The sequence below is a fragment of the Cyanistes caeruleus genome, chromosome 5 (assembly GCF_971803275.1).
Source record: "Cyanistes caeruleus chromosome 5, bCyaCae1.hap1.1, whole genome shotgun sequence".
Classification (NCBI taxonomy): Eukaryota; Metazoa; Chordata; class Aves; order Passeriformes; family Paridae; genus Cyanistes; species Cyanistes caeruleus.
In genome coordinates this window covers 29,146,558-29,218,646 of record NC_141705.1, presented here as the reverse complement: position 1 = coordinate 29,218,646, position 72,089 = coordinate 29,146,558, and the positions used below count along the sequence as shown (strand labels likewise).

The window sequence follows — 72,089 nt, the reverse complement described above, 5'->3', positions numbered from 1 at the left end:
GTGGAGTTCATAGTCTCTTGAACTCTGTCTGGGGAATTAGAGGTGGGCATATTCTGATAAAATATTTTATCAGACCCTTAACATCTATTTTCCCCTAATTCCCTTGCTACAAGTGGGAATATAGTATTGACCTAAAGAAGATAGTGTAGAAAAAAATCTACCGTGAAAGAGAACGATGATATATTTACTGTTTTATTTTTTCCCGAGATACCATGACCTGAGGATATAGAATAGAGACAGAGATCTAACTCTTTCACTGCAGATTTTAATTCTATATAATGTCATCCACATAAATGGTGGAAGTAACAAATGTACCAGTATCACTATATGCGATAATACACCTATGTGTAGAAAACCCCTCTCTTGTTTAGAAGGGTGTGTGATTTATCTTTGTATCGTGTAGAAACAAACATGCAGAGAGTTAAACACAGGGAAATCAATGGCCTGTCCTGATTCAGCATGATGGGTCCTGGTTTGGAATGATGAGAGGCAATGTGTTAAGACAAGTAGGGTGTAAATATGTTTGTCATATGGGTTTCTGTTTTCACATTAAGCGTCAAAGACAATGCTCAGAATTAGTGTACAGAACTTCTTTTTCAATTAATATTTGCCGGTTAATTGTACAAATCCAAAATTTATTTTCACTCAAAAGTATACCTCAGGTTATGCAGGACTATAAGGAATACTACGGTGATCTGTAAATACTTCTGACTGAAGACAGATCACTAATGAGGGTTATGTCCATGTTCTCACTACAAATTCTCATTTTTGTGGGGAAAGTGAAGTCACAGTGGGCAACAGGTTGAGATCAGTCTTTAAAATGATAAGCCTTGTTAGTGAACTTTGTTGTACATTGTTTGTAAAATGGGCTCTGTAGCTCTGTGGTAGGTGGCCAGAATTTTTAGGCAGTGAGTTTCTATGGGGGTCAGTTAGGTGCTAGGATGTGGATCATAACAGTGAATATGCTTAACTGGGTGCTGTCTAACACACTAAATAATAGAATGGAAACATTAATGCAAGATGCATTGCATAACTTTTTGAGCCTCCAGCTTGGAGATGAAGGGAGTTAACTCATATTTTTCAGGAAAGGCCCTTCTGCAGCATCTGTGTACCAAGTCCCTTTACAGAGAAGGTGATGTGTGTGTATTCTTTCAGTTATATATTATTGTGGATTTTGTGTTCTTTCTTATCTTAGCCTTCATACATTCTTTAGTCTGATGATGTTCAAAGCCAGCTTTCCAGAACCATCAGGGTTTAGTTTGCTTAAGAAGGGGAGAACTTCTTGTCTTTTAGCTGTTTTCCACCAGAGCTGTTCAGTTTTGCATGGGAATGCTTGGGTCACTAAGCACAGATCTACAGATCTCTTGTATTGTAACCATAGCCACTTGACACTACCACTTGAAGTATTTCAGCCTCTGTGTCAAATCTGATTAGGCTTTTGATGCAGAAAATTCTTCTGAGGTCTAGTACATCACTTTTCTTATGCTTGCAAAATATTAAACATCTAGCCAAACTATATTTTGGCAAACTGGTCAAAGCACAGGAAGTGAAAAGTGGATCTATAGCTGTACAGTGTTTAAGGCTTGGAAATATATAGGAGTGCAATAATATACTCTGAGTAGCCCAGGTCTTAGGGCTATAGGGTATATACCTAATTTTGCGATCACAGAGGCATTTGATGTGAAGCTGATATGAAGCTGCTCAGTGCTACATATCCTGAGATGCTGCTGGACATGCTGTAACAAATGTGTAGGTGAGACATGCTGCTCTCAAGTGGTCCTGAGTAACCTGCTCCAACTGACCTTAAGGAAGGTCAGTTAGGTCACCTAACTGGGAAAGTGGGCTAAATGTTCTCAAGATGTCCCTTCCAACTGAAATTGTTTTGTGGCTCTTCTCCTAAAAAGATACAGGGAAGCAATTTGTCAACATCTGTTTTGAAGTGAGATGAATCTTCCTCCAGAGAGACATGCCTAAGAATTCCTGAAAATACTGTATAAGCTATGTAGCTCTGAGGCAAATACCACATGAGAGAAGTACCCTGGTTAAACATTTGAGGGACTGTGGTCTTTCAAATCTTAACACTCAGATTTTGTTTTGTGAAGGAAGGGGCCTTGTACTTCAAGCATATGTTGTTCTAAAATCGGATAAATTGGAGCCGCTATTATTTTTGCTAAGCAAAAAACTGTTTTGGTTGTTCTACTGTATTCTTAACTCAGTGGTTTTTTATTTTAAAATATTTTATTGGCTGCTACTTTGTAAGACCTAGTGCAGCCCTTAGGTTACTAAGGGATAGAAGAGAAAATGGTTTATTGAATTGCAAAATATTACTACTATACAAACACAACCAGGTGGTTTGAATATATAAATGTATGATGTTAGGAGGCAAACTTTCACTATATGTGTAATGATAACAAAAGATCTGTTACAGATTTGTGGGTTAATGAAGTATGTGAATAATTCCATTACTAGGCTGCAACCCAGCAGACCATTCGGTCCTCACTAAAGGTTTAGGTGCCATTACAGTGGTAATGACACAGAAGAGTAGACAAAAGAGAGGTTGACTCATGCCTTCAGTCTTTTTTTGAATCATACCTTGAATAATGCCCTACTTTTCTGTTGAAAATGACCAAATGTCTCTCTGGTGGAAAAATTAAAGTCTATGCCTCCTTTAGTTTCAGTATCCTTTCCACATTTGATGATCTTAAGTTATAATGAGGACATAGAGACCTGCATTAACTAGTGATAAAAGGTACCTGTTATCTTTGTGGAATGATAACTGAAATGAGAAACATGGTCTTCTGATAGACTGTTGGATCTTTTAACTATTCTAAAAATAAGTTTCCAGGGCTGCAATAAAAGGTGGTAAGTCCAGGATTTCCCATCCAAAGTTGTTACAATGTATGAGTATCTGTCTCTAAAACATTTTGTCTTTGAATCTGTTTGAGTCTCAGATAATTACTAGTACCTTAATGTGAGCTTTAATGTAGCAAAGGAATGTAAGAACAGAGAAACTGGCCCTAGGAACCTTACTCGTATAAGCCTTTCCCCATTTGTCTGTCTTTCCAAAGTCTCTCATCCTGCCAGATACACAAATGGTGTTGAGTCCTGTTATGAAGATTGGTCCACCCGAATGATTTCTCAGCCCTGTTACAGAGGACAGTTTCTGAATGATTAAAAAAGTGATGCCTAGCTGGATATACATTAATTGATTAAAATGTAGAGGCTTATTATGAGAAACTTCACCAGAATGACTGTGAACCATAGTCTGCCATCATATGATAAAGCTCCAAGTAATCATAAAGTTTTGCAGTATTGAAAAAGGGAAGTTGTGAGTTTAACGATTTTTGTATCTAGTTCTTTATAGGTGTCGATCACAGCGTTGACTATGGCACAGTTAAAGAAAATAGAGGAGTAATTTCCTTAAGTGGTTTTTTTAAATTATTTTCTCATTTCAGCGTTAGTATTTATTCTCTGTTCTGTTCAATATGAAAAACTTGAAAGTGTTGAAAAGAGATGAAACATAATAGAAGAGCTATACCACATGTGAAGACATTCAGATATCAGAATGAATTTTGTAAGAGACAGAAAATTACAGCAAATATTAAGAAATCAGGACAATAAAATATATTGCACTCAAAGACTGAATAGATACCATGAATCATTATCTGCTCATATCTAGAAGGGAAATGAACAGGAGTGGAAACAGGGAAGAAACTGATAAGGCTAGCAGTAGCAATGGACTGTCATAAAGGGTCTAAATATTTAGAATTTAATCAGAAGGTTCTTAAAGAGAATATACCTTATATTCCAGAGATGACTGAACTAGCATCATATAGAAACATTTTATAGCAAAGCACTATGCAGTATGTTTTTCTACTTGTATATTCAACTGTGATTTTTAATTTTCTGATCTGGGGGTCTGGTTTTTAAATTTAGGTGGCTGCATCATTTGGAGTCAATTTGCTAGAACTGAAAGGAAGCAGAAAAGTCTTACTAAAATGTCTTTATCAAACAATGCACAGTGGGTGAGGACCATCCGTCCATCCATCCATCCATCCATCCATCCATCCATCCATCCATCCATCATTTCAATACTGTGTCTAATGGTATTGTCGAGCTCTTCAAGCTCTTTGTCAGGCAAACAATATATCAGCTTCTCAGCCTAGTCATTTTCAAAGAAAATTTTCTAACCCTATGGGCAATATTCATAGTGTAAAATCATCTGCATCAATAGCATTTCTTCCATATTTTTGAGTCACCAAGAGTTACAGAAAAGAGCTAGAAACATGTTTTAGCTGTTATTTTGCAAACAGTTAATTAAAGAAGGCCCCTTCACATGTGGGTTTTTTTCTTCACAGTGTTCTAAGGAAAATAGCACCTGAAAAGTAAATTCTCCCCAAACTGGGGCTCAAGAAGTGACTAAGTTTTGGGTTTATTTTCCAAAGCAATGAGACCAAATGTCTACTAAATCTAAAGAAAAATTGCATGGTGTCACTAGAAAAATTAAAGAACTACCACAAAGACTATTTGAATCTAAATTGTCTGCTGGTATTGATTTTTGAGAGAAGATGAGCCCTACAAACACTAGTTAATGTAAACAGTATTGCTAAGGAGAGCAATACAGTAACTCAGTCATATGACCCGATCACCTGAACATCAGAAATGCAAACTACAATTACAATAAAGCTCTGCATTTGCGAAACTTCTTCATTAGTAACTGCTTTGTGGATCCATTTTTAAATCTTTGTAACTTGTTTGCAGCTTCTCATAACTGCTTGCTTGGTTTTTAGCATATAGAGATTTTAAGTGTGTGTAATCTCTTTCTGCAGCTTCTGTTCCTCTCCTAGGGAGAGGAAATAGAACCACTTTTCAATTCTATTGGCAAGGAAATGTGCATGGCCTCGTGTGTCACTGTAAATGAACTGATTTTACACACTAAAAGTATGCCAAGCTAGAAATGAGGTTCATCCACAGTTCCGTCTATCAATTTCCTGTCCTTGTAAAAGAAATCAAATCAGTCTGTTACAGAAAACAAGACTTGAAGTAGAGACCTTGCTCAAAGGTAGGATGAACTGTATTTGTGATAGGCATTTGTTCAACTTCTGAAAATAACCACTGGTGAAAGTTTCTTGTTCTCTTTCAATACATAATTTTCCTTACTACTGAAGATTTTTCTTGTTATTGAAGAACTCTCTAAGGAAAAGCATTCTGTATTCTGAATCACTGATCATTCTCACCACTCAACTGTCCCACCACCATTTGATTTATATCCCTCAGTTGCTGTGACCAGACTGGAAAGTGTGCTAATCTTTGCTTGTAAGCTTTCAGCTGGGTAGTAGGAGGGTTGTTTCACACTTCAAAATGAGGTTTCTATTGTGTGTGTGTATTTTAGCACCTTGATGTTCATGATTCCTGATCATATTATGATTCTTTGTATCTCCCTTGCTTCCCCTGAGTGTGGTATGGCATTTTGCTTCCATCCTCAGTAAACTGCATCTTATTCTATGTGCCCTCTCCCAGTGTAATGTGTGGTTCAAATCTCAATTGATTGTGCTGTCTGATATGTTTGCTGCTACTTTCATCTTGCAGACTGAGTGCATGTACTCTTCCATCCTAATCATTAAAAACGTGCTGAATAGCACCAATAACGGGACAGACTCGTGCAAGACCTCACTTTGTGCGTTCCCCCATTTGATAATGGAGCAGTGATGACTCTTCTTGGGCAACACTGTCATTAATAACTATTTTACTTGTCTTGTGTTATGAACATGTTACATTAAACAAGTGTCAAAAACCTGGATAAAGGCAAAATACCTTCTACTCCATCTGCCCCTATAACAAAACCTATAACTCTCTTGGAGAAATTAGATGAGTTAAACACATTTTGTTTTTCACTGCCCATCAGTCTTCTCCTTTTCTGTGCTTACAGCTTATTTTTAGATTTTTTGGCAGTATTTTCCCAACAGTTAATATTTGACTAGTCTATAAATCTCTTGATCTTACCCACTTTTACTGCATTTTAAGGGTACCTCAAGTATTTTTTCTGACCTTCTGTATCCCTCTAATCCCCTACTAATTCTCAAAGGCAAAACTGAGTTTGACTCCTCTAACAGTTAATTTTGTAGGCTGAATTTCGTCAGCACTGTGTAATCAATCAAGAATCACTAGCCAGTTCTATACCTTCTGTGACCTAGTTGTTGAGCACTACTGATGCTAGTTGTCAGCAAGCTTGGCCTTTTCAGATATTTGCTGGAAGCTAAAGCTCATATTTATAAATAAAATTCTCAAATTCTTTTTGGTTTTGTCTATAAATTACATTTGCTTGCCATTTCATCTTCTTCTTGTCATTGAGGAGTTTGTAAAATATTTTTCCTGCTATCCTTTGTGTCTCATGCCTTTTGTGGATGATTTCATGTGATAGTTTGTGACATTTTTCCTACAGTAGAGAGCAAGCTTTTACCAAGGATTTGTATTTCTTCTCTAGTCTACATTCAGACTACAAAATCTTGTGGTTGTGTGGTGCAGGATTCTTGATAAGGTATCAGTCTGGCAGCTGGAAAAGCCGGTAGTCTCACTAGAGGACGTGCTACCTTGTCATTCACCCCTTCAGTGCAGTAGAGTCCCAGTGGATCTTACCTGGATGCAATGGAAAAGAAAAATATCTCTGGCAGAAAATAATGTTTTTTGTGGATATGCATAGAAAAAAAAAAAAAACCAACCAAAACAAAACAGAGAGAAAATGAAGAAAAAAAATGAACTCCCAGAGATTAAGTCTTGGTTTAATTGATCCCACAGAATCAATTTGTTTAGTTGTTTAGAACTCTTCACCTATTGATGCTCCCCAGGTAATCATCCAGCAGTAACATTAACTCTTCAACGCTTGCCAATACTAGTAGCACTTACTATTTTCCAAGCCTGTGATGCTTTAGATAATTCTGAGCAGGCTCATAAATGCTTGTAAAACTGTATAAGAAATCAAGACTGAGAAAGTGATGCAAAATGGTATCTTTAATGACCTTCAAAAACTTTTTAAATGCATTGATTTCCTTCAGTGACTTTGAATTAGCTGACAGTATGGAGCTTTCTTCATGCTAAATTGTGATTTGAAAATTTTAGCATGAAATTATGAATGTCATTTCCTAGAGTGTTCTCCTGGCTCATGTCTCAAGACAAAAGACATATCCTCATGTGTTGGATATATGAACTCTCTGCTGTGTAAAAAATTGGCTGGAAGGCTGTGGGCAGAGAGGGGTTGTGGATGGAATTGCATCCAAATGGCAACTGATTACTTGCACTGTTCCTAAGGACTCAGTGTTGGGGCCAATCCCATATAATATCTTATCAATGATCCGGATGTGAGGATTGAGCACACTATCAGTAAGTTAAATTTGCAGATGAAACGAAATTGGGTGGGAGGAGTGTTGATCTGTTGGAGGGTGGGAAGGCTCTTCAGAGGGATCTGGACAGGCTGGATTGATGGGTATGAGGTATGATAAGGTGAAGTTCTGGGTCCAGCACTTGAGTCACAACAATCCCCTGCAGTGCTACAGGCTGGGGGAAGAGGGCCTGGAAAGCTGCCCAGCAGAGAAGGACCTGGGGGTGCTGGTGACAGCAGCTGAACATGAGCCAGCAGTGCCCAGGTGGCCAAGAAGGCCAATGGCACCTGGCCTGTGTCAGCAATAGTGTGGCCAGCAGGAGCAGGGCAGGGATTGTCCCCCTGTACTTGGTACTGGGGAGGCTGCACCTCAAATCCTGTGTCCAGTTCTGGGCCCCTCACTATAAGAAATACATTGAGGGACTTGGGAAGCTGCTGGAGCACAAAACCTGTGAGGAACAGCTGAGGGATCTGGGTTTAGCCTGGAGAAAAGGAGATTTGGGAGGGAACTTGTCACTCTCTACAGCCACCTGAAAGAAGGTTGTAATGAGGAGGGGGTCAGTCTCTTCTCTCAAGTAACAAGCAATATGATGAGAGGAAATGGCCTTAAGTCGTGTCAGAGGTTTAGGAAAATTAGGAAAAATTTCCTAATTTTAGGAAAATTAGAAAAAATTTCCTCATAGAAAGGGCTGTCAGACATTGCAAGAGACTGTTCAGGGAACTGTTTTAGTCACCATTCCTGCAGGCATTCAAACATTGTGTAGATGATACCTGGGGACATAGTTTAGTTGTGAGGATGGCAGTGTTAGATCAATGGTCAGACTCAATTATCTTAGAGATCTTTTCCAACCTAACTGATCCTATGATGATGATTTTATGCTTCTACTTCTTCAATATGTGTAAATGTTTTTGCTTTATAAATTTTATATATTAAATAATATATATTTAATAAGCACAACAGCCACTTTATCACTAAATAAGTATGGAAATATTTTCAATACCCAGCCATACATATAAATCTAGCCAGAAAAAGAAGTGCATAATAAAAGAAAAGTTTGATATAAGTTCAGCAGTAAAAAATCCTAAGATATAATTTTTATTTGCTATATCATTATTGTAAATTTATGAACCCTGAAGTTGGGTAGTTTTAGTATTTGTAGCATCTCCGGAATGCAAAATTTCTCAAAGATAACCAGTTTATTGTAGAAGCCAAGTGAGAAGAAAGAAGATAAAATCTGATGTGTGTGTGACTGCTGCTGGTTGGGGTTTTTTATCTTGGTATTGTGAAAGCTGTATTGTTTGCAACACCTCCTAATTCTGAAGTACTTTTTTACATTTCATCTGTCATCAAAGTGAATATATTCTTGACTTTTTCCAGTGCTTCAAACAATGAACCATTTTCCCAAGAGAAGCAGTTTTGCTTTGAGGACCATCAAAAGATTCAGTGTTTGTTTGTCAAGACTTTCTAAATGCATACAGGCCTGGAACTGAATACTCTTTCATAGGAGAGAAAAATCAACTTAAAACACTAAGGAGAGACTTAAGAGGAAAAGAGTTCATGGAGGTAATGTTTGCTCACAGCAGAGATAGTCAAAGCAGTGACAGCTCTGTGTAGCAGTATTTTAAACTACCCCTTTCCAGATCAGTAACAATTCTGCCATAGAGACCTGGCTCTTAATATGTTGGTAGAGAAAATATTGCCAGGCACCTTTACTTTTGCCACAAGCCCTTTGGAGACTAGTGCAAATCCAATGTCCTGCCTGTGTTTGGGGTAAAAAAAAGGAATGCTCTGCTCTTTGATGCTGACAAACACTAATATTCAGACTTCCTCCTGGTGCTGAGCTCAGCAGGACATGGTGCTTTGGGAGTGCAGTGGGTATGGGCAGGTGGCTGCTCCCATCTGTGTAGTGCTAGGACATTGGAAATGGGATAGCAGTTAAGTGAATGTTTTTAATGTTGTAGTGCTAGTGTAGCCTATGCTGCTCTGCCAAAATCACTGACACTCCTTTCTTCTCAGAGGTGTATAACCAAAGGGATGAGTATGTCTGTTTAAGATTTGTAACCAGAAATAAAGAAATGTTTACAGTGTAGTCTTTATCATGTGGATAAAGTTGAGAGCATTTTGTCTTTAATAAAGAGTTACACTGTACAGCAGTGAGATTCTACACTGACTCTTTTTTATTGAATCATTGCAAAAGTGATTCTTAAAATAATGATGTTTCTGTCTCATTACTTCACTGACCCCTGTCATCAAAATTTTTCACAAGCACACATAATATGTGTGGCTTCAGTACTTGCAGAAGAACCATTTTCCCACAAATGTGATTTCAGTCACTGCAATGCAAAGTTCATTAGTGCTGCCTCCTGGTCTCTTTTGTCTGGAGCTGAGGGCAGTATAAAATGGATGTGTCAGCCTGCCAGGTGGGGCACATTAGTGTGCACGTCTAAAAACGGCTATAAAATAAATGGTGAGGACATGAGTTGTAAAGTTGTGATTGTGAAGATTTTAATACTAGTTTTACTCTTTGTCTGGATCAAGTTTATGACTCTATTCCACTTCCAGGCTGTGGCTGTGGTGATTTCTTGTTTTGTTTGGTTCTGGGGTTCTTGGTATGCTTTTTTATCCTTTTTTTCCCCCAAAATTTGGGATAGACTGTTGTTGGGATTAGGTACTTTTTTTAAAAAAAATGATATTAGGCACAAGATCCCTTCCCCTCGCTTCCCCCCCACATCTCTTTTTCCCTTTGGATTGTGTACTTTTCTGACAAAGAGACAAATTAAAAGATGTAGCTAAAAGTGATGTTAAAGAGAGGCATATCGGCTATATAGTAATTACATTTTAGGTAAATCTTGATGCCAGGGACAAATGTGCATTTTGTGTGTTTTCCTCTATACTTCAACATAGGCACTCTATCACTGCAACAGTTTAAATCCTGTAGAAAAGACTTAACAAATCAGGAAACAAAAATTATTATCATTTCCTTTCTCTTCAGTTCTACAAGGCTAAAATAAATAAAATAAACAAAATTATACCTTTTTTATTTTGTCTCTGGAAGTGAATAAAACAAACAAATAAGTTAACATTTATTTCAGTTTTTCCAAACATCCAGTTGCACAGAAAATATTTATAAATCATTCCTTCTTTGTTTATGAGTTTTTAACCTTGTTATTAAAAACTGAAGGTGAAAAATAACCTCAACTCAACTCCTCTCTCTCTCATGGCTTGATTTCTTCTCTCCCCTCTGCCCATTGCCTGTAATGCTAATGCTGCTGTTCAGGCTTATTTTAAGCTTGAGTCTGTGGAGATGCCATCCAAACTTAGTGTTTACCAATGGTTATCACAGAGTGGTAGCTCAGAAACCTTTTGAATTTCCTATGCTCGTCTCAATTACCTCTCAGCATGAGTAAATTATAACTTTTAATGGTGAAACTAGAGTTCCTCTTGAAAGGTAAATCTGGAAATTTATGTGAAAGTTGTTTTTTTTTTTGTTTTGTTTTTTTTTGATTGGATTAGGGTATTTCACATGATCAAACAGGAAAATCTTTCTCAGTAGAAATGTTTTGCAGAGTTTTGCAGTAGCACGAGGTGTATTTTAGCCTACATCTATTATCCAGCTGAGAAAAAAAGAACAGCTCTCTTTATTTGAATCTGGTCATCTGTTTGAACATGATCTCCTTTTATTATCTGCTGTAGTTCTCATGGGGCTATCTAATTTATTTATAAAATTAAGCATTTTCATTATCTCCTGATTTTCATATGGAAAATGTTTGTTTTACTGAAAATTGAATTTGCTGCTCATGGATAGATTGATGAAGACTACGCTTATGAAGGGAAACATTGAGAATTTAAATCTGAAAAAGACTTAAGCCTATCTGTTTCTTCACTCTGACTTCAGACAGGGACTGTTTTAGATTGCATTTGGGTTCATGTTGTCATTTTCATTTCATTAGGTGGCTGAATATTTGTAAATCTTTGTTGGCCTGTAAAAAAAGGTCAAATGCTTCTTAATGTTGATAAAGTTTATCTGAAGATTTCAGAATTTAAATATAAAGTAGACTTTCTAAGCACAACATATATCTTTAATACTGTCATGCAATTAAGACAAATAGCTAAATGGTTTTGGAGTGTATAAGACATGCTCTTTTGCTCCAGTTTCTGTCATGGCATTATAGGAGCAATGGTATAGAAGCATTTTTGTAAGCAGATATATAATTATATAGCTTAAAGTATGTTTCCAAACCAATACAGTCTCTTTCTGTATTAAATGTTATAAATTTTAAGAGGAAGTTTGCAACAATATTTTACCCTTAAAACGCCCTGTTTTAGTAGATACCCTGATTCTGGTCTTATCATGTTTTTCTCCAAAACTGTGCAGAGGTTGTTGTGATCTGATTCTTAAGCTTAGGGTTTTGTCTAATTTCAGATCCCTTTGGGCTGTGTTCCTGGCAAGGGCATCATCACTGGATAGGCCTGTGTCATTTTCCTACTGTGTTATTTTCCCAACAGTAGAGATTGCAGGGCATTTTCTTGAGGAACCTCTCCATTTGTGATCACTTGTTTCCTCTCATTTACTCCTATTAGCAGGAAAAAAAGAAGGCAGAGAGCAACTCCTTCTTTTTCTTTATGTCAAAGAAACATAACATGGGAGTAGTTCTCTGGTCATCAGTCAGCTCAGTATAGATTCTGGCATGGCAAGGAGTCTATAATGTTTATAGATCATTTTGGCTATATGTTATGGGTTATTGGTTATTTATGTCTTAGCAAGACTAGCATTTGCTTTACATAAATATTTGAGTAGTGCTTTCTAGAAATGGGAGCCTCAAGATGAATTTGATTTATTGACATGATTTTGCTTTGCTTCTGTCATGGGAAGACTACTTTCAAGTATAAAAGTATGCTTTTACTTCATCAGGAACCGGTCTTTGTTTCTGTAGCAGAACAGATTAAAATATTAGAAGCAGCTCAGTAAATTGATGAAAACAAATAGTGCCTTTTATTTCCTGGTGATAAATTGTGATCTAAATTAAGATCACAATTAAAAATACATAATTATCACAACAATTAAAATTGAGAGCAACAGATGGTTTATTACTTAAAATCCCATTTCACAAATCAGACCGTGAGTGTTGAAAGGCACTAATTGCCACACTTTAATGTTATTTGGCTGTAAAATCTGTTTAAAGTCACAATCATGGGAACAGTATCCGGAGAGATAGCTATGAATTAAGAAGAAAAGGGGAAGATACACATTTTTTTAAAATACACATGCAATTGCTGCCTGTAGTCTAAACAACACACAGCACATGGAATTATATGGTCTGAAGTGGAACTGCTACTTCATGCCTTCTCCAGTATTCCACAATCTCCATCAGTTATGTAATGCACTTCTAAAGGATTGCCTAACAAATAGTCCTGTGGGTGTGTGGACAGATGGCACAAGTGTAACAGAGAGTGAGCGGTGGTACTGCAGTGATGTGGTTGATCCACCAACCACTGGTCACCTCTCTTCTGAGAGACAGAGACATCTTGGCCAAGTATGGCTGGGATATCTAAGTACCCAATTTGCCTTCCTGCTCCAAAATAAGGTTGTGTGTCCTTGCGATGAAATGATGTTACTGGCTTTTAACTGTGGGTGTGTGTATTTTAGGGCTCTAATGGGAACTTCAGTTGCAGACTGATGAGAAATCTTTATTTTCTAACAAATTTATATTGGATTTTTTTTCCCAAACTATAACAAATAACTCTATACCTACTTTGTCAGGGGAACTGTTTTAAAAAAAAATTGTCCATTTTTATGGTCAAATGTCATTAAAACTTATATTTTCCTCTCTGACTTCTTTGTGTCATAGAAGTATTCTTTACAGGAGCATAAAAATTATGAAACAGGAGTATACACTCTCGCAGCAGGAGTTAGGGGCCAGAGAGAAAGCATAAAATGAAATTTAAAAATTGTATAATTTCTAAATATAAGAAGGATAAACCCTTTTTGTCACTATTTTGTGTTTTAAATTTAAATACTTTGCTGTGTGATTACACAAACTGGACATAAGTAATTTTTTTTTGTGTTCATAGTAATTGAAAAGAATATTGCAGAGTAGTCATTAGGAAAAGAGACATTTAAAATTCCTACAGGGAACAAAAACACCTTCTTTTTTAGCAGATAAACTCAGAATTAATTTCACACTGCCCCGTGTGTATAACATCTTTGATCCTCAGAGGATTAGGTATGAGAAACAAAGGATAGAACTGGTCATAAAACTTCTTCCTCTCTCTTTCTGACTTTGGTGTCTAGCTGCTACTTCTTCCCCTCTCTTTCTGACTTTGGTGTCTGGCTGCTCTGCATTTTGGAAAGTGAAAGAAATGATGCATTGAGATCTGAGTTGAAATAGTTCTGGCCTAGGATTGCTTAGCCAGATCTGTCTAGGAATCAAATGGAATTGAATCAAATTTTGAGTAAGCGGACTGTGGTTCAAACTGAGCTGCAAAATCTACACATTTTCCTTCTACTTTTATCACAGCCAAGCCGCTCTGCTCACCCTTAGCTGTAGTTCTTAAAGCAGGGAGTGTAGAGTTGGGCAATAGAGGGTACTGTCCAGCCTTTTCCTCATGCTTGCTCACAGTGTCAGAGTGCTCGAGTAGCTCAGCTCAGCTGTGGGGCTGGCCAAGACACACTCAGGAGAGGTCTTGGCTCAACATGTGCAGGATGCTGGGGAACAGGCTGCTGCCTGCAGCAAAGTGCCTGCTCTCTTCACCAGCTCCAGGAGAGTCAAGCTGCCTATCACTGCTGCCTCTGGGAGGAGGGAAATTAAGGTAGATCAGTGATCATTTCTAAGAGAACTTTTAATCCTCTCTGCTGACTGCTGTCATTCCCTGTCCTTGTCATCCCTCTAGCACTGATGGCAGCAGCAAACCTGGTTTCTTCTCTTTTCCTCTCCTTATAGTTTCACCCTCTTATTCCTGGAGAAATATGATTATGTTGTAAAAAGTCTCACTAGTTTGGCTCAAATAATCCCAGGTTTTTTTTAGATTTGCAATGAATAGGAAGAATTTTTTTCCTGCTTCTCACTTTCTCTATTATGTGAGATAATACTGCCTACCTGCACTCACTTTGCTGTGAATCTGTGCAAAGTATTTTATATTGCCTTATGGAAGCACTGGAACTTGGATCTCATCTAAATATTGAAATGATTTTCTTTGAAGAAGACCCTTACCAATAAGGCAAACACTGGTTGTTTGCTGAAGAAAACTGTGTCTAAAGTGGAGTAAAATATTCTAGTCTAATATTGGTAAGGCATAATTTTTATTTTCTGTGTGTGTTTTCTACAAAACCTTATATTTCAAAACAATGTCAGCTGGAGTTCTATGGCGGGGGGAGATTCATACAGATGAAACCACAGGCTGGCTTTTTTTCAGGTTAAAAGTATATGATGAGTTTGATTTAAATCCTATGGAAGTCCAGTCACATAAGGAGCTTGGCTTGATTTACAGCTTGTATTCTGTAGCCACTTTACTAAACTTGTACTCGTTTTTCATATTTAATGACCATATGTTTCTACTGCATTTTGAGAATGTGGCCTCCATCACTTGGCTAATTGAACACCTGAAATATCTTGTTAGTTGATAATTAATGATTCTTTGTAGACCAGTCAATGCAATATCTCACTGATAAAATGTGAGTTCAAGAGAAAGGAGGATAGATGTTTGGTAAATGACTTACTGTTTATGTGATTCTTCTATGGGAGTGACATGACCACATGAAGGAATTCTTGCCATTTAACTGATTTTCAAGTCAAGACTGACATGGTGTCTGACAAAAATAAAATCATGTGCAAATGAAAAAAGGTGAAATTCATATTCAAAGGATATCCTATGGAGTTAGAGTTAGAGAAGTGTTCTGATTATAGATAAAAAAATAAGTGTACCCTTAAACAGGCCAGGATATATAAACAGAGGAATGGTGTTAGATTTGGTCTGTTGTGAAATATGAATGTCTATGGAATTTCAGTCAGTAAATGAAAATGAATGTACCTACTTCTAACTTTGATTCTTTTTGTTCTCAAGTTTCAACTCCTTAGTTTGGCAATAAAACAGGAGTTAAATTTATTACTCTTCTTTGTTTAGGAGTAAATGATCTATACTGATACTACACGTTACACCAAAAGCCTGAATAATTGTTCATGAAATTGTTCATTTAAATGTATATCTTACAAGAAAGCAGTGGGGAAACTAGGTTTCTGTTACTGTGTTTTCTTTGAGCTGTTGAGCTCTGTATAAATCTTCAAATCAGTCAAAATCAGAAGAGAATGCTGCATATAAATAATCCTCACTTGTGGGTAATACATTGAAAATTACAAATTTACTCTAAATTTTTTAGTTAAGGATTTTTGATTTTTGAAATAATGTAATCTTTTTCTCATGGCTATTCAGTGTTTTCTGAGAGGTCAGTTGTCATGTCCTCCAAGCATAAGCAGCAAGGAAACGAGTAAAGAAACTCAATATTAGATAAGTTAAATGTCTATTAGCCAAAGCAGGAATCTAAAATAGTAGCCAAATATAAAATAGACATTCATTAAAGTGTAAAATATTGAATAAGTATAAAATAGACATTTATTTTACAGCCTGCAGGAGGTGTTTGCAGCATTCCAGTGCCAGCCATCACCATGTTATATTTGTCTGTCTGACCTTGATTATGAGGAATATGCAAACCACAACAAAAAAGTTCTTGTCAGCATTTGTTAGCACAGCTGTCTCAGCAGTAGAAGAAAGAAAAGTTAAACTGGAGTCAGCATAGAGGAGGACACAATCATCAACTTCAGGTAACTCTACTGGAAATGCTCTGAATGATTTATTTTACAGAACAGCTGGTATCTTTATCAGGACATTTTTCTTCACTAACTAGTGGAAGCAAGGCTTTATTTTACTGGTGTAATTTGCTGCCCAGAGCTGTGCTGTTACTGCTCGTGTTACAGTTTAACTTCAGTGGGGAATGGAGAATGACTGATCTGTTTCCAGCGGCCCAAGCCTGTTTTTGGATTGTGTTCTCATTGAGATGGTAAGCTCTCTGAGGATGGCTCCCAGAGGGTTTTGGATTTTTTGGGTTGGGGGCAAGAGGCAGTGTCTAATAGTCAACTTGAGAATTAGAGATTTTGCTTGTCACTCCAATTGAGGTTTTTTCATTTGAAACATAAAATTATTTTAAAGCAGAATGAAAACCTGTGAGAGTGGCTATGATAACCTGGTTACATCACTCATCTGGGGGATAAAATACCCAGGTTTTTTATTCATAAGGATATTTATGGGTATCTCTGCAGCCTTGAATGATTTTAGCAAAGTTGTTCACTGCAGGATAATCTAAAGGGCTGTACTAAAATACTATTTTGGGGAGTAGAGGCTAACTTGAAATTTGATCTTTGCATATTTTAAAATATTTAAAAATCTCAAAATTAACTGATTTCTGTGAGAAATTTAAGAAGTTTTTCTTTTGGTTTTATATTAACTAATTTTTATTTTTTTTTTTTAGTTCTGAGACAAAATTAATAAGATTTACATGCATATATTTGTTATTGTGAGCAGATATCTCTATAGATAGGACATAGTGCACAAAGGATTTCTGTAGCAGAGGTACTAAGGGGAAAAATTCTTAATGTGATAAATTCTGTATCTGTAAGGTCAATCCCAAACCTATCAACAGAGGTGAGCTGCAAGATACCTGATGACATTAGAAGATTAATATATATCATGTATCTCAGTGTGGGAGACTGAGATGTAAACGCGTAGCATCCCACACATAAAGATCAGTAAGGGGCTTTGTCCACTTTGCTGGATCCACAGGTGGTGATATCTTTCTACTCATCTTTTCTCTCTGTTTAGTTATTTTCCTTAGGTTGTTTTCATTTTGCTTCATTGCTATACACAACAATAACCAAAATGGGCTACATACCTCCTTTCCCTTGCAACCAAATAGTTCTGAAATAAACCCCATATATGTGTGTGTATATATATATATATATAGTTTATATATAAGCCTATAAATATGTACACCCTATATGTATATATAAATATATATATAGACAAAAATTATATATATATATACAAATATTTATGAACACTGATAATTCAGTGTAGTTTCACTCTAATCTAACCCAAGGGATCTATTAACAAGTATAACAAATATCTGCGTTACCCTAGACTTCTGTGTGTAAGACTCACATCCATGCAGGGCCCCAAAAGATCAATTATTTATTAGATTTGCATTTCAGATCTGTCACTATGGTCATTGGACTGAGAGACAGCAGCTCTGTCTCTTATCCCAGATGCAAACTATTGTCAAAAAGGTTTTAAAGTAAACCAAAAGTTATCTTTAACATCTTCATGCATCTATATTTGCTATTTGTGTTCAGCATCTCAACACTTCAAATAGGCTTTTAGAAGGATTTATCATTGAGTTAATTTGCATTCACACAGGTAAGCTGGTATTTACAAAATGTTATAGTAAAAAGGTGTAGAATAGCATTACTTTGACCCAGTAATGGCAGCATGCCTTAGAAATCATGGATGGTTTATTCAGGTGTCTCTGTATAAGAATGCATGCATTTGTCCTCATTCAGCCCTCCCTCTCTTCTCCCTGAAGACATACATACAAAGATTGTTTCCATGGTAATGTGAAAAATAAATTAACAAATAGGAAGCTTTGTTTCTAAACCTTGACACTCTCCCCTTCCAACCTCAAATTAGAGATTCAAAACTTTATTCCTGTATGCAGATCTGATTTACACAAGGAACATGACCTTAAGGTTCTAATTTTTGTCCTTCACATTTTTCATCGGTGTCACAATGCCTTGCTTGCTATTTTGGTGTAAATTACTCTGCTTTCAACTACAGACTCTTCATACTATACACAGAATGTCCAGCACAGCGGGACTTCATTGTTTTTGAATGGCTACTGCTGTAGCACTGATAGAAAATGGCTTTGAGAACAGGTATTTTTTTATGCAATCAATTTATTTTAGTCTTTGAAATGTCAGATCTTGCCATAGGGGTTCAGTGAGATTTGACAAAATATGGGGCAACTCTAATGCAAATAATTTAATAAACTGAATATCTTATCACATAGATGTCTTCTTAAATCTTGGGTATAATGGGTCAGACTCATTACTGTATTCCTGAGAGGATGATTAAAATAAAAACAAAAAGCTGACAAACCATCAAAATGAACTGGAGGACAGTTAATTTCAGATCTCTCCTTATGTACTTCTGTAGCATAGTTAATGCTTTCTGCATGCCAACAGAAATTGTCCCTGCTGAGAGTGAAATTGGTGGCAAATGAATACATTTGATGTATTTTATTTCTTTTTTTCCATTTCTGATTTGCAGTAATAAAGTGGGTTTTATCTGACGCAGTTTTGTGACTGTATGCAATGAGGGCATTAGTGGATAAATGCAAATGATAGTGATGCTTTCGGAAGTGTTCTATTTACCCTGTTTGTGAAAATGTATTTCATAACTATGTCCTTAAATATCCAAGGATTAATTTTTACATAGGAAGGAAATATGCCCTGGTAAAGTAAATAAAACCACTGCAAATCAACTATGTTTAATATAAAGTACATTTGTCATGGAAACAGTGTCAATTTATGCTGTGCCCCCAGCCCCCAAATGGACCCAAAAATTATGAAAGCAAAATTGCCTTTTGAAAATAATGTCATTATGAAACACTTTCACTTTTTTAAACCTTTTTGTCCAGTTTGAATGCCCTCATAGAACCAGGTTTGACAAGGTTTTCAGCATTTTCTGAAGATGAAATACGCATACATCTCAAAATGTTCACTGAACTAATCAAAATGATTAGTCAGCTTTAAAATGGAATGGCTTTGGCTTGCATTTTAATTGAAGTTAGGCCAAATATCAGCTGGAAATGAATGAAGTTTTTCTGCACAAAGTATTTTGACAGATTTACCAATTCCTCCTTCAGTCTATCAGAGGACAATGCTGTAAAAGTATTGAAGCTTGGAAATAGGCTTGAGTACTTAATGCAAACATTTATGCACTTCATTCATGGTAGGAATGAATTCCCTTCAAGAAGGCTTAAGAAGTGTAAGAAAAGAATGAAATAAGAAAAAGAACTCAAATTTAATGTAGAGCATAGCACAGAGGTGTTTAACAACAGTTATCAAAAAAGCTTTCTGCTTTAAACAGTCAGTACAATGAAAGTTTCCAATACTTTCTTTGAAAGGGAGGGGAAAAAAAGGAACCCAGAACATGAAAAAACCCAACCCTAAACACCAACAAAGTAAATATCTTGCAAGAGGTGAAAACCTGACACTGCTATGACTTCTTAGCTGAATGCAATTCAAAGAAAATTAATACTCTTTAGCTCTTCCATGTTTTTTGAAGGTTACAATAGCAGAAAGAGAAAAAAAAGTCTAAAAATAGCTAAGCATTAAAAAATGCAGGCTCCAAAAGAGTATGAATGATAGTAGCAGCAGATGTTTTGTTTCTGATCAACAGCCAGTTCTGATGTCCGTCTTTCCTAGCTGTAGCTTTTAGAAGCAATTTGCACTTTAATTTTTCTTCCCTCCTTAAATTGGACACAGCACTGTTTTTCACATGAACAGCTAAAAAGGGCTGCTAAAGGATAGATTTTTGTAATGGTTATTTTACAGTCCTTTTTTTGTCTTAGGAAACCAGTAAGAGTCCCAAGAAGAATTTGTAGATCAGAGAACTACAGAATTAAACTTTGATTATCAAATTTGTGAAAGTTTGCATAAGTCACATAATTGTGCAGCATTATTGGGCTATATTTAAGTATTTTGAGCTATATCACCTGAAGAATCTACCAGCATTCTAGTATATTAAGAGAAAAAAATATTTACAGCAGGGAAAGGATATGGTATGAAGAATTACTTTTCTGCAGGTAGCATGTACCAAGAAATAAATTACACTGGCACATTTGATATTTTTTGATAATAAATGTTTTCTTAAAGGATATAAATATCCATTCATGTATAATTTAATGTTCTTATGGTTAAGTGCATGAATTAGCTCTTCTGGAGCTGGAAAGGCGGGAAGAACAAGTTTACTTAATTAAACATTTTATTCAAGGAGGGGTGTATGTGAGAGGGGTGATAATATGTTGCTTTAGAAATCTCAGAGCTGGAGATGTCACCAGCAGGGTGCAGTGCAGGGGGATAAAAGAACCCGTTGTGTATATTTGCTTTGCTGCCTCAGCATTCTATCAGAGAAGTTAATAATTCATGATACCTGATAAATAAAAGGCTCTCTTTTCAGATCTCACTGTTACTTAAGCTTCAGGTACAATCCAAAGTCTTAATTTTTTGGGTTAGAAGAACACTACAATTCTCAGAGTTTTGGCAGCTCTCAGGTTTAATGCTGGTTCAATAAATTATTTCTCTTGGCTTGGCTTATGAATATGGTTGGTGAAATAATATTTCTCTCTGTAGACACTAACACAAGGGATTCTTCTACCTTGATGGCCAATAGGTGTGCTTTTTTCCCCACTTTCTCTCTTCAGAGTGCCATTGTGGCAGGCACTATTTTTTGCTGTCATTCTCACTTCTGAAAGAATGGCTGAGTATTCTCTCCTGCGAGGCTCTAAGACAAAAACAGCTGAAATGAACCCAAGCTGATTGCTGATGTGGAATTCTTTATCATCTGAATTATTTGAAGTTCACATATCAAATTCTGTGTCCTGTACATTTTATTATATCTGATTTTGAGCTAAGCAACCATCACAAAGTGGGAGTGGAAGGAAAACAGGATAATAATATAATTTTAAAGATAGTAGCATAAATTAAGACAACAGAATGCTCATGAACTTTTTTCAGTGATTGCTACCATATATACCAAAATTAGTGTTGCAAAAAATACCTTTTATTGCAGAAAGATAAACACATAAAAGATTAACAAGGTAAAATTTTTGAAAATTATCTATCATGCAAAATTTATGAAATAAATTAATTTTGAAAGCCTTAGCTGGTTGTTTGGAGTGTCGATGTTCTTGTCTCTATAGCTGTGGTGTTCAACTGAATGAGCCTTATGGTTTTGAGCATTAAAACTCATAGTGGAAGCTTGGATAACATTTATGATTTGATTCTTAACAATGCAGAACCATGAACTGTTCAGACTTGAAAGAGATGTTTGAGTTAATTTGCATTTTGAAAGAATATATTCAGCTCTGTGTTTAAACTCTGTGGATACCTCAATCCTAATCCTACACCCACTTGTGATTAACAGGGCACATGCAAGAATTTAGTTGTGGGCATCCTTACCATAAAAAGTGCAGGTTTTGATGGTTTTTTTGATGATATTTTTTTGAAACCATTGCAAATGTAAGGTCTTCAAAAATGTGCAGCTTGTAAATTTTCATTGTATTTTATGATAATTTTAATACTATTATAAGGGAGAGGTTGTCCATTGCAGTCTGTTTCCATTACATCTTTCAAATCTGTACTCAGTTTCTGTTTGGGTTGAATATTTATCTCAGTAAATATATGTACTGTGGTCAAAATGGAATAAAAAAATATTGTCAAATGGTTTTAATACATTTTATTTAGATATTTGAGATTATGCTTTTGTAATGGGTCCCACCCTATGATAAAAAGAATACCTTTAAGGGTGATATACTTCATTACAAATATTGTATAGAGTGATTAGAGGTACAAATAAATTTCACGTTATTTATCATTGACATGAGTTAAAGGCAAAATTTCAGTGCAGGAATACAGATTAATTTGTTGGTTCTTTGAATATTTTTTCATTTTCAATCAGTTTGAGGATAATTATTTATTACTCATATCAGTTAGAGAGAAAAATACTAAAGATGCATGATATTTTTAATGTGGAATAATCTTATGGTTTCTGTGTTTGATTTTGTTGTTTTGTTTGCTTGGGTGTTTTTTAAGGCAAGGTCTTTAACTGCTTGGGTAATGCATCATATCCTTAAAGAGTAACATTAAATATATTAAAAAGTTCTTAAATGCTTTGTTTCAGTTAGAAAAATCACATGTGTAGCCTAAGACCTTGATCTAAGTGGAATGAGAAGTTTTTTCGAGCATGCCTGTTGAATGGTATAAATGGATATTAAAAACCTGTTTCCCCTTTGATGTTCTGAGTCCAGCTTTTGAATATATGACAGAACTTGTTTTATTCCAGTCCCACTGTCGGTGACTGCAAAAACTGGCTGTGCTGCATGTAGTGCAAGATGAGCAGTAGGGAAATGAGAGTGGGTGTGAGGAAACTAATGCCATACAATCCTTGAAATTTCCCAGTACTTTATGAAATTCAAAGCAATATAAATATTAAAATAGCATTAGTCCCACTTATAGGGAATAAATAGTGGTACATTTCAATATAATATTTTCCCATCATGTCATTTGCTCTGGAATATGTTGCTAATTAAAGATTACAAGAGAGAGCTCCCTTGAGGTATTCATGGGCTTAATCTCTGTTTAAAAAAGATTTGCTTCGAATGTCCATTGACCTTTCCACATTTAAATGTCTTCTGAATTTTCCTGTGCTTGCTGGGGCCTTGACTAGGTGATTTTCAGTCTCCTGTTCTGGTACATAAGTATTGTAGTTTTGAGCTTTGATGGTCCTATAATTCTTTAATTGTTTATAAGGAGAACCAGTTGTCTCTTTCAAGCAACTGTGCCTTATGCAAGAAGAGAAACAGAACCACAACAGCGGAACAGCTGAGTTGTTCACAAAGACAAGGTCACAGTAAGTTGTAATACAAAATACATGACTTTTTGAAGAATAGAAAGTTTAATTTAGACTGTTATACAGTGAGCAAACCCCATTTTTTACAAAATATCATGCTGTAACGTGGAGTGCAGAAAGTTAGGCCAAGTACTAGATAAGTTTCAAACAAAGAAATGATAAATGGCTGTTGTATGAAAGCAGGAGAGCTAAGATAAGAAAACTAAAAGGGATGGACTTGGTGGACAAAGTAACTTTTTCTATTTTGTAAGATTATATTTCTGAATAAATATCTCCCAGGAACAAAACTGAACAGTGGTGCAAAATGTGAAATTAAGATATCTTCCTGGAGTATTTGTGGAAGTTTGATATCACCTTCCAAATTTTATATCCCTTTTTTATTCTAATCTATAGTAAAGATTAGAAATGAACTGAAAAATAATGAATTTAAATAGCACTTAAATGGGCCAACGATATTTCTGATCCATTGAAGCCAATTCCACAGTTTTTCTACAGCTTTTATTCTGGCAAATCTCTCTGTAAAATGAAAACTGCCTTTCTTTAGAATCTCATAAACTGAATTTTCATAACTCATTAATGCAGTGGATTAGTCATAGATTATTAATTAATTTATTTTAGTGAGGTATTTATTAAATAACTTAATTTCTTTCTGGTCAAGTTGGAGTTTGCTGTCTGTTGCCTTTCTGAAGTTTCATTACTACTGGGAATAATTAGGAATTCTTTACCAGGTAACAATACTGTAACTAATTTTGCTTTACAGTGCTTTGCACTTTGACATTCACTTAAACTAGCTTTGAATATCTGTCTCCTGATTAGATTGTAATTTTAATCTACTTTGCTAGGGGAGACACTTTGCACAAATAGCTGAATAACAACAGTTAAATGTAGACAAAAGGTACATAATGAAAGGAAATGTCTAATGGAAATTCACGTCACTCAGCATCTCAGGAAGGTATGTGTCTGAATGCATGAAGAATATTGCTAAGGTGAAATAATCTTGTGTAAGCTTTTTTAGTTACGAGAGTCACAGTTCTGAGTCACACAGGAAATTTAAAGAAAATTATCTTTATAATTCTGTCTTTGATCTTCTCATTTTTAATCTAGTATTCTGTGTTGTCATGCTCCCAAGGAGAATGCATGTGTGAAATATGAAATTATGTGCTTTGACAGGCTTTGAATTAAAAACCTCTTGACAATCCATTCTGTATGCATCCACATATTAGTGTAATTGTTTGGCAGACCAAATCCTGTGGACATAGGAGTTAAACGTGCTAATGGATTTACAGTTAAATTTTCAGAGTAGCATTTATGTATGTTAACTCTGCTTTTAGTTAATATGAAATAAATAATAATAATAAAAAATATATTTCCATCTTGAATTCTATTATCACTTTTTTTGTTGTTGAAAATAATGGTTCCTAGACCTACTCAGAACAGTAATTTATGACACCATCGTTTTTTTTTCAATATTACAAAATTTTTATGACATTCTGTAATGTTAAACTGAATAATTTATATAATTTACAAAGTATACTTGCTCCATATTTATCAGTAGCCTAATTTAAGCCAAACAGCTGTGGCAAGTAATTGCAATTAAACTGCAGCTTTCAGCACTATTAAATGGACAGGAGCATTAGTGTCTGACGTTCACTGATGTGTTCACAGCTTGAAGAAGTTTAACAAGAATGTCACAATCCATGAGTAACAACTAATGCTTCTCCTCTAACTGCAACATTCTGGGTTATATTAAATTAAGTTTAAAATCTGTGTTTTATCACATATGGCATTCTGACATGGTTAATTTGCTTAGGGGATGGTGTATGAACTGGGCAAGAGCCCAGGAAGATTTAAAGATAACATTGTAAATGCCACATTCAGAACTGACTCCATATTCCATAATTACTCACTGTTTGACCAAGTAATTTCATAACTTCAGTGGTGCAAAATTTTCACTGTATTTTGTGTGGATGTTTTCATTGGTTAGGAGAAATTAGTGCTAAAAAGACCAGGCAGAAGAGAGAGATTAATTTTAGATGCATTTTGTTTGCATGTAATAATTCTAATAATTCACTAGTTCAAAGCATTGAAGACAACCTAAAGCACAGATTTTAGGGAAGAAATAAGTCTTGCAAAATGTATCCACCACAATTTACTTTTAATTTACTGAATTCAGTGACTTAGTCTGAGACTCAAAGTCATACACGACAGAGTTCATCTTGTGTCATTCTCATTTTGATAAGAAACTGTCTGACATTTTGAAAAATGACCTATTCAGTAATCAGAATCAGAATATATAAAAGTCCTGTGATACAGAATTGTTTCCTTATTCACACTAGACTTGGGTTCATAAGCTATTACCTGAGCTGTGGATTTTGGCTGATAAAGTCAGGCTGAGGTTTTTCTCCTGAACTTGTCTTGAGATATTGTAGAGAATCATATTGGCAGGTGCCCAGAATGTGAATTCTCTTGGGAAAATATAAACAAAATGAATAGGATTATTGTCTCTATATGAAGTTTTCCAAGGGTGTTTCATCAGACACCTGATTTTCTTAGGAGATGGTATTTAATATTGTGTTATCTTATAACATATTATCATAAAATATAGATATAGCTTATCTTTGCATATCATTCAGTGCAAACAGAGAGCATACTATGTGAGCAAGAGAAAAGAAAGAAAATTAAGTGTGTTAGCTTTAGCATTATTAAACTATCTTGACTGATATAGCTCTCTTGGAAGTGGTACTAAAACTGCGAAGCTGTATCAGCTGATTGAAGGAATCAATCTTCCATTAGTATTTTGCTGATTTTACAGGAAATAATGCTGAATAGGTAGTGTAAGCAAGACCATCTATGTCTGAGAAGGACAATTACACCATTTATATGACCTAAATAAAAGAAATGTGATGGCTCCTTGAAGTGGAAAATTGCTTTACAGTCAGTGTGTGAACTCCACTTTTAAATATATGCAACAGTTCTGCTTTAGGAAGATCTAGTCTAACTCCATGATCTGTCTGAAAAATTTTCATAATTATAATATATAATAAAATGAAATTATTTACAAAGATATCAAAAGAAAGCTTGATTTTTCTATTATTTCTTTCTTTAAAATGTGCTCAGATAGCCCTTCTCCCCTTGTCTGAAAGAAGATGTTCAAGAGGTCTTCTACCTTCCCATATCCTCTTTAAAGCAGAAGTCCTTGAAGGCAGAAGGTAAGATCTGTGTACCCTATTTAGACAGCAATACAAAGGTGTGACTAGAAAATGGAAATTCTGAGATTCCTGTAAGAGATTTTGCTCTTAATAACTTCAACATCATAATGGATAAAATCTGTCCTCTTTTCTCCCCTACAAGAGCAGATCAAACTGCTCTACTGTTTGAAGGGGATTTCTCTTCTGTTCCTTTTATCTGGCACACAGTTGTGAAACTTCGTGTTGTTTGCTTTTATCTGCTATTTACCAGTTTAACATCTGTACCTGATGGTTTGCCGAATTATTTTGTATCTGTTATCAGATTTCTTCATTTGGAAAACATCAATATTAAATTTGTGCACGTACTTTTACTAGTTAATTCTTCAAGAAACATGTAAGTATTTTTCTATCTTCCAAGCTACGTTGTAGCTCTGTAGAAACCTCTTGTAAGTTGTCAGGACTCTTCTAGGTCAACAGTTTGCTAAGAGTTAATCAAAACTTAGTTAAGAGGTTTTATTTCCTTGTTCATCTGAAGATGATAATGGGAAGAACTTTGGTTCATTATACTTTTCTTCTTAGTATTTTTGTATTCTATAGAATAGAATACAATTGCCAGTTTTCCCCTGTAATTTCCATTATGGCTAGGAGCTATTATGGATAGGACTGTTGGTTTTGGATTATCCTGGAAATTATAGATGAAGAATTAGTCATTAACTGGTAAGAGTGATATTGTATTACTATTTTGCTTATATTAGTGCAACAATTTTAACCATATTGTGTGGAAATTATCAAAAAATACTACTTAATTAAAATATTTTTACATTTTCAGCCAAAACATATACAGAAAAATATAGAAAACTATTCCTAAAGGATTCAAGATTCTGAAGAATATGGTTTTATACTCTAAGAAAAGTGTCTTTGCAGATGTATATTTCTTCCAATAGAAAAGAAATACCGAGTTTTAAAGGGCTGTTAAGTTCACCATGGGAAAATGTCACTAGAAAAAATGGGTTATAATGGGTAAGCCACTCAAAATTGTTTGACACTGTTTATGCAGAAAGGGCTAGCAGCAGGACAAACTAGCAAGCAAAATATTGGTCTTTGCATTTGGTGTATTCCAATCAAACCCAGATTTCTTTTCTGGAACATATCAGATGAGAACAAGTTATACTTCAGTTAAACATAAATTACTGATATCAGTAGCTGATGCAACCATACAAGATTTTTGAGTTTCAAGGTTTGTTGTCTCATTGCTTTTGTATACCTGTGAAGGACGCAAAAATACTTGGTTTGATGTTTTCAGTTTTCATGTTCATTTATCTGATCTCTGTATTTTCTCCTGTATCAAGTACATTTTAAAAGATGATTTAAACACATTAAGTAACACAAGTCTTAGACTTATTTTTTCCAGTGCAACGGTAGCTTTTCAGTTCTCCTTGTGTTTTACAAGCAACTCTAGGTAAGGCACAGAACAGACAAGCATTCTGTGGCACTCTAGACATGTTGATTGTCCTGCATTTTATATACAGGACAGCACAGTGGTTTAATATGCAATATTAGGGATAGAGAACATGTGTTTTCCAGGCCTCCCTAGAATCAGCCTTGCAGGATCGATTAATATATCCAATTGTGACACAGCTGTTATCCAATTACACGTTTAAAACCATAATATGCCTTTTAAAATAATGCATTGATTGTATTTGACATTCACTGATGTCATAGATGCTATTTAAACTGCTGCTCTGCTCATGCTAATGACCAAGCATTACCTGCAGGCTGTTAAGCAAGCCCACTGAACAAGAAAGAAAAGCTTGTGTTGTTTCCATAGGCTTTGGATCAGCATGGAAATCCACACAGGTACAAGAAAAGAGGTCAAGCTCAACAAGACCTTGCACTTAACACTTTTACACTTGAGTTTACAGTACTTAGCTGAAAAGTAATTTTAATTATAGCTACTGGTGTACTCTTGCCTGAGGCTTTTCAAACAGGCTCTTCCAACTACTTTGGAAGAAATCTGAAGTTTACACAGCAAGAGAAGAGCAAACTATTCTTCCCTCCTTCATTTCTTCAATTCTGCACATATCATCTAACCAATAATGCATCATTTGTACTTGGCCTGAATTTAAGGAAAAAACAAAGACCATTAAAAAGACTCATCAGTTAGAGTTTCATAAAAAAGTCCAATGTATTCCTGCAGTTTGACAAAGTAAGGGACTACTGTCATTTTTCACTTTTCCAAGTAGTCCTTATCATCATAATAATGTCAATTCAATCAGTGAATTGCAGAACCAACTCCTATATTTGTAAGGAAGTGCTATGCAGTAAAAGGGTCAGGAAAAGGTGTGTCTAATAGGAGGATGGGAACTCTATTTTGTCATGAACCAAAACTCCTACTTGCTACAGTAAACATAAGCTATAAACAAGACTAGAGGATGTAATCATTTTAGTCCCTTTCTGTCATGCACTGTTGGAGTCTTTTGTTTTATGTTGTGCCAGTGTTGGAAATTGCAGAGAATGATTGTCATTACAGTGCATCCTAAACCATGTGATACTGAATATCTTTACATTTCTCTTCTAATATATTCCTATCACTGTCATTATGGCTGCAAAGATCTTAGTGTCACTTCAGTTAATTGTTGAAGCTGAATTATGTTGTCTAGCTTTCAGTGATGCAGAAGAAAATATGCACTTGCATGCTGCTATTATTCAAATTGAATTTTCAAGCTGAACAGTAAAAAGTCTTTAGTTCATGGCATATTTTACACATAAATTCGAATAAGGTGCTGAACTGTGACATCTGGAACAAAAAATTATATAAGCAGGCTGCTGAACTTGCTGTCTGTAATGCACTGGATATTCTGAGGCTATAAAGCAATACAATACTATAGCCAACCCTTTAATAGTATCAAAATATATTTTATTTCTTAGTCCTTGAACTTACTTCTTGATCCATTGATGAACTCATGATTTACTGAATGTTGTGAAGGGAGCATGACAAGCAGGTTTTGCTACCTTGCAAAATTAGCCTGTGTCAATTTTCATCCTATTCTCTCTGTGCACTGAAGGAATAAAAAGTGACTTTCAGATTTAATCTGATATATTTCTGATCATTTCTGACAGTCAGACTTTATCAAAACTGTGTGACAAAATAAAATCCTTCCTTTAGGTTTCGGTCATGTCTAGGATAAGATTAAGATATGTGGTAAGTATTAATCCCCTTTTGGTCAAATCCAGACTTTACTAATGCTACTTTTAGATTACTGATGTCATAAAAAAGCGCATCCTGAACATCTCAATATTTCATATGAAATCTGGCTTTGCTCAGCTTTTTCTCTTGTGGCTGATAGTTTTCTATATGCAGGTATGTTAAAAATGCCAAAACACACTTGCCACACGCCTTGTTTTTTTGCCAGTGACCTGCCAGTCACTGGAAGACAGAAAGAATTTTTTATGTGTTCATAAAGGAAATTCCTGAAGGAGTGGCTGAATATATAGTAAGATACAAATTCATAGAGGATTTGTATTGTTTGAGAGTAAAGGTTGATCTTCCACAGTTCAAATATGTTTGGTTTTTTTTCACTCTGCTTGAAAAATAAGAAGTGAATCATCATTTCTGGATAGCACATATTGTTTATAATTTACTAGAATAATTTTCAGGGATTAAACACAAACAGTAAAATGAAACTGTTATTTCAGAAGTCAGCTAATAATCCATTAATTTTACTTTCTGATTTTTGAATTGTTTGTTTGTTTTGTTGGGTTTTTTTGGTAGCATTAGTCCACTTATCCAGTTTTGTGGTTTAACCCCAGCTGGCATCTAAAAGTAACAAAGCTGCTTGTTTACTCCCGGTGGGGGGATTGGGAAGATAAATGGAAGAATAAAAGTAAAAAAAATGTCTTGGATTGAGATAAAGACAGATTAACAGGTAAAGTAAAAGTCATGCCCTTATGCAAACCAAAGCAAACAATTCATTCACCACTTCCCACTAGAAGGCAGGTGTTCATCCATTCTCCAGGAGAGCAGGGCTTCATCATGTCTGGTGATGACCTGGGAATAAAAACATGATACTTTGAACATCTTACCTTTCTACTTCCCCGAGTTCATCATGCTGAGCATGATGCCATATGACATGAGAATATTTCATATATATATATACACCCATATCTTTTGTCTCTGTCATAGTGATGTCCCTTGACCAACCAGTCCTTTATTAATACAGCAGTTTTCTGCCAATTTCTGTTTGCCACAGGGCTGGCCTAGATGTACTGCTGCATTGGGCTGTGCTAGTCGACCTTTTTTCAGACACTTAATTCTCTCTATGTTATCTTAATTCTCTCTACTGTATATTAGTGAGAAAGCTGTGCTTACCTTAAAATGAACATATTGTATCTTTTATATTTTCTTCTGTGCTTTTGCTGCAATCATAACTGGAAAATTGCTGCTCCTTAAATATAGTGTTGCAAGATATGCATTCACATTAAATCTGTTGAGTGATTATGTAATTATGTTTCATTTATTTTCTTTGCCAAAACATAGTATGATTATGCATAATCTTTCTTTCCTTGATTAGCTGTTTGATCAATATTGTTTTATAATCCATAGCTAAAATGAGAGGAATTGCAAGGTTTTAAAAGACAGTAGACAAGAGGGGATTTCCTTTGGGAAATCAGCTTTCGAGTAGTAGAGGAAAATGGGATTACAACTTGTATTGGTTTTGCATGGCCAAGCTTTGGTAGTGGGGGTGGGGGGTAGGGGATGCGGGAGTGGCTTCTGTGAGAACCTGCTGGAAGATCCCTCCTTGTCCAGCAGAGCCAATTCCAGGAAGCTCCAAAGATGGATGTGTTGGTCAAGGCTGGGCCAATTAGGAACAGTGGTAAGGCCTCTGTGATAACAGATTCAAGAAGAAAAGCCCCGTTATTGCACAGATGTAGCTGTGGCCAGAGAAGGGTGGGGTGAGAATGAGAGGAAGAACTTTGCAGACACCGAGGTCAGTGGAAAAAGAGGGAAAGGAGATGCTCCTGGTGGCAGAGCTGAGATTCCCCCACAGCCCATGGTGCAGCCCATGGTGAGGCAGCTGCCCCCTGCAGCCCTTGGGGGTCCATGGGGATGCAGAGACCCACACCAGAGCAGGTGGATGCCTGGGAGGAGGCTGTGACCCCGTGGAAGAGCCGAGATGAGAGGGGCCCGTGCTGGAGCAAACTGTCCCTGCATGACTGCACCCTGTGGAAGACTGACCCACACAGCAGCATCTCTCACATAACAGATGTTCCCTGTTTGCTGACTATGCAAGCACATATTCCTGGTTCACCAAGAGTCTCTTGGTAATTTTTTTCCAAGATGATAACACATACTTTTTGTTTCAGATTTGAGATATGCTGTTGCCTGTTCTTACTGAAGCAACTTATTTATTCTTACTCAGTCTTTCTTCCAAGGCAATTTTTTTCCTTATATTTATGTCTACAATAATTATCTGGAATTCAGACTATTTCTATGAGATCTGAAGTAGTTCTTAGTTTAATATAATGACATTTGAAACAGTATAGAAATTCTTTTGCCTATTGTAAGTAGCTTACAATATTATTAATTATGCTTAGCACAGGTAGCCAATCCTGAAAACCTCACTGTAAGTTGCTGCCAAATCATTAAATGAACCAAGGAATAGACACCTGTTTGAGTGTTCTTTTTACACTAAAAGAAAAAGACAAATAAAAGGGCTGAGGCAATAGTGGCTCTTTAATTTGCGTTAAATTCTTTCAGATTTGAAACATTATTACAGTTCAATGACAGTGTTCTTCTGCATGTCTGTATTGCTCATCCATCTACTCAGTAGTTGAGACTGTGATTTGTATCCAAATAAATTTGGACTCTAATACTTGAAGATGCTGAATTAATAGGTATTTAAAATACTTACGCAACCCATCTGCTTTGAGACCTTACCAAGTTTTTAATAGTGAGGAGAAAAAAGGTAATGGACTCCTGCTGTGAAAACTATCAGCTTTCTTTGTTTTTTGGTCACTGAAGATTCTACCATCTTTATTGTATTTCTCTTTTAAGTTTCCTGGTGAAGATGGAGTACAAGAATTAACTTAAATTGTCTTCTAAGCCTTGTTCAAATGTATGAATTTGTATTCTCAGTTGGTTATAGTTAGCTGCTTTCCTCATTGATCTCTTCTACTTCAAATATTTAAATAATATTTTATTGTTTCCATTCACTCCAAGAACAGTACTGTAATCACTGACAGTTTTACATTCCTAATGATATTTTAGAACATTTATGCTTGACTTCATCATAGTCTCATTAAAATTATGTGTACTCAATCTGTCATTTACTAACTTTCGTGTAACGGAAAATATACTGCAATTTGGTAGGATTTCAATGTTTGCAACATCTGATTGACCTTAAATGCTTTATTGCTTTTTAATAGCTAGATGCATCCTGAAACTGAATGTGTATTCTTTGTTAAATCCCCTATTTGGTGTAAAATCAATATAAGAAATGTCATCATTTTACCAGTTCTTAAAATTAATGTCAATATCTTCCTGATATTTCCTCTAAGAAATTCTTGTGTTCTCTTTATTCCTGTCCCTGAAATATTAGATGCATTTATTCAGCTATAAAACTTAGTAGTGTTTCTGTGTTCCAGTTGCTGGAAAAATGAAAGATAGTTAATGGACATATAAAAATACCAAACTCAAGTACTATTACAATAAAGGTTGAATTGTGGAACAGTTATCTGCAAGCCAGTGAGGTAGTAAAGTCATATTTAATGGTAAGTAATCAGATCACATGGAGAATAGTCAGGGTATCACAGGCAGCTTCTGAAAGCTGTGCAGTTTTAACCTTGAACTCGACAGTAGAAAAACAAATAGCTGTTCTGCTTGATCTCTTTTGTTCAAAAGCAGAAGCACTGAAAGAAAACTTCGCTACAATTTCTTCATCATATAGGTGACTAGCAATGATAAATTCTGTTTTTTCTAGTAATAGGAGTGCACTTCTGTGGCGTCCATGGTAACTTCAACACTCTTTCTAAGGATTTTATTCTACTTTCTTCTTAAACTTAAGTTTTATAAATGTCCTTATTTTCCATGATTAACCTCTTTGAAATTTAATGTGCTTGGTCTTTCTTTGTTCCTAGAATCTGCTGTATATATGATTTTGTGATCTTTGTTTAAAAATTGGCACTTTTGAAAGAGATTTGAAAGTTCTATGAGATTTGTTTAAACTAAATCTCATACATCACATAGGTCTATGTCAAGATTCATTAACTAACTCCTTCTTGATACAATCCTCAATAACATTTATGAGTTTTATCTCTATATGATGGTATTCTGACATGACATTTGTCCATATTTTCAGTGGAAATTACCTGGCACCCACCTTCCACCTATCCAAAATGTTTTCTGTTTCCAGAAGGGCATTCTCAGTACAGAATTATATCCACCTGTGCCTTTGTCTTTCTTTTGCTAGACTTCAGTGTTTCTGAGCATTCCTATGAGCCTCTTCACCCCTGAAACCCTACTGCAGTGAAATCACTGCTGACCTGATCATTTTATGTGGTCTTGGGTCTCTGCTTATTCACTGAAGTTCTCATTGCTTTGGAGAATTAGAGAACATGTTTATTCTGCTCAAAGAATTTAAATTGACAATTAATTTCAGCCTTTGCACAAGATTATAAGATACAGTAACTTTTATAAGGGCAGAATTTTGTTATTTAAACCACAATTACCTTCATTCTCCACCTCATATGCTAAAGCCTTATTCACTAGGTGATACATTCATGAAAATCTTCCATTAAAAATTGCTGCAGAGTTGGAGTTGGGGAGAAAAAAATAATACATTTAAATTTATAGCAGAAAAAAAAAGTAACATGATGGAATGGAGCAGGCTGCAAGGGACTTTGAGTCCCAACATATTTTACTTTTTGTCTTTTTTGTTGGTAGATATTTACTGTCTTTACATTTTCCTGCTATTTTTAAAAGGTATTTGAAACTCACAACCTGTAATGATGTTTCCTTCTCTTCAAATAGGTGGGATTTAAGAGTAACAGCTCTTTTTAGAGTTTTAAATTCACACATTTATTTGCATATGCATATTCCTAAATCACAAATGCAGATTGCTTATGTGTCTAAGCAAATTAGGGTTTATTACATGAAATAAGAACCTCATCTGTGCCTGCTAGCTCTGCCCAGGTATCATGTCCATTTAGGCACAAATAACTAGTGGGTATCTGCCTCATTGTGTCTATTTGACAGTGCCTTCTATCTGTCACACGTGGTGTCATTTCACACCGATGTAACAAGAAGAAGCAAGAATTTCCCAGCTTCAAGTTTCAAAAACTATGATAATTTATGCAAAAAAAAGGAATTTTTTTCAATGCATGTTTTGCTTTGGATTCATATAGAGAGGATGTGAAGTAGAAAATCTGTAACATTACTCTCTGTTTTAAAAACTTCACAAACAGATGGATGTGTGCATAAGGTGGAACAATAAATGTTGAATATGAAACAGGTTTTTGCTTTTACTTTGTGAATGTGATTGTATTTTTTGCTATATATGATTGCATATATATATAATTACATCAAAGCGTGTGTTGCAATTAATATGCAAACCCCATGTAATTATAATATATGGTGACATCTGTGAGTATTTCAACGTGTGCTTTATTGCCCTAGTGTCATTGTCCCATAAAAATTTATATTGGAGATATCAGGCAAGTCCTGGTAATATGCAGCAGCTGTCAGAGTTTATATTTGAAGGAAAACAAGACCAAATCTAGGTCATAAATTTGTGTACAAAAATGTTTGTAATCTTATTATTTCAGTCACCCACATAGCTTTAGGTGTATTTGTTTTGTTTTGGGGTGTTATATTTTGTTTTTCTATCGTCCTTCCAACTCAGCATCGTCAATCCCAGCTGGAAGAATTATTCTGGAAATCATTGTCAATGGGCATATAAAATATGACATTTGCCATATTTTAAAAATCTGTAGAAAAGCCTTTTGCTTCTGGCAAAGTCTAATGAGGAAGCATGTCTTGCCTTTCAACTTCTGTTACAATAAAACTAATAAGATTTATTTGCAGCATTAAATAAATAATAAAACAAATAAAAAACACTTCTAAGTATCACTTATACCAATAAATTTCATTCCCTTAAATAAAGAGCATAATTTTTTGATTTTTGACATTTAAAAAGATAGTAGAAATCCCAAAATCCTGTACAGTTTATAGTGAGTGATTAACATCTATGTTAAATAAATGGACATAATGATGATCTACTCCTTGGTAGAATAATCATTAAAACAACAGTTTCTGTTTGTTCTCCCAGTATTACTCAATTGTAGATAATGTCAATTTTAAAAGGAAATTCTAGTTTACTAAATCACATGGTTTTAGAAACTCTCTGCAAGAATGCGTGTAGAGGAAAAGTATTCTCATGTGTGTGAATATTCACACTGACATGGATGTTCCTCAAGATAAGTCTGTGTAATATGGGCATGACTACACTTAAATGACATTTTCTGTGCCTTTAGCAAAGAAAACCGTATCTGCCATGTTTGTAACATTTAATTTTTTTATTTTTTAGATTTCAAGGATATCAAGAATAGGTAAGTGAATGAGATTAATATGGACTCTTTTAGAAAGCAAATATTATGTTTTCATAGTTGAGGAATTTAATGCAAATATTGATGAATGCTCATCCTCAATGTAGGATAGACTGGGGCACTGCTGCATGGCTTAAGTCAAGCATCTGCCTGATGGAACTGAGTACCATGACAAACTGCTATCCTTCCTGATTAGGATGTGCAAACGGAGAGCAGACAGGTACAATGTATCCTCATCCTTCTTCTGTCTGTCTCGCTAGAGCTGGAAGGCAGGCACTTCCACCTTCTAAACAGTTTACTTCCAGTGTCACTCCTTGCCTCTCTCTTTCAAATTTGCTCTGTACCTCACCTCTTGACTGGTGATGTCCATTTCAGTATCTACTGCAATATAAAACATGGCCAGGGTACCAATTATCCAAAACTGAATTCAGAATGACCTTACTGATGGCATTTCAAATTTCAGCAAACTTCAACAGCAATTAGCTTTTAACAGCTGCTGTTAGAATCTCATAAAGCTGATGTAGAACACATACTACATATTGATTTGTGAATCCATTGATGAACTCGTGGATTTCACAGCTGAACTGACTTAGATATTGGTATATGTGAAATTTTAACAGTAAATTGCTCAAAATTTTTAAATTCGAACCTTCTGCCAGTATTCTCTCTGCTAGATCACTGAATAATGTGATCAAGTGTGTAGCATACCTGCCTGTGCTGGTGGGGGTTGGAAATAGTTTATGTTTGAGGTCCTTCCAGCCCTAACCATTCTATGATTCTATGCTAAACCAGAAAGCTGACTTTTTTATTTTTATTTGAAAAAAATCCTGATTTTTTTTCAGGGCTAGGCAGTTTAGAATTAGGAAGAAATTCTTTACAGGCAAGAATCTGGGAAACCCTGGCACAGGTTTCCCAGAGACGCTGTGGATGCCCCATCCCTGGAAGTGTTCAAGGCCAGGCTGGAGGTGGCTCTAATAACCTGGTCAAATAGAAGGTGTCCCTGCCCATGACATGGGGTTTGGAACTAGACAATCTCCTCCCTTCCAAACCAGGCCATTCTATGAATATAGGTTGCCTAAGGATTTAAAATCAATAGGAAAATAGTAATTGGTGTGTGTTAGTGACTGGAAAACAGAAGGATAAATGAAAAATAAATAGCTCTGAAACATCATCTGCAGATGCTGACTATCAGTCTAAGCTTGTAATAGCTCCTGCTTTCAGTGTGAACTGCTATATTGCCAAGTAAGTGACAAGTTATAAACACTGATAAATGGAGTATGGAAATCCTAAAGTATATTTTGTATTTCTCTTGGCTTCATCTGATTAAAAAAATTGATGTTTTTAAAATTCCAACTTCATTCATTAGTATCAGATTTCTTATTTTCAGCATGAAAATACATTTCATATGTGAATATGATAGCTGCTTGTTTCCCATGATTATATACACTGAAAACCATCTGGTTTGGTTTCTGATTAATTATTGGGATATATTAAATCTTACTGTCTCTTTTAAAACTTTCAATGCCTTGTACTGGAAGGAGAAAATTTACCAGCAGGTGTCATAGAGTTTAAGTAATAATGATGGTACATCATGAAGATAAGTAAATATGGGCACAAGGGTCTTTTGTAGACTTAAGCTGTAAAAGAGGATGTGTCACAGCAAAATATTATCATACATAAATTATATGTATCTTGAATAAATGTGGGGTTTTTTTGTAATTGTTAAATTTTACAACCTTTCCATGTAAAAACCTGTGACATGGTTTTCTTATTGGTGCTTATTCACTGGTGTTAAGCATAATGTAAAAGCTGATGAGGTAAGCAGGATCTGGTTTTGAGCACTGTGGAATACCATGACACTCACGGATGCTGCATTTGATAAAAGACCATGAGCTACATCTACAGCTGTTCATTCAGAGATGGTGATGCTCCACAAGTGTGATCCTAGCAGTATTCATGGGATGGGGTGGGGAGTATGACAAAATGAAGAATGGATATAGATCAAGCTCAGAGTTTTCTTAGTGCATAAATGACCAGACAGAAAGACTGAGCCTACAGAGTTAAAACACAGTTTGCAAAACTGAGTCATTGTGAATGCAGGTTTTCTGTCTTTTTAATCTTTATTTCTTACATTTGTTTACAAATAGAGAAAATTAAACATATAAATGATGATTTAGTTTGGGCTAGCACAAAAATAATCATTATGGTTGTGAGATAAGTGGAACAGTGGAATCAGGTGGTTCAGGAGATGAGACACCTTCCTCTCTGGCCATTTTAGAGGTAATCATGTTCACTGCAAGTGAATGCACATGAGGTTCGTACTTGCTCTGACACTCCTAAAATTTGGCCCAAACCAAAACACAGCATGATTGAGTTTTGCAGCTTTCTCTATTTGCTTAATCTTTCTTTGCTCATTATAATTTAGTGGTGGATCCCTTTTTTCTCATCTGTACCTTTGTTTTCCTCTTCAACATGTGATCTCTGAGGAAACTATGCAAAGGCTGCTTTCCTCCCTGGCTGTACCCTGTTTGACAAAAACAGAGGGTCCAGAGGGTTCTTAGAAAAACTTAACAGACCTTCCCATACACAGACTTAATCTTTAGTTTTCTTTTCACCTTTGGGAAATAGGAGGGCAAAAAGACACTGCAAGCCCCTTGTGCATATCACTTTTAGCAGTAGGAATACTGCCTTTAAGTTATTTCAAAGGAAATAAAAAAAGGCATGTTGCATGACTCAAATGAAAGGGAACAAGGCAGAAAAAGTGTTTAGCAACTGGTTGTTTAGAAATTAGTGGTAAAATGAGTGCAATAAAGGAATGTTCAGATGTTAGGAATTATCAAGTTGGGTATCTAAGCTTGAGCTGTGTGCAATATAAAATTAATCATGCAGTGACATATTTTTCTTCCCATGTGCTTGGAATTTTCCAGTAAGGAATTTTAGTGATACATTGCTTCCCCTGCATTTACAGCATTCTACCAGAGTTTTAAATAATGACTTCCCTTCCCAAATTCTGGAAGTTTAGAAATATTAGAGTATGTATTAAAATAATAGTGGGAAGAGTTTTATATGCACTTATTAATTCCATTTTAATAAGAGAATAAATGCAGTGAGCTACAAATAGAAGTGGTGGGAAATGTAGTTAGGCAAACATTTCTATTTATTTAAGTGTTGCAATGTAACACTACAATCTAGGCATAGATTAATATAAACTTTATTTCTGCTAATCAGTTTTTACTTATATTTTAGGAAACAATTTCTTGATATCAGCTTAAGTGCTATTGTGTGAACTAGAGTTTTATTAGTTAGAATAATAATATAATATAATATAATATAATATAATATAATATAATATAATATTATATAATATAATATAATATTATATAATATAATATAATATAATATAATATAATATAATATAATATAATATAATATAATATAATATAATATAATATAATATAATATAATATAATATAATATAATATAATATAATATAATATAATATAATATAATATAATAATTTCAGCCTTAAGATGTAGGCTATACACTGGCTATATAAAACTTTACAGCTAGTAAGAAAATAAGTCAGTATAAAATGCATTAAAAAGAAATTACTTTAGTCAGAACACGCAGCTATGCTTCATTCGTGATTTCTATGAGGCTGCTGGGCAGAATACTTAACTCAGATCTCCTCAGGTCAATTTCTTTCTCTAATACTAACCTGCAGCTATGAACATGTATTATTAGAGAAATGATGTAATGGAAAATCACCCTGATGTGAAAGCACATTAGAAATCACAAGTGAATAGGCTCGCTTGGGGCATTTGAATAACAAAGCAATGCATGACTGAAAGTGGGCAACACTTCAGCTCCTTTAAGGCTCATAGATTAGGTGGATTTGGTTCAGGTCAAAGTATCTCTAACTAAGTAGGTTTCACTTTCTATTGCTACTGAGATTTGTCACCAGATAATAGTTTGGAAACATAGTTGAAACTTTTTAGAATGCCTTACCCAGAATAAGATGAACAGTAGAAGCAGGAAGATCTTACTAATTTCCTGGTAATTTTAGTTGCTATGCTAAGCTCAATTTTAGAACTGTATGAACTGATTTGAATAACTAATCAAAGTTAATATGCTATCCTTTAGCATTTGAATGATTTTCCTGAGGAAATGTGTTTAAGAAATAAATCTTGATGTAGTCTAAGCATTGTTTAATAGTTTAAATGGATTTTGACAAATTCTGTAAAACTTGTCATTTACTGGATGCAAAATAACATGAAAATATCACATTTTTAAAGTTCTATTGTGCACATTATCCACATATTCTTCATCATTTGAAAAAGAGATCTGCTCTTCTTGACAGGTGATGTCAAAAAAGAGAACAAATTATGTGCCACAGCAATGTCTGCAAAAAATCAGCTCAATCATAGAGAAGTAAAGTAGGTGAGGTAGAAAAAAAAACCAACCCAAACCTATTTCCAGCCGCATAACAATTCAAAATATTGTATTAAAGTGACACTGCTACATGAAAATTGACTAAAGGCATAAAGAAATTATATCAGTTTTGTTGGCCAGTGCTTTTATGTTATTCAGTAAATGAATTGCATAACATTACTTGTATTTTTGCACAAAACCTAATTAAAAACAGTCATGTGACATTGTATCTTCTCATCCAGTGGCTTTGAGACACTTCAAAAATGCAGTGTAAAGTAAGTTACAGAAAATTCTGTAGTAAAATTGAACTAAGAATCTGAGAAAAGGACATATTTTACTTGCTTGGGAAACGAGTTTTCTGATACTTATTTAAGAAATTTTTCCAAATAGGGTGAAGACACTCATGACAGAATTGATAATTATTTAAAACTCAAGTTTCACAGAATACCTTTCCAAAGCAATGCAGTGGAAATCTTTTAATGGTTTACAGTGATAGTGTTAAAATTATTAGCTAAAATAAATCATTCTGTCTTCTAACATATTTTGCCGAGCTGGGACAAATGAGGTTGATTTTCTGCTCCAGCCTCACCTATGCTCAAGATTCAAGAACAAAGGCACAGAACTTTTCAGTGATACACCTCTACTCAGCCTGGACATTTTTAAGGAAGACAAAACTGAAACATCAGTCTGCACTGTCTTAAGCCAATGGGAAAAGGGTGTATGAGAAGGGAATATGGGATATTGTTCAAGGTGCCACACAAAATCATCCTTCTGTTTCTTTATTTGGCATTCTCACATATGATGCTCCCCTTGTCTCAAAGTCTCTTACAGGTAGAGGATCTGATACTCAGCCTTTAAAATCAGTGGATGTTTTGACTTCTGTGTCAGTGAGAGTTGGGATCAAGTTAAAACCCATTTCAGATGTCAGGCAGTGAGCCTCTAAAAGCAGTCAGTGTCTGCTCTCAAAAACAAATCACTTACTGGGGATAAAAGATGAACTAATGTGTACAGCAGAATCCAGCTGAACAGAGACCAGCTGGAAAGAAAAAAAATATCATGGGCTGAAATACAGCATATTGATCTTCCTTTAATATTTTAGGGTAGGAAATGATCTTAACATAATTTTAGAAACAAGCCCCTTTATGAGCTATGGAAAGAGGCTGACAGAAAAGATCACAGATTTTGAAATTCTGACTGTGAGTGCATCAGGGACTGGCAGCTGTGACTATAGCTATGTGAATAGTTCATTTTCAGGTGAATTCCAGGTGATTTCCAGTTTCCTATATCCCATATATCTGACTGTAGTAAAAAAGAAACCCAAACCCCTCTTCTGCTTCACTTATGAAATGAAATAGTTACTGAAATTGCTGTGGTTTTTTTGTGAAATTGCTAAAACTACTGTTGGTTTGAAAAATCCTTGGGCACAGAAAAATTAAGGAGGGGCATAGTTAAATCATTTTCCAGTTCTATATGGCTGTTGATGGGATAAGCCTCTTCTTTACTGAGAAGGAAAAGAGAGTCAAAAATGTTTTTACTGCTTAAATTTTATATTCCTGGAACAAGCCTCTAAGCCAAACCATTTTTGAAAGCCAGGCAGGAAACCAAAGACACTTGCTTTAATGTTCTTGAAAATATTGTATGTTACCGAGCAGGATAGTTTTGCCTATGTTTTGAGTTGGACTCCTCAGACCATTATTTGAGAATAATACAATTAAATTAATCTTTTCAATAATTATTTTATGTAATCTTTACATTTGTGGGCTTTATGCGATTTAGAAGAATAATTATACACACTAAATCTTAGGTAAATTGCTTAGGAATTTTGAAAGGTGGAAAATTTGTTTCTGATCTTTGTAAAGTTTATCTTTACTGTTTTTTGGGTATTCTTATTCCTCCTACTTTTAACAAAATTATTTAGTAAGGCCCAGTTAATATAATAATTTTTTCTATAATTTTCATTATAATATGTTTTTTTTTTGCTAAAGAACTATTGAAGGGCTTATAAAGCAGGCATTGTAGTATTTTTCACTATTCTCTTGATTATCATGTCACTATTATATCAGATTGCATTGTAGCAGGTTTATTTTGGAAATGGCTTGTGTGATCCATAATTATTATTATTGCACATGTTTCTAGAGATTTTGTTCAACATCTTAGAACTGAATATATTAATCACTTGATCATTGTGCAGCTAATTTCTGCTCTTGGCTCTGTAATCTAAATCCAGAGTAGCTCCATTTGCTACTTTCTGACCAGAAAATAGCCCACTAATGTTTTTCCTATAATGTTCAGAGTACTGTAAGATTCGTTTGATCTGCCATAATAGCTCTTTTATATTAATATCGTTGTAAGTGTTTCCAGACAAATGATGCCCTCATTTCAATGCAGCAGATCATAGAAAGGGTCTTAATGGTCCTGTGCAGCTTCTAGAACATTAAAAATGTCCTTGAAATACTGTGGAAGCTCATGCAAATCCTGGCTCTGTGCCTCTCAATTCCAATACATGAGATTTGAGAATGTGGCAATGAAAACGTGTTGGCTTATAAAGTTGGGGCTTTGTTTCCTCAGCAATAGCCTTAAAGAAATAATCAATTGTGTTTGAATCTCAAATGTATATTTACAGTAGTTAATTTGGTTACTTTTTCATTTTATGTTTATGTCCTGATCAGACCAGAAGCATAACACTCTCATGTTCAGATACTAATATTCATTTAGAACTGTAAAACAAACTGCGCCTCTGCAAGAGCACAAAATCCTTATTACAGGAATTAAGATCTCATTCAGCTTTTCCAGAAAGCTGAGTTTGTTAACAAGGAGAAGGAGAAGGGTGTCTTTTTAATCATTTTGGGGTTTTTCTTATTTTTAATTTCTCCAGTTCAGAAAATTATTGAAGACCATTTCAGACCATCTAATCTAATTTAGGCAAGTCTCAAAGAGCAGAAGACAGGGGTGTGGCACTAGCCACAATCTTGTAAAATAGTATTCTGTCAGTTTGAAATGTGGCAGTTTGTGTGTTATTGTGTTTGTGGCATCTATTTCCTTATTGCTCTAAGCAGGGAAATTGATGGAAGCTGAAGGTCTTGCACTGAGACACCGTGCTGCCTGTTGCCTGCCATTCTCTTGCTAAGGAAGTGCTCTCTTGTTTTCAGATTCTGGGAAATGGTAATGGCACTCCCATAAAGAGTATGGGAGCTTGCTCACTAAGAATCTGAGATGAAGGGAAGGAGTATAAGGAAGAAACTACCTTAAGCAAGGCAAAACATCTGCCATGGGGGGACTATCCCATTGCCATGGATACTTTCACAGTCTATTCTGCTGCCAGGAACTGCTGGTTTGATATTATATGAGCAAGATGACTTCTGGACACCAGGCATATGCATTTAGAACAGAAAATGAAATTATTTTATGAACACATTTTTCTATTCTAAACATTCATTTCAATTCTAGCCCAACAATTTAACAACCCTTGTTGTTATGTTCTTATGTGCTAAATTTCAAATTAGTCATCAGTTTCAGTCTCTCCTGAAAAATCAGCCTTTCTTCAGTTTTACTGCTCTGCTGTAGCAAATGATTCATGAATGCTTTCTGAAATGTCATTAAAATGTGGAGGAACTGCAAGGTTACTTTGCACCCTGAGAGACAAAAAGCCAGTTACAGACAAATGCATTAATGGATACTTCTTTTGCCATCTGCACAGCCTGACACTTCTGTACAGTCTGAAGCTTCACACAGCTATTTTTTCTGGAGTGAAATATCTAAACAGTTGACTTTAATTCTTCTTAACGCCTGGGCTTCTATTTCATGTGATGTTATTTCTCCATCAGATTAACTATGTCCTTTTGAGATTGTATAAATCACAGTTTATCAGAAAGGACAATGGAAAGACATTTTGTGCAGAGGGAATTTGGTATGCAGAAATAATCTTTTGCAGAATAAAAGCTGCATAATTCAAATTATATGTTTAGTCACAGGATGTTCTTTTTTCAGATGAACAGAATGTAACACACTTACTATGCCAAACAACTGGCAGACATTATAGACTTTTTTTGAGCTGCAGAGGGAAATGGACAGTATGTGAAAAGGGAAGGTAGAAAATTGTTGACATACACCAACCCTCAGCAGAGGGTCTGTCACAAGAATATCTCCCCAAAGGGCTAGCTAAAAAGAAAGTAATGCAAGGTAAGAATAATTTCTTAAAAAGCTATAAAATGGCTTGTTCTATTTCAGTGAGGACAAGACAACTTTGTAACATGCAAGGCTGAGCTTTTTATATGGTACTGGAAGATGTCACACACTCATCTCTATGCAAAAAATGGTCTTCTGTGGCAAAGAGGTTCTGGGCTTTATAAAAACCCTCTACACTACTTCTCATAACTCCATGTTTTAAATGCACCTCACTTACCTGGAGTAGCAAGGAAAGATTAAATTTTCCCAAGGTAGGCCTGGCATGGGTATCTCATGGACTAGGAGCTTGTGATCACCTTACCATGGTGATTGAGTGAAAGCCAGAATAATGTAGTTTAAATAAATTTCATTAATCTCTTTTATCTAAGAGCAGATGAAGTATTTTTCATATGTTGTCTACTGATTTTTCACTGTAATATTTCAAGTTAATCAGAAGCTAATGGAAAAGAATGTCAACTCCTACATTTGACTGATAAATAGCATGCTACTTTACTCCTGGAAGTTTGAAAAAGTTACTCTCATGCTGAAAATAAATTCTAATCAGGACTTTAGAAACAGTTGGTAGAGACTATCAAAGTAACATCTTCAGTTGCACCAGTCCTTCCAAATGATGGGTGTTCTGGAGGTCACCTTGTTTAACCTAAGGCTTTATAAATGATTTTTGTATAAATAAGAAAAGCTATTTCTTTGAGACTGAATCCAAAACCTACTTGGGAAAAACAATTTGGTTTTGATGAATTGTAATCTCTTGACTCAGTGTTTTACAGGAATTATACATGGAAAAGAATAGTAGGGCACTCCATGAAATTATTGTGACAGCTAAAATCAAAATCACAATAGCTTCAAAAAACATATTTTTGAAAAATACCTTTACTTTTCAGTGCTGAGTGAACATATGGAATGAAGCATGAAGTTTCATAATTTTTTGGTGTGTAATCAGTGCACAATTTTAATTTGGCATATTTGAGACCACCATTCTTGTTTGCAAAGAGAATACCACTAACTGGAGACAGTCTAATTAAACGGCCTAATTAGCATTAAGGTTTCGGCAGAGATTGAACAGTTTTTATTGTGTCATTATTTTTGCCAGGCCACAGGAAGCTTTTTATTTTTCCTTCATGATCCTAAGGTTTTAAGAAAAAATATAGAAAGCTGTAAGAAAAAGAAAATCTTCAACCCTTCTGGAAATCAGGGATTTTCATTACAGTGCAGCCCGAGACAACAACTGTAGATTTATAAAGATGGGGTTTTTCCTCTGAACTCAAAGGTGTTTTCTCTGGAGATGGGCTCTGCTTCAGGCTCCTAGGAGACAGTGTCTCACCCATGAGATATCAGATTTCCCTCTGAACTTCCATGAACCTGGGACCGGTCATACACCTCTGTGTGCCCTGAGAGCCCTGCGAGGCAGCAGAAAGGCTGATAAGGAGCTCAGGTCCCCTTTCTCCTTGCCTGTGGGAGATGTTGAAATTGAGAACCTCGAGGTTCTCAGGGAGCAGCAGGGATGTGCAGGTGCCTGGCCAGAGTCCTGGGGGCTGTGCTGGCTGTGCTGGCCCCTGCTCTGGTCAGTTAGCCAAGGGGCTACCCTGACCCCAGTGCTTCCCTGTGCTGCAGCAGAGAGCAGGCACTGTGCCACAAGGAACCTTACTGCGTTCTGCTTGGGTGCTCCTAAACTACCCCCTAGCAAATCTGAAGATTTGAATGCAAAGATTAAGGGTTTTTTCCAAATCTTTACAACTGTCTCTAGCATCAGTACTGAGAAAAAAGAATAAGGCAATTATTTACTTAAACAAAACTATTCCTGACATGAGGGAGTTATTTTACATCCTTATTTGCAAAATGACTAAGCGCATTGTTACTTTTTGCCTCACGTTCACCTGGTTTGCTTGGCATTATCTGCTACTTAGAGTTTGAGCCAAATGGTGAGTTTGTGAATGTTCAAACTTTCATATGCAATTACTTTGGTACGGGAGAAAAGGAAAATATTATGCAGAATACTGATCTTGCTTTGTGTTTGAACACAGAGTAAAGTCCTTTTGTTTAAGCATAAAGTACAAATGTTTACCTTGGAGCCTTGTATAACTTTAATTAAAACACAAAGTCATGCCTTTGAACCTCTCCCTCTGAGTCATATAAAATGAAATCTCAAAATTAAAATTTCTGTGAATGGTAGTTTGTTTTGCTCTATTGCTAATCTTAATAAACACACTGCAGGTTAGTCCCATTTATAGTTTTCTGTCTGATCTTCTTAAAATTTATTCTGTGATCAGTTGTGGTCATGTTTCAGCACCTAGCTAATTCTGATTAGCATTATAATCTAGTACAATAAAAGCAGTTTAATCAGAAATTGCAAATGAGACTCAACTGCATCTACTATAATCAGCTATTTTGCTGACATTGCTTCAGCAGCAGGGTTGTCGAGCACAGAATGAATTAGCTATAGATATATGAATAGCTTTAGGACATGTTTGATACTGATTTAGAGAAGAATTTGCATAAACAGCAGTTAAAACTTAATTAAAAGTAAAAACCCTGTTGTATGCTTCTAAGGTTGAACAATTTTTGCTCAATTTAATGGTGAGGTAATCTGTCCTCAACTAATCCTTTCCACTCACTCAATCTGTCATAACCACAACCTCCTGCACTATGTAGACAGTGGCTATAGGTTCTATAAGCACCACAATAATTTACAGTAAGTCTAGCTGCTAAATGTCCATGGTTCAGCACTTCATTAATTTATATATATATATATATATATATATATATATATATATATATATTACATTTCATGACTGAAACATTTACTATTGAAAAACTACACTGATCATGTATTACAAGACTCATGGGTTTTATTAAACTTGGGAGTCTAGATGAGTAACAGTAGGCAGAAATTGGAGTTTTTTTAACTTAGCAGACTTGAAAACAAAGAATGGTAAGCATTAAATGAATCTAACAAACTGGAATGATATATTAGTTTGAAAAGCATTCAATAATAAGTCTGGGTTACAAATTGTTTTCAAATAACATGAACAATAATTTGGCTTAGAGGCTAGTTTGTTATAATAATTTTTCTTCCCTTTGTCCTTGTTGAACTAAAGAAAATACGTCAATTCATTTGCATTTATTGTTCCAGTTGCATTTATTGACACTGAGATTAGCTCAGTTGGTTAGAGCTGGGTGCTAATAATGTCAAGGTTGTGGGTTTGATTGCTGTGTGGGCCATTCACTTAGGAGTTGGGTGAACCTTGTGCGTCCTTTTTAAATCAGAATATTCTGTGATTAATGCATCCATATGGAGTCTTGAATTTGTGTTATCAGAGCAAAGTATATGAATGTAAAATTTTGTCTAGTCAAAGTCTTGTGATATATATGGCAAAGTTTTTGAAGTCTTTAGTAAATCCAAGTTCAGGTTAATTTTTAGCTAAACATAAAAACAAAGATCCTGTTCAGAGAAGTAAACAGAATGCCTAATGAGAAACAGGCCACATATGTTTATATAAAAAACTGGTGGAAGTCCATATAAGCTGGACCAAACTTTCCCGTTAAAATTCCCATTGCCTTTCAAATCCCACTTCATGATCATTATCATTCAAAAAAAATCTCTCCAGAGAAAACCTGAAAGTAGTTTTCATGTTGACATTTTAAGTACATGAGGTGAAAACATTTTAAATTGAAAAGGATCTTTTCCTTACAGATAAGGAAGTTAATAAATAGACATTTAATATAAATTCTAAAATATAACAATATTCAGTAATAATCAGACTTTTTCCAAAGAGAACATGGTTTAATTATTTTTTTGACACACTGTATCCTGAATGCAATCTACACATATTTAAGCCAGAAATGTTCCAGCTGTGCAGGTGGATTTCAAAATTTACAAAAAAATGTAATACACAATTGCACTGGAGAATCACATTTGGATGATGTAAGCAAATTATTAAGAAACTAGATTATTAAATAGAGTCAAGAAAAAAATAAAAATTCTCCAGATCTACAATCCTATAACATCAAGTATTGTCCTCATTAATGGATAAACAAATAAAAGAAATGTGAATAAAGCAATGATTATTGGAATGGTAGTAAGATGCTTTAGGGGTTTTTTGTTCTTGATGAGCAAACAGGTCAGAGGGTTGGAATTCTGTCATTTCTCACTGTCTTTTCTTTACTCTGGAAGATAGAAACAACATATTTGGCACTGAGAAAAATGTCTGTGGAGAAATGGGATAGCTTCCTTTTATTCCTTACTATTTTAAATGTAACCTGCATTCCTAGCTCACAAGCAACAATACTTATGTAATATAAATTGCAGCTTTTTAGGTTCTTTTGGAAGGGAGGTTAATATGGTTGTGCTTTATTATTCCTCAGTGTTTACTGTTACATTTGATCTCTTAAGCAAAGAATACTAGAAAACCACAGATAGGAAATTGTTTTTCCTGTACTGTAACACAAATTAAAAAAATAACCATAAAAATATTCCTCTGTTACAATCACATAAAAAAATGAAGGCTCCATAGAAGTAGAGTAGTTGCACTTTTGACCATTTCCAGTCTATATAATAACAGTTTGAAAATTGTGCTTGCACTGGGAGTTTTGTTTGACTTGCAAGACTAACTGTATGATTATTTTAGCCCATCTTGCCTTTAATCCTTCTACTCTTGGCAAGTTTGATCATTTATGTATGTTGTGTCCTTGTGCTTCAACACAAAATCTTTTGACTCAGATAAATTCAGTATTCTGTAGGTCTTGAAAATATACCTGACAAAATAGCATTGGAGTCATTATACTTTTCACTTTAAAACAGGAAAATGGCCTGAATTGCACATCCAGTCTTATGGACGTCGAAGCCTTTTTTGTTTTGGTTATTTTGTTTTTGTGGTAAGATATCTTCTCCTGGATTCTAATCTTTCAATGCTTATCCCTCACTTTCTCTAAGTTTTTTCTCATTGTCTATACCAGAGTTTTTAGTATTTGGAGCTAGAATTTTCTTTTTTACTCTCAATTTTCTCATTGTCTTTTTTTCTTATAAATCTTTTAGAGAAATGCCTACATGGACATTGACTCTTTAAATACTTCTTTATGGCAAAAGTCGGCTATGGACTTAACTGATGGGAGTGAGCTGGGAAGGGGCAATGGAAATATAGGGAATAAATTTGTTGTCCCACCTGCCAATTATACAAAAAAGAGGATAATCTCTTCTTTTGTATACTGAGTGTACAGTAGCTGGTTAATCTCCTGTTTTCCTTGTGCACATTTTCAATGAAGTTTAACACAACCAGAAGCAATCTCAGCTGGAATACCATTACCATAAAGTAGTACAAATCATGATGTTGAAATACAGTGCAGTGAAGAAAGAAAGTAATTGGGTACCAATTGATTCAACAATTTTAGGTATTAAAATTCGACTTTTTCCCCCATCTTTTAACTTTCTTCTGCTAGATAATGAAATTTCAGATTTAGTTCCTTCTTTGTCATATAAAGCAGTCCAATCTCTTTGTAGTTTGAAACATTACCTGCTAATAACATTGAATAGATATTTTCTTTTTTGTACCTGTAGTATTTATAACTGAGTGTTTTTATCTCAGTTTGAATCTTCCTGTCAGACTTATTTTAAAACAGAATGCAGGTTGAATTAGAAAAATGTAGCTTTCAAATGTAAGCAAATGCTTTACCTTCAAGGAAACCAAAAAATGAGTGGCTCAAAATCTTACAGTAAAGAAAAAATGATGATAGCTGGGCAGTCAATCCATGTTTGTGAAGAATTCTTTCCTATATACTTGAGCTTTCATTACTGAATTTATATTTCTGATTTATTGAAAATTATTTACTGAATTTCAGTTTGACCTAGTCTCTGACTAAAATTATTTAATATCTTTATTATTGTCATACCTAAAGTACTATTTTGATGATTCTATTGATTCAACTTGAATATGTCTTCAATGTAACAGTTATTTTAATACAAGAATGGAATATTTAGAGTTTTGCATTTATTTAAACACCATTTACTCTGGGCTATTGCCATTAATTGTGGATAAAATGACCATAACATTTTTGTACATCTCTTTCTATCTTATTACTCTGTTTCAGTGTTCATGTTAGGATGAGGAAATTTAATTCCAAGTTTAGGAAACTATGCTGGAATACATTATCCTTTTATAGTAATTATCCACATATTATATACATTATCTTTAAAGTAAATACATCTCTTACTTATTGATGTTATTCCTTAACTAGTACCATGGTGTCAAAAAATGACTTGTATGGAGAAAAGGACCTCAGAGATTCTAGACTTGAGATCTGGAATTCAGGATTATTAGAGAAAAACATTGTTGTATCTAATTCTGTCACATAAATTTCTTCATAAATTTAGGGCTTAAGGCGTGTTTTTCTAAATGTGCATTTTTCAAGATTTATTATAATTCTGCTGACTTTGTCTTTTTTTCACTTCAGAATATTTTCTTCCAGTCATGGCTGGCCAGTGCCGCATATGTAGTTCCTATATTGTTGCCGCCTGTTCATTTTGTTCAGGTTATTAATGTAAATGGTTTGTTCTTAATGTTGTTCCCCCCATGAGTTGTAATAGTTTTACCCACTTGTCAGTTTTGTAAACCCCTCCCCTTTTTCCTGAACCTTCCTTGTCCATCACCCTGTTCCTGCCCCTGAACCCCATCAATCTATGTAAACCCCACCCCTTGTTCTAGTTCCTTCCCTGTCATTTATCCCTCACTCGAAGCCCCATTGGCATTGTGACTGCCGCCCCTCCCACGTGTTATTCCTATTGGTCCCCAACATTGTAAACCCTCCCCCCAACTCCTCCCCTGAGATGCCCTGATTGGTTCTTGTGTTTGTACCCTCCCCACCTTAAATTGGAGCGCACGGAGGTGCTCCTCGCTCAGACTGTCCTACCCTTGACCTTTCCAGTCCTTCCCCCATCCACTGCTCCCGACCCTAGAATAAAGCCTGGTTTCTGGAGAGAACCTGGGACTCTGAGCCTCCTCCTTGCCTTCATCGGGCACCCACGACGCACCTGAGACCGCAGAGCTTGGTGGCTCGCAGGCTCTGAAGGTTCGGTCTGGGACAACGAGCTCCCAGACCGTTCCCCACTCTCGGCGCTGCCAGCGGCTAGAGAGCAAGAGCTAGCCAGGGCGAGGAGAGCCGCGGCGAGGGGCAGCGTCAGTTGGCGCCCAACGTGGGGCCTCTACAGCCCGTGGAGACCCCCGGAGGAGTCTGTGTGGACTTATAAAGACTCTTTGGGCGGCGGCTACCCTGGTTGCAGCAGGCCGGTTTCTGTCCGGCAGCGCTCCCAGGGGAAGAAGCGACAATCTCCCGGTGCGCAGGAGACCGCTTCTGGGGTGCTCGGACGTCTCCCACAGCCCAAGTCAAGACCCGGTAAGTATTCCCCGGTGGGGGAAAAAGGGGGTGTGTGTGTGGCCCCTGTGAGTATTGTGTGAGTATTGTGTGTGAGCTGGGTCTTGACCCTTATTCTTTTGTTTGTTAAGTTCCCGTTTGCTGTTGGGAGGCGGTGGAACTGCGGAGCCGGGGGATAGAAGATGGGCGCACGTTTGTCGGCTCCGCAGAGGGGGATTTATTTCCAAGTTGTGGGTCTCCTTGAGGGTGGGAAGCACAAATATTCACGTGGGTTGGTTAAGAGGCTTGTCCGTTGGCTTTTTCTGCATTTTCCCCATGTGTCCTCCGACGATGTTCTTTCTGTGTCGTTTTGGAATTCGGTCGGGTCCAAATTAACGGCTTTGGTAGTTCAGGGGGACAAAACAGCCGCCAAATTAATCCCGCTTTTCGTTCTAATTCGGACTGCTTTAGTTGAAAAGAGGGAAATGCAGAAGCAGCCAACGCAGCCTTCCCCAGTTTCTACAGTTTCCCCAGTTTCCCCAAACCCCTGCTCCTCGTCCCTTGTCCCTAAGTTGGGGGAGACCTGCGGAGCAACCCGTAAAACGCAGGGCTCCGAAGTCGGCAGTAGTCTCCCTGGCTCCCCAAGCCTCCCTCAGAACCCTTGCCCCGGTAGCCCTGGCCAAGCTGCCGGAGCCCTTACCCATTCCCCTACTTCCCCAGTTAATAACTCCAAGTTTTCCCCTTTCCAAGTTCCAAATCCCCAAGTTGATAAAGTTATTGCTCCCCAGTTACTCTCCCAGAACCCTGGTTCCCTTACACTCCCTCATTCCCGGTGTTCCCCTAAATCTTCCCCTAAGTCTCCTCATACCCTACTTGATTCCCAAAATGGCCCCCGAGGGACACAAGATGGCGGAGACCGCATGGTCGGACCCCTCTCTTGTGCTCCTTCTTCCCACAATCCCTTCCTCCCCTCAAAGTCCAACCCCTTCCTCCCTAGCTCCTCCCTCTCTTTCTACCCTGACCCCTCCCACTTATCCACAGATGGTTCCTCCTCCTCGGGGGTGTGTCCCCAAGGTGTTACCACCCAAAACTCCACCCCTTCCGGCCGTCGCTCCTCCCTTCAACCCTCCCCCTCAGTCGGTCCTCCAGCCCCGCCTCTTCCGGCTTCTGGTTCCCACGCCCCTCCTCCCGGTTCCCACGCCTCCCCTTCCGGTTCCCACGCCCCTCCTACCAGTTCCCACGCTTCGGGAACCGGAAGTGACAAGCCTGAGGACCAGAACCCAGAACAGGTTATTATTCCCTTGGCCGCACCGGTTAGTTTTAGAGGAAGGGGGGGGAGGTACCGAGAATGGGAACCCTTCTCCTTCCAAACAAAGAGGGAGCTGTGCAAGGCTCAGAAGGAGTTCGGCAGGAGAAGTGAATATTTTAAAGGCTTGTTAAAGGCCACCTTCTCCGCGAACGAGATGGTCCCCCACGATTTAAAGGAATTGTTTGCCTGCCTCCTTTCCCCAGCTGACTATAGGTTGTGGAAACAGAGGTGGAAGAAATCGTTGGAGGCCATCCTTCCTGAGCTCCTGCGCAGCGAGGAGACCGCGGTTGACGCGGATGAAAACCCCCTCTCAATAGATCACCTGTGCGGTGAAGGGAATTGGGGAAAGCCAGAAGAACAGGCCAGGGTCTTACCCCGGTCTGTCCTAATTAAAATAACAGAGGCCGCTGAGAAGGCATTTAACATCTTGCCGGGGGGGGAACCCCTCACGAATTTCTCTAACATCAAACAATCCCCCAATGAGCCCTTCAATATTTTTATTAACCGCCTGCAGGAACAGATAGAGAGGCAGGTTGATAGACCAGAAATGCAGGAGCAGCTGATTTTAGAAATGGCTAAAGCTAACTGTAACGATATGTGTAAGCAAGTCATTTTTAGCCTGCCTATGTATCCGCCGCCCACCTTGGATGACCTCATTGACGCCTGCGAGAAGAAGGTCCCGTTAATGGGGGCGTCCAGGGTGCCACCACCACCGCAAGCGGCCAGGAGACTACCAACAGCTGCAGTGACCCAGCACCCACCAGGCCAACTACCACCACCAGCTGGAAGGCCTCTGCAGTGCTACCGCTGTGGGCAGCTGGGACACATGGCCCGGAATTGTCCTGCTATACTTCCCTGCCCTAGACCTGCGAGGGGCAACATGGGGGGAAAAGGGGGAGAGGGAGTTTTTAATAAAAAAAACTAGGAGCGCGGCGCGAACCTGCCCCGCGCGAAGCTACAAATGGGGCAGGTATCGCAGAGGGGGGGAAGAACAAAAATCGGACATGGCCTATTCACTGGACGAGACATTTGGTAACAACGCGAGACATCCTCTTCCGGTCCCAGCGCTGGACGGTAGTAGCTGTGGACCCACTGGAGGGGAAGACAATGGACACCGGACGTGACAGTAAGTGCATCGCCATCGGGGACACCAAGCACACACCCCCGGAGATTGAGATTTCGCCGATCACCTTTTCGGGTGGTCCGGAGAACCTCATTCTCCTGGCGCGCTGCACTCATCCACCCTTCTTTTTGCCCAAGGGGCAAATCATTGCCCAATTCATACCGATACCTGAGCAGGTCCCAGTAGACGACCACGCACCAGGCGTCTACTGGGCAGAAGTGGTGGGTGAGGAAAAGCCCATTCTGGACTGCAGCGTCAAGCAGGGTGCAGAGTCCTTTCAGATGAAAGGACTGCTTGACACGGGAGCGGATGTGACGATCATTCCTGAAAGGAGATGGCCGTCACATTGGGAGTTGCAACCCGTGGCAGGCAAGATACAGGGTATAGGGGGTACCCAATTGGCAAGAATTTCAAGGAGCGTGGTGCAAATTGCGGGGCCGGATGGGCAATTGGCAAATTTACGCCCATTTGTTGCTGACTATCAGGTTCCCCTGTGGGGAAGAGATCTCATGTCCCAGTGGGGGGTTAAAATCGAGATCCCGAAAACCCCTCGGGATTTTTAGAGGCGGCCACTGTAGAGCGCCCTTTCCAGAAATTAGATTGGACAACTGATACAGCGGTCTGGATTGACCAGTGGCCGCTGAGAAAAGATAAATTAAAGGCGCTCAACGAACTCGTGGAGGAGCAACTTAATAAGGGAAATATAGTAGAAACCACAAGCCCTTGGAATTCCCCGGTCTTTGTTATCCGTAAGCCGGGGAAGGATAAGTGGCGGCTCCTTCACGATCTTCGTGAAATCAACAAGGTCATTGTGGACATGGGACCCCTTCAACCAGGGATGCCTACCCCTACCATGCTCCCTCGAAATTGGAAATTGGCAGTGATTGATATCAAGGATTGCTTTTTCCAAATTCCCCTACACCCTGACGATGCCCCACGGTTTGCCTTCTCGGTGCCCACTCTTAACCGAGAAGCCCCAATGAAGAGATACCACTGGCGAGTGTTACCCCAAGGAATGAAGAATTCGCCGACCATCTGCCAGTGGTATGTCTCTTCATTGCTGTCTCCCGTTCGCGCCAAAATGGGGGAGGTCATCATCTATCACTATATGGATGATGTCCTAGTGTGCGCCCCCCATGACGATATGCTTACTCAATCACTTGACCTAGTGGTTAGAGTTCTAACATCTGCAGGATTCCAGCTCCAGGAAGACAAAGTTCAAAGGATGCCACCCTGGAAGTATCTGGGACTGAGGATTACTGAGAGGACCATTGTTCCTCAACAATTGGCTATCAACAGTAATCCAAAGACTTTGGCAGACCTTCACTCCCTGTGCGGGACCTTAAATTGGGTCAGGCCTTGGCTGGGCCTCACCACCGAAGACCTAGCCCCCCTCTTCATGCTTTTGAAGGGGGAGAAGGAGCTTAGTTCTCCTAGGACCCTGACTCCAGAGGCGAGAGAAGCACTGAGGAAGGCACAAATTGCGTTAATGGAAAGGCAGGCACATCGATATGAGCCGACCCTGCCGTTTGAGTATATCATTCTGGGAAGGTTGCCGCACCTGTGTGGGCTCATCTTTCAGTGGGATCAAGGCTCAAGGGACCCACTCTTGATCATAGAGTGGGTATTCCTGAGCCATCAACGATCCAAGAGTATCACCCGGCCACAAGAGCTGGTGGCTCAGCTTGTCAGGAAGGCTCGAGCCAGGCTCAGGGAGATGGCAGGGTGCGACTTTGCTTGTGTACGGGTGCCTGTCAGCTTGTCTCGGGACAGGGCGTCCCCAGATAAGCTGACAAAGGAGATGTTTGAACAGCTGCTGCAGGAGAACGAGGCTCTCCAAATCGCATTTGACAGCTACAGTGGACAAGTTTCAGTCCACGCCCCAGCACACAAATTCTTCAATGCTAAATTTAACATCATTCCAAGCTCAATTCGGAGTCGAAAACCCCTCAAGGCCCTGACAGTTTTCACTGACGCATCTGGAGCATCCCACAAGTCAGTTGTGACTTGGGTGGATTCTCAAACTCAGCGGTGGGAAGCGGATGTTAAGTATGTGGAGGGATCTCCACAAGTTGCTGAGTTGGATGCTGTCGTCAGAGCTTTTGAGAGATTTCCTGAACCATTTAATTTGGTTACAGATTCGGCATATGTTGCTGGGGTGGTAGCTAGGGCAGAGAATGCCGCCCTAAAGGAAGTCTCCAATCCGCAGCTATTTGAGCTGCTTTCCAAGTTAGTCTTTACCGTTTCCCACCGAAAGCAGCCATTTTTCGTGATGCACGTGAGGTCGCACACTGAACTCCCTGGCCCGGTAGCCGAGGGAAATGAGAGAGCTGATTCCCTCGCTACTCCTGTCACTATGGCTCAGCTCCCTGATGTATTCCAGCAAGCCAAGCTGAGTCATCAGATGTTCCACCAGAACGTGCCTGGGCTGGTCCGCCAATTCCACCTGAGGCGAGATCAAGCCAGAGCCATCGTGGCCACATGCCCACACTGTCAGTCCACTGCAATGCCCTCTCTGGGAGCTGGGGTCAACCCCAGAGGCCTGGGGAGCTGTGAGGTGTGGCAAATGGATGTCACACACGTCCCAGAATTCGGCAGGTTCCGCTATGTGCACCTTTCCATTGATACCTTCTCAGGTGCTATCTATGCCTCTGCCCACACAGGGGAGAAAGCCGAGCATGTATGTAAACACCTCATGCAGGCTTTCTCTGTGCTGGGGGTCCCCAAAGAGATCAAAACGGACAATGGCCCAGCTTATACCTCCAGGAAACTGGAGGATTTCCTGCAAGAGTGGGGAGTGACACACAAGAAAGGCATCCCACACTCCCCCACAGGCCAAGCGATTGTTGAGCGAGCCCATCAATCGCTCAAGCGCGTCCTTGTCCATCAAAAGGAGACAGTAAAGGGCTGCACCCCACAAGAACGGTTGTGCAAGGCCCTTTACACCCTAAACTTCTTAAACTGTTCAGATAGTGATCATAACCCTCCAGTGGCCCGGCATTTTACATCTGCCAACAGCTACAGGTTGCAGCAGCGCCCTCCAGTGCTGGTCCGAGACCCCGAGACCCAACGAATTATGGGTCCCTTCGATCTGGTGGCCTGGGGACGAGGATACGCCTGCGTTTCCTCGCCCCAAGGACTGCGGTGGATCCCACAAAAGTGGGTGAAACCGTATGTCCCAAAACATCCAAGCAGGCCGCCAGATCAATATGAGGGTGCTGTCCCGTCCGAATAGGTCATCTCCGGACCCCCCAAGGAGGAGGAGGAGAAAAACCCCAAATCTTTATTTTAGAGATTCCTCTTTTCAGTTGAGTTATGTTCTGTGTTTGCTTTGTTTTAGAGAGAGCCATCCTTGAAGACATGACAGCCCCAAGCGTCGCCAAGATCATCTTTAGTGTGATGTTGGTAGTGGCCCAGATGGAAGGGTGGATCGTGCCTCAGCCAAAGCAAAATGTGTGGGTCATGTTGGCGAAGTCCCTGCAGCGTGACGAGCTGTGCCTCTCCACCGGAGCAGCGGGAAACCCAATGTCAACATGCCTGGTGGGGATCCCTTTGAAGCCTGAAGAGTTTCCCGACTCCCTTACTACCCTGCTCCATGACGCCAACCGGGGAAGGCCGGCTCAACGTGTCGTCCGCTCAGCGCCGATGTATAAAATCAGAAGGCCAGCGAAGAACCCTCTCCTCCTCTGGAGAGACTGGCAAGCCACGCTGGAGAAGGCGACCGTTGAGCCCCAAGAGTTCGACCTTCTGGATTCCTCCCCAGCGTCATTTTGTGTTCATTTTCGTTATTACCCTTCTAACCCTGCCCCCTATCCCAAAGTGGTGCAAGTCAACAAGCAGTTCCAGGCAGCCAAGTGGTGCCAGAACATCGCACATGTGAAGATGCCCTCAACCCTTAACCCTACCCCTCTTCAGTTGCCCAAAGGTTTATTTTTGATCTGTGGGGATCGGGCATGGGCAGGCATCCCCTCTCGCCTTCTCGGAGGGCCGTGCACACTGGGCCGGCTGTCCTTGTTTTCACCCAACACGACCCAAATCGAAAATTGGAGCCAAAAGAATAATTCGGCTATCAAGAAGCGCAGCCTGGACGACTTAGACCCAGACTGCGACTCAGAAATTTTCCATTGGAGTAAGCTAAAACGGGTAGCAGTGTCTGTTTTTCTGCCCTGGTTGGCCGCTGCTCAAGCCCTTGGAGAATTAGGCCAATTCGAGTGTTGGGTAGTAAAACAAGCAAATTTAACGTCAGCTGCGCTAAGCGACCTCCTCGAAGACGAGGAAATCACCAGGCGAGCCACCCTCCAAAATCGGGCGGCCATAGACTACCTGCTGCTCCTGCACAACCACGACTGCAGGGAATTTGAGGGGCTTTGCTGCATGAACTTGACATCAAAAAGTCCCTCCATTCGCCAGACCATCGAACAGATGAGAGGCATAGTCCACCAGATAAAACAAGAACATGAGGACTGGGCCACCAACATCTTTTCCAACTGGGGACTGTCTGGATGGCTCTCATCCATCCTGAAAACTGTTTTATGGATTGTTTTCATCATTTTTATAATTTTGGTTGCGTTCGCCATTTTGAAGAGATGTTTAATTCAATCTGTTCTCCACCTTGTATCTCCTCCTCCCCAGGTTAATTTTGTGGATGCTCCTTCTCCTTCCTCCTCGCCTCCACCCTCTCCCTCCCTTAAAGACTGGTTCCCTGAGCCCTCTGCACCTCCTGCAGATGCAACCTCCTCTTTCTAAAAAAGAAAGGGGGAGATGTTGCCGCCTGTTCATTTTGTTCAGGTTATTAATGTAAATGGTTTGTTCTTAATGTTGTTCCCCCCATGAGTTGTAATAGTTTTACCCACTTGTCAGTTTTGTAAACCCCTCCCCTTTTTCCTGAACCTTCCTTGTCCATCACCCTGTTCCTGCCCCTGAACCCCATCAATCTATGTAAACCCCACCCCTTGTTCTAGTTCCTTCCCTGTCATTTATCCCTCACTCGAAGCCCCATTGGCATTGTGACTGCCGCCCCTCCCACGTGTTATTCCTATTGGTCCCCAACATTGTAAACCCTCCCCCCAACTCCTCCCCTGAGATGCCCTGATTGGTTCTTGTGTTTGTACCCTCCCCACCTTAAATTGGAGCGCACGGAGGTGCTCCTTGCTCAGACTGTCCTACCCTTGACCTTTCCAGTCCTTCCCCCATCCACTGCTCCCGACCCTAGAATAAAGCCTGGTTTCTGGAGAGAACCTGGGACTCTGAGCCTCCTCCTTGCCTTCATCGGGCACCCACGACGCACCTGAGACCGCAGAGCTTGGTGGCTCGCAGGCTCTGAAGGTTCGGTCTGGGACAACGAGCTCCCAGACCATTCCCCACTCTCGGCGCTGCCAGCGGCTAGAGAGCAAGAGCTAGCCAGGGCGAGGAGAGCCGCGGCGAGGGGCAGCGTCACTATATAGCCTAATGGAAAGTGCACAATAACAGCATTAGATTTCCTTTTATTGTAGTCAGTCAATCTACACATTCACAGTAACTTTTCTTTGCCTTTTTTACTGCAACTGTGCTTTGTGTTTCTGGTTAAAGTGATTTTCCATAATAACCTTCAAATTGTTTTCCTGATCAGTGTGCTAAATTATTGGGCCATTTGCCACATATTGTATAGCTTGTTTTCTTGCTGCAAGCCTAATTATTTTGCGTCTTTCTGTACAACAAAACACCTTTACCATCTGCTATGTTGTTCCTGTAAACAATCAAAATCTAACTTAGTTTGTACCATTCAACCTTACTCGTTCCATCTTCTAATCATCTTTTATCATCTGCAATCTTGAACATAGTGACCTTACTTCCATGTTTCTCATGAATTGATTCAGCAGCGAAGTCCTACAGTCAGACTGACATTTTTATGCTTCATTTCTACAGTCAGAAAGGATGTGCCCTCATCAATTATTTTTTTACTTCGATTTTTCTTTTTATTTTTCTCTTTTCAGAAGTAGGTTACCGTAATTATTTATACCTTGAACCTTAATGTGCATTATTTCTCTCTGGGTTCAAATCCTAGCAAATATGATTTTTATATCTGAGTGTATATTTTACTTTTTTTTTTATGTGATAATATCTTAATAACTGGGCTTATTAGCAGAGCTTTGAGCTAGATTTGGTGGAGGGAAAGGGATATTGTCCTGAGTGTGAAGGAGGAACAAAGAAGCAACAACCTTCCCTCCAGGAAGCAAGAGTTAGCTATGATGTCAAACTCAATGAATCTAGTACAGAAAAGAAGTTCCTGTCTACTTGTGCAGTGCCACTGAGAAAAAGCAAATTACTCTAAAGTAATATAATGAAGAATTCAGTATGCTCACACAGAAATTAGACAACAGAGATGAAAATTCATAAGAGGGATAACAGGGATTATACCTTACTGGTTGATAAACCGTCTACATATAGGTGTGTGACAAGAAAGAGAATGAGATGTGCACAAAAGACAAGAGAATTATGAGTTATAGAAGATTTGATCTCTATAACAATCCAGAAGTCTTCTGCCACTGGCAGATGACAATGAACTATTGTTTTATTTTCACTTCATACAAGGCATATGGAAAATGAATCTCTTACAGGATTTTTTTCCTCAAAACTGCATAAATATTTTCAGAAAGAAGACTCTCTCCTTTAGAAATGAATGACAGTAATGGATCTGAGGCTGATGCTCCACAGAGGTAAGTCTGGAAGTGCCTTAGACGTCTTCATGGTCCCTATAGATTTATCAAACGTTCTTCTCTCTTCTGAGAGAAGGAACTACTGAGTACTTCCATTATTCTTGCTATCTTTTTTCTCTATATACTCAGAGGAAAAGGGGACACCATGTTTTTTCCAGTGGACATGTTACATTACTTTGATGAAAAATGGTTTGTAAACTTCATTGTTTTACTCTCACTATATTTGAAAGATTTATGTCAGAGTTCTCCAGTGAGGAACAGAGAAGACACTCCAAAAGATATGTGATCAAAATTATATGTAAAATTATAATTTTTAACTACTCTAATTCAGTAAAATTGTATGAAATTTATACTTATGGTATAAAAACAGTGCTCCATTGTATTTTAGATAAGCACAATATATAGAAAAAATTGGACAGATAAATAACCTTTTCATAGATTCATAGATACCACAGAATCAACCGAGGTTTACTAAGGGGAAATTTTATAGAGGCTAAGATCCATTAAGTGGATATTGTTCCCTTTTCACCTGACCCACATTCTGTAGATTGTTCTTCATATGTGGCTCAAAAAATAACAAATAATCTCATTTTAATTCAAAGATAACCTCCCATCTCCCACCAAAATAATCTTTTACAACAGTTTAAAGCACTATGCTTTACATTACAGGTATTTGTAAGGAAGAGATACACATATCCTACTTTCATATGTACATGCAAAGTCTGAGAAATAAGAATGACCTCTTTACAGATTTTTAGAAGAATTTTTAAAGTTACACTGACATTTACAAAGAAATATATTTGTGGTGACTCTGCTTTGAGAATTTTATTCATTTTTACATTTCAACTTATTCTAGTCATGCTTTGCATGAATAAGCTTTTTTTTTTTTTTGTACAGAGAAGAAAATAAAATGCTTTGCAATATTTTTGCAAAAAGCAAATTTAATATATGTCTGAGTAGAACTCAGATTGGTATGAACACTTCTGCGGTATCAAATGTTCCCTTGCAACATTGTAAAAGCTTGCAAATTTCTATTCTCTGGGCCAAGAAACAAATTGGTAATTTTGCCTCTGAAGATAAAAATTGAATTATGTCATATATGTTTAATAATTAATGTGCTCTGTATACTAGCTGCTTAAAATAGTTCAAATGCTATATGAGATCTAAATGTGATTTTTGTTACAACTGAATGAATCACCAATATGTACTTCGTCAGTAATATGCAGAAACCACTGATATTTAGAATTGCTTTTTGCTCAGGCATAGTTTATGTTTACATAACCCCAGTGGTGAAATAAACATGAAAAAAACATCTGTTCAAATAAATTCAGAATTACTAAATGACTTGCTCACAAATGACACCAGAAGGAAGGCTCATGGGAAAATGTTAACAAACAGTAATGTCGCATCACAGCTTCTATAACTTTGTCTCAGCATGGCACACCACAAAGCAAGCTGTCTGCTGGTTTCATAAAATTATTTGGAAATTGCTTTTTGTTATGCACTAGGATACATTTTTCAGAAAATGCTATTTTATTGTTAAAGTTGAAAACTGTTTTCATTTATTTAGTCAGTATACAGTGTATTGCTTTTAGGGAATGGTGGGTTATGAGAAGCACTGGAGTTGCTGCATGTTGCTAACCTGACTCCATCAATGCTTCCACACACATGACAAGAACTGATGAACACAAATGATGAGCAGCTGTCACTTCAAAAGCTTTCTTTGCAATAAAAAAGGAAATGTTGAGAGGGGGGTAGAACATTGTAAATTTAAGGCAAAAATACAGGCTGTTCATGATACTGTTGAAAAATCAAAAACCAGGTTTCCAGTTTTATTTAAGATTTTGCATTACCAGAAGGCCTTTCCTCAATGTCTTATGGTCTTATGTTCTTTCTGGTTCCACTCTCTACTGCAAGGCCACCTAATAGTGTTACCTCTCTGATTTGCATGGATACCTACTCAGAGGTAAGGATCCACATGGTGTCATCCATTCTTGTTTTGTTGGAGGCAGAACAGGGCAGATGGGGAGCTGTGCAACTCAATTGGCTTTATGTGGGATGCTAGCAGCTAACTTGAAACATAAACCTTGCTCAAAGCTCAAACTAGCTAGTCACACAAAGTCACTTCTTGGTGGTGTAAGCAGAAGGAGAAACACTTGCCAAGATGGTACTGAAAGATCTCTGTGTTTCTTATTACTGTGGTAATAGACTCATTTCTGATACTGCAAGACCTGATTGCCTGATCCCAATAGACCAGAAAACTTACTCCAAATCACCATTGTGGTCTCCTTTCTTCCAGCTTGTGTAAAGTGGACAACTGATTGTTTTAATCATACACGGCCATGTCTTCTGCAGCTAGTGCCTCTGTAATACCCTTGAGAATGCCAACTCTTGCCCAATCTGCAGGAAGAATTTCACTCACAGACAATATCATCCCATTTATATATAAGGACTTATATTTTTCAGGATAGAGTCAGCTGGATATCAGGGCAAAACAAGCCTTTAAAGGTATATATTTGAGTCCAGTGGTGTTTCACAGTGGCAAAAACTGACAGGTGATGCATTTTTATTTGTATGTCATGTTTGTTATAGGTTTTTTTTCCCTGGTTTTAACAGTATTCAAGTCTGACTGTCCCATTTTTTCTGGACTCTGATAGACAAAATGGTCTATCAGGTGGAAATAAAACTATTGGTTTATATTAATCGGAGGAATTAATTCTTTTTATCACGATGTAGTCATTGATTTGGGGGGAAAAAGACCCCCAAGACCCAAACCTTTTCATTCCTGTGGGCTGTGTGTGTTGCTGTAGTCTGTTGCTTTAAGGGTAAAGAAATTTAACATAAATTGAGGCTCTTCTGTGTCTCTCTGAAACAAAGTGAGGCTGTGGGTCTTCCACTTCAGTCCTCCCCTTCAGACACCCTTCAGTTGTTCGGCTTTCCTTGAGCCCAGCCCACGTTCATCTCAACCTGCCTCATCCATTCTGCCGCAGCTGCAGAAGCACAGAGTGCCCTGCCCTTGGCCATGCTGTGTCAGGCAGCCCCTGGGCCATGTGCAGCAGGTGCCATCTCTCCAGCCTGTCAAAGCCCTTCTGCAGGGCTGCCCAGCACGCTGGGCTATCGCCCGCTCCTCCAGCCTCCTGTGTCAACAGACTCGCTCAGGACGCCTCTGCCCCTTCATCTGAGTCACTGATGGATAAGGAAACAATCCTGGACCCAGTGTGAACCCTCAGGGCACTGCTAGTGACAGGCCTCCAGCCAGACTGTGCTGCTGATCACAAACCTCTGAGATGTGCCTTTCAACCCTTTATTTGTTTAGCAGGAATTTATAGAGCATGTCCACCAGTATTGTTTGTATATGCAAATGTGCTACGTCAGAGGTCTACTTGAAATCTTACTGATTCTTCAAGGATCTTCCAAATGCAGAATTGCTGTAAGCTTAGAGTTGATCATAATTTTGAATTAACACTTGAATATCAGCTTTTAACTAAAAGAAAGAACTAAAGAAAGTGATTAGTGGTCATTCATTAATGATTATGTGATTGATTAATGATTCAGTTCCATTATCTAGTCTAATGCAACTCAAATGGCATAATGAGAATTATTAAAAAGTACAGGTTACAATACAAGTACAGTAGAATAACAAGTTATTCTACTTCAGTTGGTACAAAAGTTGCCGACATAAAGAAGTTAATCCTTTACACCTTCCAGACCTAGTTCTCCCTTCTATTATTTTATATGCATTATTATGTTATCAGCTGCTTACTTTGAATGCAATCTATTCTGTCCCACATGAAGCAAGAGCAAGTGAAAAATGACTGCAGTAAAAGTTGTAGCTGAATACCTACTGCAGGAGCAAACTTTTATTTTTGGACTCAATATGTAATTTCTATTTATTGGTGCTTAATTTTATATTTTAATTTCTAATAAATTAAATAAAATATATCTTATAATATAAGTATATTTTTATTTTATATTTATAATATATTAAATATATTATTTTAATTTTAATTATGAATTATATTTACATTTGAATATAAAAATAATAAATTAAATTAAAAATGTTTTAAAATAAATATATTTAATAATTTATATGGACAGAAGAGTTGCTGAGATAATTATTGCACATGGTTTCTGATAGTTTAAAAACAAATTACCTCTTTTCCCTTTGGATGTTTTAGACCAGGTAAAAAGTATATATCTTTTTATCTTGCGCAATATAACTCCATTTTAAATTTATCTTAACTCAAGAGGATGATGACCCAAATTTCCATGGCATTACTTCAAGTATTTTTATAATTTCTAGGCATTGTTCTTATAAGGCCTCATTTTATAGAAACTGCTTTTAAGTGGAGAGGTTTGTTTCAACACAGACAAAAGGACTGGAACAGGATAGCATCAAACCTGGAAGAAAAAAGAATGGAACCCTTTCCCCCAATCAGTCCAAGATCTGTAGAAAATTTTGCTTGAGAAATGTGAGCTTTTGAGATTTGACATAACAAAGAATTATTAATAATAAATATATCTATTTACATTCACTTAATTTTTTCCTTGTTGCTGATAATAACATACTGGTTTCCATTATGGAGATCTTCTTGCCAATTTTTTTGTGGAGCAAAGTCAATAGTGAATAAAAGAAATTCTATGCAACTCTGAAATACTATTGTAAATGCATTAAAATATTTGATGATATTTTGAATTATAAGAGAAAAAGACATTTAAAATTATAGAATAATATTTTTATTACAGAACCTTCTTATGGAGTTCACATATTACTGCTTGGTATTTGTAACCTATGAATAATACAGCAGTTTTAATTAGTTATGAAGAAGGAGGTTAGGTCACATATTATAATATTATAATATAATAATATATAAACATTATAATTTGAAATTGGGCTCACTTTCATATGTTAATAAAACTATTCTTTTTCCTAGGGTAGATGTCAATTTTTAGCAGAATATTATTATTTTTGGGTCATTACTGGATAGTTTAATGAATATTTATTTTCCACTGCTTACTGCTTTTCAATATTGTGAAAACTGATGTATTCTTACATAATATGGAATGAGATAACTTCTTTGGATATTACAAGATATGAAGCCAGGTTTATGTCTTCAAATAGATGACTAGGTGTGGAATAGCATACATAGAAAAAAAAAATATATTGCATGAAACTCTCATTTTACTGAGAGTTACAAATAAGACTGCCTGGAGGATACCTGACTTTTAAGTAAGTGGTTAAGATGTATCACATGTAAGTGGTTAAGATTAATCCTTTTGTGAACTGAAAACCAACAGACTTTCAAATCTAATAAAGTATACAGAAAGACATCCACAGTGTTCTGTAGGAGGAAATAGCTGTCTTGAAATTTCAATTTGTAATGATGGAACTGTCTGAAGAATCATTAATTTGTTTTTCTTTCTAACATTCAAAAAATAAATTAACAGCTATTAACAGCCAAGATTAAGACTGCTATTTTAGTTGCCAAAGGAAAGACCCGGTAGCTAGTCCTGCCTCCTTCCCAGACATCTTTAGAAATGAGGAAATAATGGAATTATTTCTACTACTACCAAAGCAAATCTCATCTTCAAGTATCAGGATTAATTTTCTGAGAAATAAGTATTATAATGACAGATGAAGATTTATTTTTTTTTGTGTGTGTATGTCTCTAAATGTTATTGATATTTCAAATTCTCCAGTCTAAATTAATTTTTCTCTTTATGTCTTTATAAAATAAGTTACAGTCAAGAGATATCTATTCTGTTGTTACTGGAAGTATGTTTAATTTTATCTCATGTTTTCTTTACTTTTTTGTTTGTTTGTTTATTTGTTTGGGGATTTTTGTTGTTGTTGTTGTTTAAATTTTGAAGAGGGCTTACTTGGTCATTGGAATTACCTAATATTAAAAATAGTCATTAAAGGAATTGTTGTTGTTTGTTTGGGTAAATATCACTGTTCAGGTTTGAATGTGAGCATTTGCTTGACTTTAGCTGTATTATTCCAAACAAGGAACCTCCAAACTGCCACTTCCTTGAACTGTGTCCTACAATAGAATAGGATTAGATGCCATCAGGACTGCCTAATAGGAAAAATATATCTGCACATTAGGATGGATCTGTGATTCTTGTCCTAACTATTAACCACTCCAAAAGCTTTTTCACTGACTAAATGAAAGAACTACCATTAACATGATTTTAACCATATGATGTATTTTGTCAACTAAGTAATGAATGTCTAGATTTAAGTACCTGAATCACTCACCAAATCTTTGAAAAGTATTAAGGTCAATGATGTAGTTGAATGTATTTATTTTTTTTTATTATTTTTTTTTTAATTAAATACTTTCAGCTGATGTAAAAGGATGGCTCTGTAAAAGCCATGAAAGCCTTTGGATACAGGATAAGGGTAAATTAAAATGGAAATGTAAGCTATGTTCTGCATGAGCCAAAGGATTTTAGAGATGATATAAAGGATACATCAACATCTCGGGGGACTGATGATTCAGTCTTGAGGTCCATTCAGTCTACAGCCACTTTACTAGGGTTATACTTTTGTAGTTCCAGTAAAATAGGACAAGATAAATCCTAATATAATTATGTTTAATGGTTAGATTTACCAGCTTTTCAACTTTTATCTTTTCTGTGAAGTAGATGTAATTTACGTTTGGTAACAATTTTTTTTTCTCCTCTAATGGTTGATTTCAGCCTTTAAATAAAGCATTTTTTTCTTTCTTTTATCAACTGCTAAAAAGCCTCATATCCTCTTATCTGCACTATTTCTTCTATACAATGCTCTTGAATCATGATTTTGCATCTCAACTAAGATGGAGAAAGACACAATTATTTAATGTATTAAAAATATTTAAATTTAGTTTATATTATTGAATGTTACCTTCCTTTCCTCTTAAAACAGTTATTTTAGGGAATATCTATTTTATTTCCAAATAATGCACCAGAGCCAAAAATAAGATATTTCATTTACTTTGGCACCTGTACTTTTGAAGAGTATTGTTTCATTGTTCCTATAATTTATAATCTGAGTTCTTAAATGTGTGTAGCAAAAATGTCACTGTCCCCCTTTGTATCATAGGCTACACTGTCATTCAATTGCTTACACTGCTAACTTCTTCCTGATATCTGTCTAAACTTTTTGTAGCCTCAAGACATTGTTCTTCATCTGTCATTTCTTGAGACTGTGAGATTTTTATCATGTAAACTGTCACTGTGAGGGCATTTGTAGACTGTTGGAAGCACATAATGTCCCCTCAGTATTCACCATTCTAAATTTCTTACATGCAGCTCACTCAGTCTCTCATTACAGGATTTATCCTCCAGCAATTGTGTCAGCCTTATTTCCTTTGTAATTTCTCTGTATTTTCCCCTGTTTTCCTATTACCTTTTGGGGATAGGAACATGTAACCAAAGAAATGAGTAACCTGTAGTTTGGCCCAACAGAAAAATACTAGGACTGCATTAAGGCAATAAATACTCATGTATTCTAAAGGACACTTTCCCATGTGGTTTTCCATCAGTCTAATAATGTCTAATTCATGGAACCTTATTTACACACCTTTCTTTTAGTATTTTTTCTTGAAATGTTGTTTCAGTTTTATAAAAGCTTCATTTTATAACAGCTAAAAGTACCTTTGATGGTGCTGAAGTAGCTCTTCATCATAACAAATTGCTCTTCAACCATAATGGTAATTGAAACCACTTTCTGATTATTCCACTGCAACTGGAAGTTGAACTGATCTGATATATTGCATTTTTCATGTTTCATTAATGGTTTTCAAAATGCATCAGATGAGGGTGTAAGTTTCTGCATTTTATAATAAAAATGCAAAACTCAAAGTGTGTTTAGGTTTTATAAAATCCTTCGACTTTAAACAAAGTGTAGAGGTTATGTATTATTATTGGCAAATTTCATGCTGTTCCTCCAAATGAGATGAGGAGCTGTTGGATTTTTACTTAGTATTTGAGTTTTTAATATTACCTGTGCTTTGCCTCTAACTACTTTAATATCAAACACAACTCACCTCCAAAATGCAATGGTTAAGATCCTGACACACACACACACATACAAAAGTACAAAAACAAACATACAATAGAGAAAAGGAAAGAAGCCATAATATTTATGGCACAAGTGCAAACATCAAAACATGTTTGCAGACATGCACTGTTTCGTGGAGTCAACAGTAACTTTCCCTGAGTACCCATCAAGGACATTCATACAGCAAAACCCATACATGGTGAGCACTATTACTACTGCTGTTGCTGGATATGATACTTCAGGTGCTGGGTTAGAGTTTCTAAAAACATTACTTCGGGGAAGAAATGCAAGATAAACCCAGGATATTATGAGTATGATTTAATTTCAGAGTTTAGAAGCAGTTCAGAGACAGTTCTTGGAGGGCTATTGAGGCAGCTGCAGTGTTAGATGCTCAAACACACCTTGGCTGTGCTCCAGTGTAGCAGGGCAGTTGGCATCCAGTGCACGGGAGAAAGGAAACAGGAGCTTATGGAATATCCTCTGTCTGCTGAGGTCAGTAGATATAAAGAATGGAACTGTTGTTAAATTAAATAATCTGACCTACAAGATGTGGGCTCTCCTGCTTTTCTGAAGTCTTGTTTTTAATACATTACTATTGAAACAGAGGAGTCATGTAAACGAAGAATCCATTCTCTGCCACTCCTGTAGAAAAAAAATCTCCCATAAACATTATTGTGATCTTGATTTTAAGACTTCAAGTTGAACTAGATTTAACTTTGATAAGCTGTTCTACTGGTAAATGATACTCTGTGCTGGTTTTGGTTAGAGTGAAGTTATTTTTCCTGACAGTGGCTAGTGTGTTAGGTTTTGGATTTGTCCTCAGCACAGGGTTGATAATACAGAGATGTTTTTGTTACTGCTGAGCGGGGCTTACATAGAACCAAGGCCTCTTCTCCTTTCCACAGTCTTGAGGAAGCTGAGGATATGTGGGGGGCTGGGTGGACACACAGCTGGGACAGGTGACCCACACTGATCAAAGGGACAGTCCAGACCATGTGACATCATGCTCAGTATGTAAAGTGTAAGGAAGGAGGTGTTTGGGATGGTGTTTGGAGTTTGCATTCCCAATTCCCCATTACATGTGATGGGGCCCTGCTCTCCTAGAGATGTCTGAACACCATGGGAAGCTATGAATTCCTTGTTTTGCTCTCCTTGTGTTTGTGTCTTTTGCTTTCCCTATTAAACTGTCTTCATCTCAACCCAAGAGTTGGTTTGAATTTTTATAGTTTCTCCCAGTTCTCTCCTTGATCCCACTGGTGGGGGAGTGAGTGATTGGCTGTTTGTGTCTTGGTGGCTGGCTGGGGTTAAACCAGGACAGGCTCATTTATTTTATTTTTTTTTTTGCCTTATTGCTAAACTGAATGTTGTTAGTTTCTGGATCCAGATGCTGAAATTTTTGCAGCTTCCTTCCACATTCCCCTGCTGCCCATCCACTGTTAACTATCATGCTAAACCAATCACAGCTTCTTTATGTTAATGCTATTTTCTTTACCCCCATTCATTTTTATGGCTCCTTTGGAAAAATTGATGTGCTATATAAGGCATCTTTTGCATCATAATTTGGTTCTTGTGAGAGGTGGCAAATCCTGGAAGCATTAAGATCAGTACTGCTGACCTCTCCATGTACAGTTTGGTTGGATTTGTTTGTTTTTCTGATAGATGGTTAAAGAGCAGAAGTTTGAGCATCTTGCAAGGTCACTATTACAGATATTTTCAGCCTGGCTTTTCTGAACACCTCTTTTACTTGAGAATCACCTGGTTTTCAAGAGGCACCATAGGAGTTCTACACAGCTACATTAGTGATACTTAGGGTAAGCAGTCATACAGTGAGTGAATGATTTGGATGTACTTTATGGTTATTCCACAATAAATTTCTTTTGCTGAATCTTTAGGTCCTTACAAATATTTAAGGTATAGACCCATTACTGTTTTGTATGTACTGTTCTGTAGTAGAGAAAGTTAACTATCCTGATTATAATACTGTGTCATTATATTAGCATCTGAATGCCTAAAATAGGTTAGACTGGTATTTGACAATTCCTCTGTGCCTTCACCATATTCTCTTCTCTCCTGCTTGCAGGGAACTCTGAATTAGTTTTGAGTCTGTATTGTCAGGGTAGCTGTCATTTTTAAAGTTACCATATATTCTCATGGATTTCATTTTTTTTCATAACTACAGAATAAAATTTATGCACAAAAGAAAAGCTACTGAATATAACATTATAAGTGATAAACTGTTTCAATTACTTCCCATTAAAATGCAGGAGGCAATGCAATTAATTTTCTGTGAGTAAGAACTTATACCTACCCACATTAGGCTAGATTTGGATTTGTATTCAGATCCTCATACCACATTAATGGTGATGATTTCTCAGTCTGCTAGGAGCTTTAATTTTGTACAGAAATTAGTTTGATGCTTGTGACATTGCCTCCTATATTATTCCACTGTAGCTAAGAACACATAACTGTTCTTATCCTAACCTGTTTTTAGCTACAGGCAGAATTTTATTTAATGTACAATGAAAGCACTGACGATGTCAAGAACATCAAAGACTACAGCTTTGATTTTTCCATTTAAAATAAATTAAGATATTGTTTCTCATTAAGACTTAAAAGAAAAAAAAAAAGTGTTAAAAGCTTGAATACAGCCCTGCAGTGAAGAAAACTCATTAAATCAATTATATGGTTCTCACGATCAAAGTAACATAGAGTTTAACGTAGGTTAACAATTCTATGTATAGGTTATATATATATATATATATATATGTTATAGCAAGACATAGAAGTGGCAATTCTTTGTTGTTGTGTTGCTCTCATTAACTCTCTTTCAGGTTTCTTGCCTTTTGTATGTCATTGCCACAGACAGGCATGGAGCACATATAGCTTTTACATAAGTATTGTTCCTCTTTCTTTGGGGAAGCATTTGTGCATTTAAGCCTAAAAAAAAATAAAATAAAAATATTACTAAATCATAGGAATCCATATGGAAGCGATTTGATAAGTAGAGACATTTAAGGGAAAAACAAAAAAGCCTGAACATTTTAATGGTG

General features: G+C 37.2%; 2 protein-coding genes across 2 annotated transcripts; both read left to right on the top strand.

Moving 5' to 3' along the window:
- The first annotated feature begins 52,347 nt into the window (after positions 1 to 52,347).
- On the top strand, positions 52,348 to 54,096 carry LOC147653010 (uncharacterized). The gene is made up of 3 exons (XM_086889419.1): positions 52,348 to 52,785; positions 52,904 to 52,998; positions 53,097 to 54,096. Exons 1-3 carry the CDS (start codon positions 52,348 to 52,350, stop codon positions 54,094 to 54,096), a joined length of 1,533 nt encoding a protein of 510 aa, XP_086745545.1.
- A 3,434-nt stretch (positions 54,097 to 57,530) lies between these two features.
- Positions 57,531 to 59,078, top strand: LOC147653009 (uncharacterized). Its single transcript, XM_086890270.1, has one exon. The coding sequence runs from the start codon at positions 57,610 to 57,612 to the stop codon at positions 59,038 to 59,040; it is 1,431 nt and encodes a 476-aa protein (XP_086746396.1). The 5' UTR covers positions 57,531 to 57,609; the 3' UTR covers positions 59,041 to 59,078.
- The last annotated feature ends 13,011 nt before the right edge of the window (positions 59,079 to 72,089 follow it).

Coding starts and splice junctions, on each gene's coding strand:
- LOC147653009 (XM_086890270.1), top strand. CDS start 57,610: ATGTTCTGTGTTTGCTTTGTTTTAGAGAGAGCCATCCTTGAAGACATG.
- LOC147653010 (XM_086889419.1), top strand. CDS start 52,348: ATGCAGAAGCAGCCAACGCAGCCTTCCCCAGTTTCTACAGTTTCCCCA. Junction 52,786..52,903: donor AAGATGGCGGAGACCGCATG/GTCGGACCCCTC, acceptor ACTTATCCACAG/ATGGTTCCTCCTCCTCGGGG. Junction 52,999..53,096: donor CCCTTCAACCCTCCCCCTCA/GTCGGTCCTCCA, acceptor CCCTCCTACCAG/TTCCCACGCTTCGGGAACCG.